Genomic DNA, 71005 nt, shown 5'->3' with positions numbered 1-71005 from the left:
GAAAACTGTTAGATGGAACAAAATTTTGTTACGAAAAGTGTTAGTTGGAACAAAATTTTGTTACAAAAAGGGTTAGTTTGAAACATACTTTAAGTTGCGAAAATCATCGGTTTTAATAAATTTAGCTCGCAAAAAGCTTTAGCCGTAAGAAACTTTTGTTACGGAAAAGTGTTAGTTAGAACAAAATTGTTACGAAAAGTGTTAGCTGGAACAAAATTTTGTAGCGGAAAGCATTAGCTGGAAACATACTTTAAGTTTCAAAATCATCGGTTTTAAACAAATTTAGCTCACAAAAAGCTATAGCTGCAAGAAAATTTTGTTACGGAAAAGTGTTAACTGGAACAAAGTTTTGTTACGGAAAACTGTTAGATGGAACAAAATTTTGTTACGAAAAGTGTTAGTTGGAACAAAATTGTTACGAAAAGTGTTAGTTGGAACAAAATTTTGTTACAAAAAGGGTTAGTTTGAAACATACTTTAAGTTGCGAAAATCATCGGTTTTAATAAATTTAGCTCGCAAAAAGCTTTAGCCGTAAGAAACTTTTGTTACGGAAAAGTGTTAGTTAGAACAAAATTGTTACGAAAAGTGTTAGCTGGAACAAAATTTTGTAGCGGAAAGTATTAGCTGGAAACATACTTTAAGTTTCAAAATCATCGGTTTTAAACAAATTTAGCTCACAAAAAGCTATAGCTGCAAGAAAATTTTGTTACGGAAAAGTGTTAACTGGAACAAAGTTTTGTTACGAAAAGTGTTAGTTGGAACAAAATTTTGTTACAAAAAGGGTTAGTTTGAAACATACTTTAAGTTGCGAAAATCATCGGTTTTAATAAATTTAGCTCGCAAAAAGCTATAGCTGCAAGAAAATTTTGTTACGGAAAAGTGTTAACTGGAACAAAGTTTTGTTACGGAAAACTGTTAGATGGAACAAAATTTTGTTACGAAAAGTGTTAGTTGGAACAAAATTGTTACGAAAAGTGTTAGCTGGAACAAAATTTTGTAGCGGAAAGTATTAGCTGGAAACATACTTTAAGTTTCAAAATCATCGGTTTTAAACAAATTTAGCTCACAAAAAGCTATAGCTGCAAGAAAATTTTGTTACGGAAAAGTGTTAACTGGAACAAAGTTTTGTAGCGGAAAGTATTAGCTGGAAACATACTTTAAGTTTCAAAATCATCGGTTTTAAACAAATTTAGCTCACAAAAAGCTATAGCTGCAAGAAAATTTTGTTACGGAAAAGTGTTAACTGGAACAAAGTTTTGTTACGGAAAACTGTTAGATGGAACAAAATTTTGTTACGAAAAGTGTTAGTTGGAACAAAATTTTGTTACAAAAAGGGTTAGTTTGAAACATACTTTAAGTTGCGAAAATCATCGGTTTTAATAAATTTAGCTCGCAAAAAGCTTTAGCCGTAAGAAACTTTTGTTACGGAAAAGTGTTAGTTAGAACAAAATTGTTACGAAAAGTGTTAGCTGGAACAAAATTTTGTAGCGGAAAGCATTAGCTGGAAACATACTTTAAGTTTCAAAATCATCGGTTTTAAACAAATTTAGCTCACAAAAAGCTATAGCTGCAAGAAAATTTTGTTACGGAAAAGTGTTAACTGGAACAAAGTTTTGTTACGGAAAACTGTTAGATGGAACAAAATTTTGTTACGAAAAGTGTTAGTTGGAACAAAATTGTTACGAAAAGTGTTAGCTGGAACAAAATTTTGTAGCGGAAAGTATTAGCTGGAAACATACTTTAAGTTTCAAAATCATCGGTTTTAAACAAATTTAGCTCACAAAAAGCTATAGCTGCAAGAAAATTTTGTTACGGAAAAGTGTTAGTTAGAACAAAATTGTTACGAAAAGTGTTAGCTGGAACAAAATTTTGTAGCGGAAAGTATTAGCTGGAAACATACTTTAAGTTTCAAAATCATCGGTTTTAAACAAATTTAGCTCACAAAAAGCTATAGCTGCAAGAAAATTTTGTTACGGAAAAGTGTTAACTGGAACAAAGTTTTGTTACGGAAAACTGTTAGATGGAACAAAATTTTGTTACGAAAAGTGTTAGTTGGAACAAAATTTTGTTACAAAAAGGGTTAGTTTGAAACATACTTTAAGTTGCGAAAATCATCGGTTTTAATAAATTTAGCTCGCAAAAAGCTTTAGCCGTAAGAAACTTTTGTTACGGAAAAGTGTTAGTTAGAACAAAATTGTTACGAAAAGTGTTAGCTGGAACAAAATTTTGTAGCGGAAAGTATTAGCTGGAAACATACTTTAAGTTTCAAAATCATCGGTTTTAAACAAATTTAGCTCACAAAAAGCTATAGCTGCAAGAAAATTTTGTTACGGAAAAGTGTTAGTTAGAACAAAATTGTTACGAAAAGTGTTAGCTGGAACAAAATTTTGTAGCGGAAAGTATTAGCTGGAAACATACTTTAAGTTTCAAAATCATCGGTTTTAAACAAATTTAGCTCACAAAAAGCTATAGCTGCAAGAAAATTTTGTTACGGAAAAGTGTTAGTTAGAACAAAATTGTTACGAAAAGTGTTAGCTGGAACAAAATTTTGTAGCGGAAAGTATTAGCTGGAAACATACTTTAAGTTTCAAAATCATCGGTTTTAAACAAATTTAGCTCACAAAAAGCTATAGCTGCAAGAAAATTTTGTTACGGAAAAGTGTTAACTGGAACAAAGTTTTGTTACGGAAAACTGTTAGATGGAACAAAATTTTGTTACGAAAAGTGTTAGTTGGAACAAAATTTTGTTACAAAAAGGGTTAGTTTGAAACATACTTTAAGTTGCGAAAATCATCGGTTTTAATAAATTTAGCTCGCAAAAAGCTTTAGCCGTAAGAAACTTTTGTTACGGAAAAGTGTTAGTTAGAACAAAATTGTTACGAAAAGTGTTAGCTGGAACAAAATTTTGTAGCGGAAAGTATTAGCTGGAAACATACTTTAAGTTTCAAAATCATCGGTTTTAAACAAATTTAGCTCACAAAAAGCTATAGCTGCAAGAAAATTTTGTTACGGAAAAGTGTTAGTTAGAACAAAATTGTTACGAAAAGTGTTAGCTGGAACAAAATTTTGTAGCGGAAAGTATTAGCTGGAAACATACTTTAAGTTTCAAAATCATCGGTTTTAAACAAATTTAGCTCACAAAAAGCTATAGCTGCAAGAAAATTTTGTTACGGAAAAGTGTTAGTTAGAACAAAATTGTTACGAAAAGTGTTAGCTGGAACAAAATTTTGTAGCGGAAAGCATTAGCTGGAAACATACTTTAAGTTTCAAAATCATCGGTTTTAAACAAATTTAGCTCACAAAAAGCTATAGCTGCAAGAAAATTTTGTTACGGAAAAGTGTTAACTGGAACAAAGTTTTGTTACGGAAAACTGTTAGATGGAACAAAATTTTGTTACGAAAAGTGTTAGTTGGAACAAAATTTTGTTACAAAAAGGGTTAGTTTGAAACATACTTTAAGTTGCGAAAATCATCGGTTTTAATAAATTTAGCTCGCAAAAAGCTATAGCTGCAAGAAAATTTTGTTACGGAAAAGTGTTAACTGGAACAAAGTTTTGTTACGAAAAGTGTTAGTTGGAACAAAATTTTGTTACAAAAAGGGTTAGTTTGAAACATACTTTAAGTTGCGAAAATCATCGGTTTTAATAAATTTAGCTCGCAAAAAGCTATAGCTGCAAGAAAATTTTGTTACGGAAAAGTGTTAACTGGAACAAAGTTTTGTTACGGAAAACTGTTAGATGGAACAAAATTTTGTTACGAAAAGTGTTAGTTGGAACAAAATTTTGTTACAAAAAGGGTTAGTTTGAAACATACTTTAAGTTGCGAAAATCATCGGTTTTAATAAATTTAGCTCGCAAAAAGCTTTAGCCGTAAGAAACTTTTGTTACGGAAAAGTGTTAGTTAGAACAAAATTGTTACGAAAAGTGTTAGCTGGAACAAAATTTTGTAGCGGAAAGTATTAGCTGGAAACATACTTTAAGTTTCAAAATCATCGGTTTTAAACAAATTTAGCTCACAAAAAGCTATAGCTGCAAGAAAATTTTGTTACGGAAAAGTGTTAACTGGAACAAAGTTTTGTTACGAAAAGTGTTAGTTGGAACAAAATTTTGTTACAAAAAGGGTTAGTTTGAAACATACTTTAAGTTGCGAAAATCATCGGTTTTAATAAATTTAGCTCGCAAAAAGCTATAGCTGCAAGAAAATTTTGTTACGGAAAAGTGTTAACTGGAACAAAGTTTTGTTACGGAAAACTGTTAGATGGAACAAAATTTTGTTACGAAAAGTGTTAGTTGGAACAAAATTGTTACGAAAAGTGTTAGCTGGAACAAAATTTTGTAGCGGAAAGTATTAGCTGGAAACATACTTTAAGTTTCAAAATCATCGGTTTTAAACAAATTTAGCTCACAAAAAGCTATAGCTGCAAGAAAATTTTGTTACGGAAAAGTGTTAACTGGAACAAAGTTTTGTAGCGGAAAGTATTAGCTGGAAACATACTTTAAGTTTCAAAATCATCGGTTTTAAACAAATTTAGCTCACAAAAAGCTATAGCTGCAAGAAAATTTTGTTACGGAAAAGTGTTAACTGGAACAAAGTTTTGTTACGGAAAACTGTTAGATGGAACAAAATTTTGTTACGAAAAGTGTTAGTTGGAACAAAATTTTGTTACAAAAAGGGTTAGTTTGAAACATACTTTAAGTTGCGAAAATCATCGGTTTTAATAAATTTAGCTCGCAAAAAGCTTTAGCCGTAAGAAACTTTTGTTACGGAAAAGTGTTAGTTAGAACAAAATTGTTACGAAAAGTGTTAGCTGGAACAAAATTTTGTAGCGGAAAGCATTAGCTGGAAACATACTTTAAGTTTCAAAATCATCGGTTTTAAACAAATTTAGCTCACAAAAAGCTATAGCTGCAAGAAAATTTTGTTACGGAAAAGTGTTAACTGGAACAAAGTTTTGTTACGGAAAACTGTTAGATGGAACAAAATTTTGTTACGAAAAGTGTTAGTTGGAACAAAATTGTTACGAAAAGTGTTAGTTGGAACAAAATTTTGTTACAAAAAGGGTTAGTTTGAAACATACTTTAAGTTGCGAAAATCATCGGTTTTAATAAATTTAGCTCGCAAAAAGCTTTAGCCGTAAGAAACTTTTGTTACGGAAAAGTGTTAGTTAGAACAAAATTGTTACGAAAAGTGTTAGCTGGAACAAAATTTTGTAGCGGAAAGTATTAGCTGGAAACATACTTTAAGTTTCAAAATCATCGGTTTTAAACAAATTTAGCTCACAAAAAGCTATAGCTGCAAGAAAATTTTGTTACGGAAAAGTGTTAACTGGAACAAAGTTTTGTTACGAAAAGTGTTAGTTGGAACAAAATTTTGTTACAAAAAGGGTTAGTTTGAAACATACTTTAAGTTGCGAAAATCATCGGTTTTAATAAATTTAGCTCGCAAAAAGCTATAGCTGCAAGAAAATTTTGTTACGGAAAAGTGTTAACTGGAACAAAGTTTTGTTACGGAAAACTGTTAGATGGAACAAAATTTTGTTACGAAAAGTGTTAGTTGGAACAAAATTGTTACGAAAAGTGTTAGCTGGAACAAAATTTTGTAGCGGAAAGTATTAGCTGGAAACATACTTTAAGTTTCAAAATCATCGGTTTTAAACAAATTTAGCTCACAAAAAGCTATAGCTGCAAGAAAATTTTGTTACGGAAAAGTGTTAACTGGAACAAAGTTTTGTAGCGGAAAGTATTAGCTGGAAACATACTTTAAGTTTCAAAATCATCGGTTTTAAACAAATTTAGCTCACAAAAAGCTATAGCTGCAAGAAAATTTTGTTACGGAAAAGTGTTAACTGGAACAAAGTTTTGTTACGGAAAACTGTTAGATGGAACAAAATTTTGTTACGAAAAGTGTTAGTTGGAACAAAATTTTGTTACAAAAAGGGTTAGTTTGAAACATACTTTAAGTTGCGAAAATCATCGGTTTTAATAAATTTAGCTCGCAAAAAGCTTTAGCCGTAAGAAACTTTTGTTACGGAAAAGTGTTAGTTAGAACAAAATTGTTACGAAAAGTGTTAGCTGGAACAAAATTTTGTAGCGGAAAGCATTAGCTGGAAACATACTTTAAGTTTCAAAATCATCGGTTTTAAACAAATTTAGCTCACAAAAAGCTATAGCTGCAAGAAAATTTTGTTACGGAAAAGTGTTAACTGGAACAAAGTTTTGTTACGGAAAACTGTTAGATGGAACAAAATTTTGTTACGAAAAGTGTTAGTTGGAACAAAATTGTTACGAAAAGTGTTAGCTGGAACAAAATTTTGTAGCGGAAAGTATTAGCTGGAAACATACTTTAAGTTTCAAAATCATCGGTTTTAAACAAATTTAGCTCACAAAAAGCTATAGCTGCAAGAAAATTTTGTTACGGAAAAGTGTTAGTTAGAACAAAATTGTTACGAAAAGTGTTAGCTGGAACAAAATTTTGTAGCGGAAAGTATTAGCTGGAAACATACTTTAAGTTTCAAAATCATCGGTTTTAAACAAATTTAGCTCACAAAAAGCTATAGCTGCAAGAAAATTTTGTTACGGAAAAGTGTTAACTGGAACAAAGTTTTGTTACGGAAAACTGTTAGATGGAACAAAATTTTGTTACGAAAAGTGTTAGTTGGAACAAAATTTTGTTACAAAAAGGGTTAGTTTGAAACATACTTTAAGTTGCGAAAATCATCGGTTTTAATAAATTTAGCTCGCAAAAAGCTTTAGCCGTAAGAAACTTTTGTTACGGAAAAGTGTTAGTTAGAACAAAATTGTTACGAAAAGTGTTAGCTGGAACAAAATTTTGTAGCGGAAAGTATTAGCTGGAAACATACTTTAAGTTTCAAAATCATCGGTTTTAAACAAATTTAGCTCACAAAAAGCTATAGCTGCAAGAAAATTTTGTTACGGAAAAGTGTTAGTTAGAACAAAATTGTTACGAAAAGTGTTAGCTGGAACAAAATTTTGTAGCGGAAAGTATTAGCTGGAAACATACTTTAAGTTTCAAAATCATCGGTTTTAAACAAATTTAGCTCACAAAAAGCTATAGCTGCAAGAAAATTTTGTTACGGAAAAGTGTTAGTTAGAACAAAATTGTTACGAAAAGTGTTAGCTGGAACAAAATTTTGTAGCGGAAAGTATTAGCTGGAAACATACTTTAAGTTTCAAAATCATCGGTTTTAAACAAATTTAGCTCACAAAAAGCTATAGCTGCAAGAAAATTTTGTTACGGAAAAGTGTTAACTGGAACAAAGTTTTGTTACGGAAAACTGTTAGATGGAACAAAATTTTGTTACGAAAAGTGTTAGTTGGAACAAAATTTTGTTACAAAAAGGGTTAGTTTGAAACATACTTTAAGTTGCGAAAATCATCGGTTTTAATAAATTTAGCTCGCAAAAAGCTTTAGCCGTAAGAAACTTTTGTTACGGAAAAGTGTTAGTTAGAACAAAATTGTTACGAAAAGTGTTAGCTGGAACAAAATTTTGTAGCGGAAAGTATTAGCTGGAAACATACTTTAAGTTTCAAAATCATCGGTTTTAAACAAATTTAGCTCACAAAAAGCTATAGCTGCAAGAAAATTTTGTTACGGAAAAGTGTTAGTTAGAACAAAATTGTTACGAAAAGTGTTAGCTGGAACAAAATTTTGTAGCGGAAAGTATTAGCTGGAAACATACTTTAAGTTTCAAAATCATCGGTTTTAAACAAATTTAGCTCACAAAAAGCTATAGCTGCAAGAAAATTTTGTTACGGAAAAGTGTTAGTTAGAACAAAATTGTTACGAAAAGTGTTAGCTGGAACAAAATTTTGTAGCGGAAAGTATTAGCTGGAAACATACTTTAAGTTTCAAAATCATCGGTTTTAAACAAATTTAGCTCACAAAAAGCTATAGCTGCAAGAAAATTTTGTTACGGAAAAGTGTTAACTGGAACAAAGTTTTGTTACGGAAAACTGTTAGATGGAACAAAATTTTGTTACGAAAAGTGTTAGTTGGAACAAAATTGTTACGAAAAGTGTTAGCTGGAACAAAATTTTGTAGCGGAAAGTATTAGCTGGAAACATACTTTAAGTTTCAAAATCATCGGTTTTAAACAAATTTAGCTCACAAAAAGCTATAGCTGCAAGAAAATTTTGTTACGGAAAAGTGTTAACTGGAACAAAGTTTTGTTACGAAAAGTGTTAGTTGGAACAAAATTTTGTTACAAAAAGGGTTAGTTTGAAACATACTTTAAGTTGCGAAAATCATCGGTTTTAATAAATTTAGCTCGCAAAAAGCTTTAGCCGTAAGAAACTTTTGTTACGGAAAAGTGTTAGTTAGAACAAAATTGTTACGAAAAGTGTTAGCTGGAACAAAATTTTGTAGCGGAAAGCATTAGCTGGAAACATACTTTAAGTTTCAAAATCATCGGTTTTAAACAAATTTAGCTCACAAAAAGCTATAGCTGCAAGAAAATTTTGTTACGGAAAAGTGTTAACTGGAACAAAGTTTTGTTACGGAAAACTGTTAGATGGAACAAAATTTTGTTACGAAAAGTGTTAGTTGGAACAAAATTGTTACGAAAAGTGTTAGCTGGAACAAAATTTTGTAGCGGAAAGTATTAGCTGGAAACATACTTTAAGTTTCAAAATCATCGGTTTTAAACAAATTTAGCTCACAAAAAGCTATAGCTGCAAGAAAATTTTGTTACGGAAAAGTGTTAGTTAGAACAAAATTGTTACGAAAAGTGTTAGCTGGAACAAAATTTTGTAGCGGAAAGTATTAGCTGGAAACATACTTTAAGTTTCAAAATCATCGGTTTTAAACAAATTTAGCTCACAAAAAGCTATAGCTGCAAGAAAATTTTGTTACGGAAAAGTGTTAACTGGAACAAAGTTTTGTTACGGAAAACTGTTAGATGGAACAAAATTTTGTTACGAAAAGTGTTAGTTGGAACAAAATTTTGTTACAAAAAGGGTTAGTTTGAAACATACTTTAAGTTGCGAAAATCATCGGTTTTAATAAATTTAGCTCGCAAAAAGCTTTAGCCGTAAGAAACTTTTGTTACGGAAAAGTGTTAGTTAGAACAAAATTGTTACGAAAAGTGTTAGCTGGAACAAAATTTTGTAGCGGAAAGCATTAGCTGGAAACATACTTTAAGTTTCAAAATCATCGGTTTTAAACAAATTTAGCTCCCAAAAAGCTAAAGCTCTAAGAAAATTTGTTACGGAAAAGTGTTAGCTGTAACAAAATTTTGTTACGAAAAGTGTTAGCTGTTACAAAATTTTGTTACGAAAAGTGTTAGTTTGAAACATACTTTAAGTTGCGAAAATCATCGGTTTTCAATAAATTTAGCTCGCAAAACGCTAAAGCTCTAAGAAAATTTGTTACGGAAAAGTGTTAGATGGAACAAAATTTTGAGGCAACAAGTGTTGGCTGGAACAAAATTTTGTTACAAAAACATAGTTAGTTGGAACAAAATTTTGTTGCGAAAAGTGTTAGTTGGAACAAAATTTTGTTACAAAAATTGTTAGTTGGAACAAAATTTTGTTACAAAAAATGTTAGCTTGAACAAAATTTTGTTACAAAAAGTGTTAGATGAAACAAAATTTTGTTACGAAAAGTGATAGTTGTAAGAAAATTTTGTTACATGAACTGTTAGCTTCAACCATCCTTTAAGTTGCAAAAATCATCGGTTTTGAATAAATTTAGCTCGCAAAAAGCTTTAGCCGTAAGAAAAGTTTGTTTCGGAAAAGTGTTAGCTGGAAAAAAATTGTTACGAAAAGTACTAGTTGGAACAGAGTTTTGTTACGAAAAGTGTTTGCAAACACGCTAGACCGCACGATACTAAATACGTAATTCACATGCTAAACTGCCACTAACTCCAATTGACAGAAAGAACAAATAATTTTCGCGACAGCTTTGTATTTTCCTGGTTTTGCCGCTGGTATCTAGCTTAATCAGCAAAACTGCAGCTGCAAGATAAGCGATAAGCGTCAGGTGATCAAAATCGTTGCTTAAAAAGGGGGAACAGATTCTCAAGGACTGAACGCCTTTCTAAAGCGATAATGCTAAAGTTGCGCAATGTCACGAATGCACTAAAGTTGGTAACTGTAGAAGGCATAAATTGTGGCAGTCACAAATTCCGTGTACCCTAATAACATAACTCGATTAACATCGATCTAATGTTTGGGACAAAACTATTACGTGTTTGGCAGGTCGAAACAATACAAATGCAAAAACAGTTTAATATGTTGCATTAAGTGCAGTTAACACCAACCAAGAAATTGCAACCAGCGTTCCAGCCGGAACGTAACTTTCCGATTGTTAGCGCATAAAACTCCTTATTAAACCCTTGTTACGTCATAATTGGCGATTAGATAACAAGCGAATACAAGAGATTGAAGGCTCAGGGCTTTGAGATAACGACTCCCTGTTATCAGCGGTAAACGGAAACGATTTGGGCCTATTTAATTTACGCAAAACTTTTTAAAAAGGGGGGTCCGGATTTATTATCACATTAATTTACAACATGATGAACAGATTGAGTTGCACAATAAAAATCAGTTTTAATGTTTATTACGTCATAATCTATATTGTGATGCTTTTACTACCTGTTTTATCGCATTGTTTGCACACAATAGGTCTACAAAAAGATTGACGCATATGACTGCTAGGCTTGTAATACTCTTTTCAGTAACACAACATCTGTTTCGGGCAGTTTGAAAATCAAAAGTTTTGGCAAAGGAGTTTTAATTACATCACGGCCGCCAGTACATATATTTTAATGTGGTCGTACGGCCGCAGATTGTACAGCCTTGACTGAAAGTATGAGGAACGGTTTAATTACTATCGTTTCTATTCATAACATAAGAATTTGTATTTACAAATTAAATTTCGCTAAATGTCTGTTTAAATAATAGCTTTGAAAAGTAAGAAAAATTTAGTTTTATCAAAAAAATCTAAAAAAATACTACAATTGTTATTGACTGTTCGTGAGCCGCATGCGGCCGACGGGCCGCGAGTTTGACAAGCCTGCTGTATCTGACTGCAATTTGGAGTTGGCCAGTGAAAACCGTTTAAATTTATGTCAAACCGTTCGTGTTTTATAATCGAAAGGTGTTTGTCTGTATGTCAGCGCGCCTTAATTTTTACGGTCGTGACCTGCGAATAATGATGATGTACGCTTCTGAATTCCGATTTACTCATTGGAATGTCCTGAAACTTTGCATGCTGTATCTAACTGCAATTTGTAGTTGGCCAGTGAAAACCGTTTGAATTTATGTCAAACCATTCGTGTTTTATAACCGAAAAGTGCTTGTCTGTATGTCAGCGCGCCTTAATTTTAACGGTCGTGACCTGCGAATAATGATGATGTACGCTTCTGAATTCCGATTCACTCATTGGAATTACCTATAACTTTGCATGCTGTATCTAAGTGAAATTTGGAGTTGGCCAGTGAAAACCGTTTGAATTTATGTCAAACCGTTCGTGTTTTATAACCGAAAGGTGCTTGTCTGTATGTCAGCGCGCCTTAATTTTAACGGTCGTTCCTTGCGAATAATGACCATGTACGCTTCTGAATTCCGATTCACTCATTGGAATGACCTATAACTTTGCATGCTGTATCTGAGTGCAATTTGGAGTTGGCCAGTGAAAACCGTTTAAATTTATGTCAAACCGTTCGTGTTTTATAACCGAAAGGTGCTTGTTTGTATGTCAGCGCGCCTTAATTTTAACGGTCGTTCCTTGCGAATATCTAGCATGTACGCTTCTGAATTCCGATTCACTCATTGGAATGACCTGAAACTTTGTATGCTGCACCTGACTGCAATTTGTAGATGACTAGTGAAAACCGTTTGAATTTATGTCAAACCGTTCGTGTTTTATAACCGAAAGGTGCTTGTCTGTATGTCAGCTCGCCTTAATTTTTAACGGTCGTGACCTGCCCAAAATGACCATGTGCGCTTCTCATTTCCGATTTACTCATTGGAATGTCCTGAAACTTTGCATGCTGTATCTAACTGCAATTTGGAGTTGGCCAGTGAAAACCGTTTGAATTTATGTCAAACCGTTCGTGTTTCATAACCGAAAAGTGCTTGTCTGTATGTCAGCGCGCCTTAATTTTAACGGTCGTGACCTGCGAATAATGATGATGTACGCTTCTGAATTCCGATTCACTCATTGGAATGACTTATAACTTTGCATGCTGTATCTAAGTGGAATTTGGAGTTGGCCAGTGAAAACCGTTTGAATTTATGTCAAACCGTTCGTGTTTTATAACCGAAAAGTGCTTGTCTGTATGTCAGCGCGCCTTAATTTTAACGGTCGTTCCTTGCGAATAATGACCATGTACGCTTCTGAATTCCGATTCACTCATTGGAATGACCTGAAACTTTGTACGCTGCATCTGACTGCAATTTGTAGATGACTAGTGAAAACCGTTTGAATTTATGTCAAACCGTTCGTGTTTTATAACCGAAAGGTCTTTGTCTGTATGTCAGCTCGCCTTAATTTTTAACGGTCGTGACCTGCCCAAAATGACCATGTGCGCTTCTCATTTCCGATTTACTCATTGGAATGTCCTGAAACTTTGCATGCTGTATCTAACTGCAATTTGTAGTTGGCCAGTGAAAACCGTTTGAATTTATGTCAAACCGTTCGTGTTTTATAACCGAAAGGTGCTTGTTTGTATGTCAGCGCGCTTTAATTTTAACGGTCGTTCCTTGCGAATAATGACCATGTACGCTTCTGAATTCCGATTCACTCATTGGAATGACCTATACCTTTGCATGCTGTATCTAAGTGAAATTTAGAGTTGGCCAGTGAAAACCGTTTGAATTTATGTCAAACCGTTCGTGTTTTATAACCGAAAGGTGCTTGTCTGTATGTCAACGCGCCTTAATTTTAACGGTCGTTCCTTGCGAATGATGACGATGTGCGCTTCTCAGCTGCATTAAGTCTTAAATTTTGGAACTGATATTCTACGTCATAACATTACTGTTGACATAAAAATTCGCTAATGTAGCACTAGATAGTCTGTAAACACTGCATTCCTCTCAGCACACAATCAAATATTCACTTGTTTAGAAGTATGAAAAAAAGTTTCAAGTGCACTGGTTAAAAACAAGTACTCTACGACAGATGTAATCAAAGCATGAACTACAGAAATTGCCAAAGATTAGAACAACAACAGAAAGGATCACTTTTAACAAAATCATTTAAAGCCATGTGCAAAATATGGGTGTACGTTATCTAGTGATGTGTTATGTATTCTATTAAAATGATGAAATCTATCACTGTTTCGTGTTTGTTTTGTGTCATGTTCATTGTACCTTGATGTGTGTAATTTTGATTGGAATGGAAGCAATAATTTACCAACCAAAGTATTTTATCGTTTTGTAACACACCTTTTGTTACAACTTTTGTTAATGCTATAGCTAATGTTGCAAAAAAAGGAATATATTCTTTAGAATCATTTTGAACTAGCTATGGGACGTCTTGACAATAATTGATGAGTCAACAATATGCAACTTGCTGATTCAGCACTTATTGTCACTGTAAAAGCCTACGCTCCGTTGCGTCATCTACCACAAATTCAGAAAGAAACAGAAAGAGAAACGTGAACAATATGTAAAAGAAAAAAGTAGAAAGAAGCTTAAGGATCTCGACACACCAAAGAAATCTTGCAATATGAAAACAACAACAAGATCACAAAAGAAATGGACAGGATCCGTCAAACTAAGTTTGGAAACTTAAAAAAAAAACAATTGGAGCTTTTGTTGGGCGACATTTTCTGTCGTGTTATATGCAGACTAGGATGCAGGGGTGGAATATTTAGAGGAATGAGGCGAGATGAACTGTTAGGAAAAGAGGAAACTGCCCAAGGAATTTTTCAATTTTAGTTGAAAAGCAGAAAGAACAAAATCGACATGGTTGCATTGTTTTGTCCAAACTTGAATATGATCACCTCAAGGTTGCATCTGACCATGCATGGGCTTTTTTGAAACATAAGCCGGGAGAGAAATCTCAAGCTTTTCCATCATTGGTTACTGCTGGTGCTGAAATGGAAGCCACTACATTCAATAGGCTTTTCAAACTGGTTTCTATCAACGTAAATGGCAGTTTCAGCAACTGATGTCAGAAAAGTAATAACAACCAAAATGCGAGATGCTCCAGCAGAAGTTCAAAAGCAGTTGCCACCGAGGGGCACTCAATCGAAATGGCAAATGGGGTGTATGACTTGTCTCATCCTTTGGAAATTGTTGAAACAGCTAGGATGGCTATGGAGGAGGTGGTTTCAAGTAAGCACCCATTTACTAATTCATTTTCAACTACCCAACAGGATTTTTCTTCAATAGTTTCTGTTTCGCAATTTGGTCAGTTAAAACCTTTTCATCATTATATTCTAGATCAGTGGTTCTCAAACTGTGGTACGCCAGGACTTTTCCGGTGGTACGCGAGCAGCTCCATCATACCTAATTTAAGTCTGAACTAAAATTGCAACTTAACTGACCCGATTGATCAGTCCTGGTTTGGGCGAAACTTGTGTCTTGTACAGTCTTTTAAAATTACGGAATATGCTAAACTATGTCAGGGCGAGAAAATGGGCCTATTTCTTGGTCTATCCATTCAAACAGGTTTTGGAGGTGGTACGCAGTGATAAAAAAAGTTGTCAGGTGGTACACGGTCCGTATAAGATTGAGAATCACTGTTCTAGATGATATAAGTATGTTTTAATTTGATATTAAATAGTTGTTTGTTTTGTACAGAAGATATATCTCAATCTCAATCGGATCAGGAGTCGTCAGAATCTGGTATGTATATGACTTACATACTACAATCAATGTTAGACAGGCATTTACATGTTATAAGTAAGCACTCTAGTTGTACATGGTGTGCCTGCCACCTATACAGTCATTCCATAACGACCATTGGGGTAATCTAACTTTATATTACATTATACAAAAGCAGCAATGCCAATAAATTTGACATAAGAGTCACAACTCAAGCATCTTCCTGCCATAAGAAGGAAATTTTAAACTAAACTCTGCAAGAATTTTGACTGTTATGTCAAATATATTGACTTCGTTATTTTTAGAGTTACGCTTATTTTGCACTAACTTAATATTATACTTGTCTAATTTCATTTACTGTGTCACAGAAAGTGGAGAAACAATCGCAACCACAACGTCAGAAAATCAAAAACTCAGCACTGGTAGGCTTGCGTTTTTTGCTTTTAGTATTTTATTTATGTCAATGCAATTTTAATAACTGACAAGTTTACTTGATTGCAACCAATCGCTGTCATGAACTACCTCTGAACATAGTGCATTGAAGTTGTCGTAGTCATGGTAGTTATAATTGTATTTACAATTATTTATATTATGTTGCAGATGAATCATTGTATATAATGGTTCAGTTTGTGGACGATAATGAAGTTTTACAAATTTTTCGAATCTCTGACTTAAAAACATTGGACAACAAGAAATTTAAAGACTTCTCTCAAATTCCTGAAGATGGTTTATGCAAAGCGAGGTGGCCAGCAGACAAGCTGTTTTACAAAGCTAAAAGAATCCAACAGTCGCTATGTAAGTTTACTAGACTTGAACTTTTTAAAGCTTAGTAATACCAGATACAAGTAGGATAATTGTAACAGCCTAATGACATCCCATTAAACGTACATGAAATAATATAAAATTGCAATCTTTCCAAGAAATATTAATATTTTTTTGTCTACTTCCAGGTACACCAACTAAAGAAAAATGCAGCTCAGATTCTTGAAGCATCACCAAAAAAGAGAAGACTTTTCTAAATTATTTAAAATAACATGTCATGCAGTTACATTGATTCTGTAAAATAACTTTTTTCTATTCATATTTCTTACTGTAGTTGATAGTGTGTGATGCAGCTTTAAAATTACCTAATTTATTGACTGCAAAACAAACATACATTTACTTACATTTTACATGTCCCAAGCTATTTTGGAAACTTAAACCCATTGCATTTCTGTTTTGCATTGCCATTAACCTTATTATCTTAGTGAATGTTTCCAATGTTCAGTGTTCATTTTCATTATTTTTGTGCTTAATCATTTATTTTCATCGCTGTATGTTCTTTTTGCAACAATGTTGTTGAAGCCCGAAGCCCAATTTTAATATTGAATGTTTCCAATGTTCTTTTTGCAACAATGTTGTTGAAGCCCTAAGCCCCATTTTACTATTGAATGTTTCCAATGTTCTTTTTGCAACAATGTTGTTGAAGCACTAAGCCCCATTTTACTACTGAATGTTTCCAATGTTTGGTGTTCACTTCCCATTTTTTGTACATAATCATTTATTTTCATCACTGTATGTTCTTTTTGCAACAATGTTGTTGAAGCCCGAAGCCCCATTTTAATATTGAATGTTTCCAATGTTCTTTTTGCAACAATGTTGTTGAAGCCCTAAGCCCCATTTTACTATTGAATGTTTCCAATGTTCTTTTTGCAACAATGTTGTTGAATCCCTAAGCCCCATTTTACTATTGAATGTTTCCAATGTTCTTTTTGCAACAATGTTGTTGAAGCCCTAAGCCCCATTTTACTATTGAATGTTTCCAATGTTCTTTTTGCAACAATGTTGTTGAAGCCCTAAGCCCCATTTTACTATTGAATGTTTCCAATGTTCTTTTTGCAACAATGTTGTTGAATCCCTAAGCCCCATTTCACTATTGAATGTTTCCAATGTTCGGTGTTCACTTCCCTTTTTTTGAAATTAATCATTTATTTTCATCGCTGTATGCTATTTTTGCAACTTTGTTGTTGAAGCCCTAAGCCCCATTTTACTATTGAATGTTTCCAATGTTTGGTGTTCACTTCCCTTTTTTTGTACTTAATCATTTATTTTCATCGCTGCATGCTCTTTTTGCACCTTTGTTGTTGAAGCCCTAAGCCCCATTTTACTATTGAATGTTTCCAATGTTCTTTTGCAACAATGTTGTTGAATCCCTAAGCCCCATTTTCCCATTGAAAACTTTCACTTCATCAAAATTCCGAACTAATAAACACATAAAATTAATTTAGCTGTGCGGTTTGAATGCTAAAATTCGCAGACCTCTACCTCCATCTAACGGTTTTTCGTTGACTTGAAAAAATATGTTCCGAACAAAAATTGTAACATTATGTGGTCGTTAGAAACCGTTACCTATGCTAACAAAAATTATGTTACAAAAAAAAATCTCGTTCCGAACCATTACGCAGGGTACAAACCATTAGGTTACGAGGTAGGGTGCGAAAATAAGTTTGTGTATATATGCTAGTTTAAGAAAAACTGAAGTATCAATTTAGGTTAGGAATTTAGGTTCCATCAACAACATTTTTTAAAAAAATAAAAAGATTCGAAATGTATTTTCCCCAGTCGTTTTGTATTAATCATTCCCAGGTTATTATTTGGTGGTTTACCGTTAGGTACGTCCCCTAAAACGGTGTTTCCCAGCCTATGGGTCGCGACCCAAAGTTGGGTCGTCTGTAAATTCTGTTCGGTCGCCTGTTTTGTGACAATAAAAGCATCTACTTGTTGACTTCGTTTCGTAGCGTTATTTTATAGTTTTCCAACAGTGTAAATTGTTGCCCAATAATAATTTCATGACAATTTGCCTTAATAGTGGTTACTAACTTAGTAGTTACTACTAGTAGTAACTTCAGAAACTGTTATAAGTCCTGTAGAGTGTAGACTTTATATCCTGTTACTTGTTGAAAGTAGAAATAAGGAAAAAATAACAAATCATAGTACACCAGGCATTTTGAAGGCGTCATATACCGAATCCTAGCTATTCATCTATGTCTTAACTGAAAAAAAAGTTTGGAATATCCCATATCAAGGGAACTACCAATGCAACTGTCAAGGCTAGCAAAAACAAAATTCGTTCCTCGTTTGGAGAAACTCATGTAATTAATAAATCTGCAAAATTAAGTGTTTCCTCCCGCCCAAAGCTTTTCTCTGTACACCGGTTAGAACCAACACCACCAGGGAATTTATTGGTACGTTACCAGCCGTTATTTTCCCAGCCGCTATAAATGACGCAATGGTGTAATGTTACCACCGGAAATGTTTGAGAGAATTTCTCAATAGGCTTGTTTCAAAACGGGAGACTCTAGTGCTTTGGTTTAAGCAAGCAGGGTTGCCATACCGTCCGTATTTCTAAGAAATGTCCCTGTTTTTGAGTCCTTATTTTGTCTTATTTTCAACGATTACAAAAAACAAACGTAGTGAAATGACAGTCAAATCCCTGCTACATAAAAAAGTAAACCGAGACCGGAGCTGCTGTGAGATGCATGATGTATTTTCTACAAAATTTTAGAGTGTTGCTGCAACAGATGATTCTGGCAAAATATATTGCGTATGATATGTCATGGCTCGCACAAATGAAAACGTTTGTTTCGTTCATGTGAAAGTTTAAATTTTCGCTTGTCGATATTTTGGTGATCATGTCTATTGCAACTCTGGGTATAAGAATGTTTTTAAGATGAGTTTGCTCTTTTTGGTTGATTTATTTTCAACATTTAATCATATTATTTGAAACCAATCATGAGGTTATACATGAGGTAACAGTGGTTCCCTTTACAAGTTTCGTGAAACGCCAAGAGACTGTCATGGCATTTTGCATCTATATAAAAATACAGGAACCGTTTAAGTAAACAGTTCCTCTTGCAAGGACCAACGGTAATTATGAAACTAAGAGAAGTATTTTGCACATACATACGTTTGCAAAAACGCCATGAGTATCGTTAACCATAGCCATTGAAAGGGACCAATACTGCCTTAAAATTGAAAAGATTAAACCTCATTGGTTGAGCGCGAGTCCCAGGAAAGGCACTTGTCGAAGGTTCGAATCCCACCGCAGGCTATATTTTTCTAGCCTACGCCTTGCCATATGGTAATGCGTAGTGATCAGCTTATGTAGTATTACGCCTTCAATAGGCCTGACGTACTACGATTTGTGATAAATGAACTAATAATTGTTCTTCAAAAGAGCATTTATGCGGAAATTGTCTGAAAAAGGTATTACGTAACCTGATTGTGTCTGCCTTTCCATTAAATTAGTGGTTTATATCAATGAACTTCGTTTATTGCACTGAATTTTTTTCCTTTTTAATGGAGATAAAGAAAAATTATACCGATGAACAAAGTAATCCTAACAACAATTAATTGCCCGAAGAGCTCTAACCGGTCCTAGGTTCTAATCCTATCTCGGTCGCTTGTGTTTCCCTGAGCAATAAACTCATTTGGCATTGCTCCAACCCAGTGGTTCTTGATGAATTGAATTAAATTGAAGTCACCAACCGCCTAAAACCGAAAAAAATCAAATAGGAAACGGTTCAACGGAATTGTAATATACAGCCGGTAGACTCATTATTGAGCATAACGCATTCAGGCGTTGCCCGCCTAGCGAGGATAAAAATTAAATAAATAAAAATTAAATAAAAGATATATATGTCTGGCAGCAACAGCTTACAAAAAGTAATCCTATTTTCACAAAGAGTATTATATTAACCGTTGAAATATTTGTAGCAACATGCGGTGAGAAATCTGCGACTGCAAAAGAACCCAAGCGGTGCAGCTACTAACGTGGTAGAGCAGCGGTTCTCAAACTGGGGTCCGCGGTCCTTTGGGGGTCCGTGAAGCAATTTTGAGGGGACCGCGAAAAGTACTTCTATAATTTAAGTTGGCTTCGGTTTTTGCCACTGGATAAGTGCAAATCCAAGTAAAATTGAAGGTGGACTGTCTCCATTGCTAAACTATAGCCTTTCTTGCACGAGAACTAACAAAATTGCTATTGTTTGCACACAATCGTAATGTTTTTTGTCTTGTCTGTGATGTCACAAGCTGTCTTCGGATCATTGTTATGCGTACTTTTGCATAACTAGCTAAAATAAGGGACCGTTCTTAAACCCAACCCCTTTTCAGCCGCTAAATAAATAATTCAGCTCTTTACGCCACTTATCGAAAATTAGCTAAAAGTGGGTCTCCCATGAGGTGTGGTGTTAGTAGCTCTACCTACAACCATCTAACGGCAGACCAACATTACTTATCCTTCGCTAGGTGGCGCAAAGGGTTTAGTTACAAATTACCAGCTAAAGAAGTGTGTGTGGCAGGAACTTGGCCGAACGGTCTGGCGCGCCTGACCCATATACAGACATAAACAAACCTGATCGGGATTCGTCCCAGGGAGAGTCCTGGGTTCGAACCCTGTGAAAAAAAGTGAGTGTGGGCGTGGGCATGTGTGTTAACTAACAAAATCACTTGCGTTGTGTGATTGTTGTCTGGTAGTTGTTGAGCAGTTGACTTGCTGCCAATATTTTTACTGGCAGCTGTCCAACAGAACGGATTGACTTGATCCTTCTACCCACGTCTCCCTAATATGCCCTCGACTGATTATGGAAACCTTTTGCGCGTTTACCATTTATCCACCAATTGTGCCCTCAACTTTTTTGCGCTTTTTAACGTCTCAACGTTGCGCTACTATTTCCGACTTGATGAATATTTTAGCGCAACTGTGCAGCTACGATACCCTAGCTTTATTTGGTGGCTAAATAAATCATTAGTTTTTTGCGCTACTTTCGAAATGTAGCTAAAAGCGGGTCTGTCGTGAGTTAAGTTGATTTTATTTCGCCAGGCGATACAAATCGTAGCAGCACAGTTGCGCTAAAATATTCACCAAGCCGGAGTTAGTCGCGCAACTTTGAGACGTTAAAAAGCGCGACAAAGTTGAGGGCACAATTGGTGGATAGATGGTAAATCGTGGGCATCGTAGGGGACGTGCATCGTGGGTCGAATGATCAAATCTACACGTTATGTTGGACAGCTGCCTGTAAAAAGATTGGCAGCAAGTCAACTGCTCGAGCAACTACCGGACAACAATCACACAACGCAAGTGATTTTGTTAGTTAACACACACGCCCACGCCCCCACACACTAAAACGGGTGGTTGTGGTGTTAGTAGTTCAACCGTGAAACTTTCTTCTAATCTATACGGGCTTTGTTGCTAGTTCCTCGAACTGTTGGAGTCTAACAGTACGTCGTGTCAGTCATAATCGTTGTTGCCTTTTTTTTCTTTTCTTTTTCAGGATAACACATCATTTTTTTGCTGTTCGTTTGTTCCAGAGGGAGTTTTTTTGCGGTACATCGCGCGGTAATTCCCCTAGGGCAGTACCAGGGTTTGGTCTGAGGCAATAATTCCCTAAAACGGATCCATTTTTCCTGTTGTGCAATGGTTTCCAAGCAGTTGCCCAATACGTATCAATGCTTCATGGATTTAATTGAATTTGTGGTAGTATATTAAACATATACACATATTAAGCTGTTATTTTTGTACATCACTATGGTCGAGTGGTTAGCGCAACCGCCTTTTGTTCAAAAGATTGTGGGTTCTGATCCCATCTAAATTGAAATCACGTACAAATGATGCAAAGGATTTGAAAAAGGACAGGCAGCTCGACTGCGGAGTCATTGCGAGCATAACGCATCCAGTTTCCTGACTAACTGCTTAAATGACTGTTTCATTCTAACGCTTTTGATATGAGCTCAATGGTATACAGTCGTTGTATGGAGTTGAAATTGAAGCATGTTCCCGGCCCGAACCCGAATTGTTTTTGGAAGCCCGTTTAGGCCCAAAACTTTGTTTTTGGAAGCCCGTTTAGGCCCAAAACTTTGATTGACCGGCCCATTTATATTAGAATAAGGTTGAATAACAAGTATAGTGATGTTAACTGTCAATCCCACTTTTAACTTATCGTGAAAACGAAACGTGACATATACAAATAAACAAAATCAAATAGTATGAATTGTTTGCATTCTTGTATGTTGTTTTCCATGGAGTGATGTTACCGTCTGATTGCGACACACTTTCGTCAGTTCACCCACATTCTTGAGATATCAATTCCATGACTCTTTGTGTTAAAAGCGGAACTATTTAGAACAGGGGTGTTCAAGATTTTCGCTATGACGAGCGCCTCGCAGATCCTTATTTCACTAAGAGCCGCCAATTGCCTGCTTGTTTTTGGTTTCAATGTTACTGATGTAAAGACGTAACCTTATCTTATATACATATACCATCGAACAGTGCTTGAAAAACCCTAAACAATTTCTAACTGGATGCGCAGATTGAGCTATGACCATCAGTCTTAACTGTTTATGACGTTATCATATATATTGTGACGCTTGTGGTGCCTGGTTTGCGCATTGTCTGCAATGGGCGTACAAAAAGTCAAAGCATATGGCTTTTAGGCTCGTAATACTCTTTTTAGCCCCACAAAATCATTTTTGAGTGGTTTTGAAATACGATTATTCAGCAAAAATAATTTTATTTACGCCCCGGCCGCCAGTTCATATATCTTTGATATGTTTTCACGGTCGAATAAACATTCTTAGGGCGGCCGCGGGTTGTGCACCTTTGATGTCTGACCAACAAAGACCCGAAACCCAGCCCAAACCAGATTCGTTTTTGAGAAGTCCGTTTAGACCCGAAAGTTTGATTGACAAGCATATTGAAGCACCAGGAAAGACCAAGACAACAAACACAATAGACAATAATAGACAATTGGCTTCGAACAAGGCGTTTTAGGTGTGTTTGACAGGTCCATTTTTTTCAAGATTTTTAACCCCGAACCCGCCCCGGGCCTGCTCCGAAACCGGCCCGAAAAGACCGGCATGACTTACATGTCTGCAATACACAGTACAAGTGCCACTTTCTAACGTTGATGTAATTATTAAATTGAACGATTTTAAAAACTTCAGTCTTTTGTAGACAAATATGTCAAACTTTAAAAAGCCAGGTTTTGTACTTGTTTCATAATGTAACAATGCTTTATGGTGATTTGTGTCTAAAAGGACATTTAACAATACATATTAAAGCATGGGGGGGCGGTAGAATTTTTTCAAAGGGGGTCAATTTTACAAATACACACTTGCATGGATAGATCACTGTATGAAGTAATTATGCACACATGGCATAAAATATATGCAGTAGATTTGCATAAACGACAAAAAAACATAAATTTTGCCTCGTAAAAAGCATAAAAAGTAAATTTGTTTTGAACATTAGGTACTATTGTTGTAAACGTACCAGATAGATTCTAGCTACTAGAAAGAATAAAACGTCTAGACCAGCGGTTCCCAAACTGGGGTCCGCGGTCCTTTAGGGGTCCGTGAGGCAATTTTGGGGGGACCGCGAAGTGGTTGAAGTAATTCTATAATCTTATTTGGCGTCAGTTTGTGCCACTACATAACTTTAAATCAAAGTAGAATTGAGAATCGACTGTCTCTATTGCTAAACAATGGGCTTTATTAAATAACAACTATCAAAAATGCAATTGTTCGCGCACAATCGTAATGTTTTTTGTCCTGTTTGTGATGTCACATGCTGTCGTTGGGTGATTTTTGCATTACCAGCTAAAATAGTGCAATCAACTTTTGTATTTATGTAATACACATTTAGGCTTAAGGACCGTCAGCCCTCGAAATAATGGCATAGGGACCGTTTTGAAAAAATATGAAAAAGTTTGGGAACCACTGGTCTAGACAAACGAGCTATATAAACAGACACAAAAGAATGGAAGCAAAATGACATAAATGTAGGCAAGGTGAAAAACATTATACACCTTACACCAAAATTTTAGGTAGACTAAACGGGTTGAAAACAAACTCAAAATTAAGTTGCAAGCTATTAGGCAAATTACGTTATCTTAACTTAATGACGTGCCATTGTAAGAAGAAAAAATGGCAGTTGGCGATTTTGGTTACAAGGGTTTCAAAGAAAAGAGAGTAACCTACTGTTTCACCACACTACAAGAAAATTTACGTTTTCAGCAAATTGTATTTGTATTTTAGATTCCTTTTGCATTTCTGTAGCGACAACTTCCCTGCTGGAAATTGGTGTCCTGAAGTCATCCTTGCGACTCTCATGGCACATTTATTTCTCTTTTTGCACATTTGGTTGATTTCTAAAAATTTTCAAACACTAGTTTAGATGTTGTGTTTGCCCATCGCGCAATTTTAGGTATCTTTTGCGGGAAAACGAGGAGTATATTCTCGCCGATTAGCAATAACTTATCGAAGTATTTCGTTGGGCTTTAAAGCAGTTTTGTACTAGTGTAAAGTTCAACGCACTTTACGAACCAGTGTTTTTTATAGATATTAAACGTACAGAGATGACCGGTACAGCAAATTTAACACAATCTGTGTCAATAACCACGTAATATTACGTCCAACCCATGAAAAGGGTTCCAATAAAATTACTAGCTTAGTACAAACCAAACAAATACAAGCAACTTACTACGATTAAGGGGTCGATTTATTTTTCTTTTCTCTAAACATTTCAGTATCCTTTGAACCGTACAACAGGGTATTTTGGAATCATCGAGTTTACAGAGTTTTGCGGCAATCCTTCTGCAGGGAACCCTTCTAGCATTTCTCCTGGCATCTGAGAAAAAAATACAAGTAAACTACATCGTATACGAAATCGCAACCGATTTTAGCTAAAACCTTTTTAAAATGCGGTATGTTACAAACATTGTCATAGCGCTTGTTACATGCACCACTTTGCACACTCAAAGCGGGTTTCCCAACGAGCTTTGTGCAGTCAAGCATTAGGCTTGTTACATGCACCACTTTGCACACCTAAAGCGGGTTTCCTAATGAGCTTTGTGCAGTCAACCATAGCACTGAATTGTCACATACACGACTTTGCACGTATAAAGCGGGTTTCCTAACGAGCTTCGTGCAGTCTACTACAGCGTTTGTTACATGTACGACTTTGTAAAGCTACAAGCGGGTGCAGTCAACTAAATCGCATTTTTTGTCAGTATTCTAAAGAGGTTTGTGCAGTCAACCACAACGCTTGTAGAGCTCTTCTGGCAAATGTAATTTCAAAAAAAGAGCTCTACAAACTTGATATTATGCCTGGCAGCAATAGCTTATATAACCACAACGCTTGTTACATGTCTATTTCCAATCATATACGTTATATTAGGTTATTTTTTTGAAACTAGAACGAATGCGATAAACATTTAGTTATCTTACCGGCAATCCATACAACTAACAACACTAGAATCATAATTATGGCCTGCAGGGTCCGCATTTTGAAAAATATTCCAAGTTCCTCTATCTTCTGCACATGCAAAATGAAATGGTTCCTCCTATTCTATAGCGCCTTCTATATGGACCCCTTTGAGCGAACACTACTCGGGTATTTATTGGTACTTTACCAGCTGGTACTTCCCCAGTCGAAACAGCCGTTACACATGTCGCAACAGTGTAACTTTACCACCGGAAATGTTTAAGTCAGCTTTTCCTTAGGCCTGGGATGTTGAAATTGCGGCACAAGGGTGTTCTAAAGCAGGGGTCACCGAACTACTACTCGTCATTTTATCTGGACCGCTAGAGTAGTTGGTCTTTAAATGGATAAAAAAAAAACTAAAGCTTGAGTTAACTGTTGAAAAACAATTCAATGTAAAAGTATTTCTGCAACACCATGTATGATTAACTTCACTAAGTTTGATCCAAAGGCAGTTTGTAAAATAACAGACCATAGTAAAAATATCAATGCCTTCATTATTGTGCGCGAACAAACGCCATTTTTATTGTTAATTGTGATGGAATAAATGAGTTCTGCCTGAGAATAGATTCTACAATTTTCAACACAACTATACTATTTACAGCTGAAAACGATTGTACTTTTGTTGGTCCCGCAAAGATGTACCACTGTTGGAATGGAAGTGTAATAGTGCTTATAACCTATATGGCCCTTACAAGGTATTTTTAATGTTATCCGGCCGGCGTGAAAAAAGTTTGATGACCCCTGTTCTAAAGAACATGCCGAAAATAACATTTTGTGACAAAATTGTTTTGTGACACGTGAGTAGCTTTCTCCAACACTTAAATGTAACCAGATCATACAATGCCACTTAACTGACACGACTAATCAGCCTTGGTTTTGTACAAAACTTGTCTTAAACATTCCTTTAGAATTCTTAACCTTGATGAATTCAGAAATATGCCAGACAAGTCATGAAAAACAAGCTTAGCTCTTAGTCTACTAAATCAATCCGGGTTTAGATGATAAGCAGCGATAGAAAAGTCGTGGTCTGTGGTCAGTATAGGGTTGAGAACTACTTGTCTATACAGTTTAGTCTGCATAATATGGCAATTCTAATGGGATTTTGGGCAAACAAGACCAGTATGTCACACGTGCGCAGGTGCATAACCTCCAAATCTGCGCGCAAGGCCATTTTACTGGGTTTACTATGAGTTAAACTTTTGTTTACAGATAAATATGTAGTTTAGATCTTGTGTTTGACAAACCTATTTTGTTTGATGACACTATTGGGCATTCAATACAGAGGAAACCGACTCACAACGGTCAAGCAACTTCTTGGAAACCAAAGTGAAGTCGGCTCGGTATCATTTATTGACTTGCTGCTTTGACAAAGAAAATAGGGATTGCAAAGCTGTGTTAATATGCATTCCGGTGGTATGAAGTCAAACGTGCGACGATTTAGGATCTAAAACAGTGGTTCCCAAACTTTTTCATATTTTTTCAAATCGGTCCCTTTGCCATTGTTTTGAGGGTTCGCGGTCCTTAAGCCTAAATGTGTATTTCATGAAAACGAAAGTTGATTGCAGGATTTTAGCTAGTTATGCAAAATCGCGTATAACAATCATCCAAAGACAGCATATGACATCTCAAACAGGACAAAACATTACGATTGTGCGCGAACAATTGCATTTTTGATAGTCTTCATTCAATAAAGGCCATTGTTTAGCAATGGAGACAGTCGATTCTCAATTCTACTTTGATTTAAACTTATTTAGTGGCACAAACTGACGCCAAATAAGATTATAGAATTACTTCAACCGCTTCGCGGTCCCCCCAAAATTGCCCCACCGACCCCTAAAGGACCGCGGACCCCAGTGTGGGAACCGCTGATCTAAAACAAAATAGTTTTTTTTACTTACGTATAGAACGGTTAGACAAAAAACGTTCAAAAGTGTAATATTTATATATTTAGTCATTTAACTGTTAATAATGCCATCGTAAAGACTAGAAAATACAAAAAATCTCATTTTCAGGAACTTTCTTGTCGAAACGACCCAGCATTTTTAAAACCGTCTCAAAACATGGCAACAAATAAAAGGCTATTCACTAAAGACAGACAGGAAATTTGAAAACATTAGAGAATGAAAGAATGTTAAGTTTGGTGGGAGCAAGAAACCATGCCTCACCGATTCTGTTCGATGCCACAACTGGACATAAACCACAAAGGAAACCGGCTCTTTTTTATGTCATACCTTTCGGAATCAAAGTGATGTCGGCTTAGTGTCACTATAGTGCAGCGGTTCCCAAACTGGGGTCCGCGGTCCTTTAGGGGTCCGTGAGGCTATTTTGGGGGGACCGCGAAGCGGTTGAAGTAGTTCTATAATCTTATTTGGCTTCAGTTTGTGCCACTGAATAAGTTTAAATTAAAGTAGAATTGAGAATCGACTGTCTCCATTACTAAACAATGGCCTTTATTGAATAAAACTATCAAAAATGCAATTGTTCGCGCACAATCGTAATGTTTTTGTCCTGTTTGTCGTTTTTCTGAAATACACATTTAGGCTTAAGGACCGCGAGCCCTCGAAATAATGGCAAAGGGACCGTTTTGAAAAAAATATGAAAAAGTTTGGGAACCACTGCTATAGTGTCACTAATTTACATGAAAGCAAAAAATGATAAACTAGCGGCAGAGTACGTAGAGACACTTTTTCGACCTAAATATTATTTTGGGGTATTTTGGTAGCTTTGTAATGCAGTCGATACTTTGGAATTTTTTAGTGGTGAGACTTTACCGAAGTGTTATACTATCAGTACGTGAGCCTCATACGGGTACATGGCACTAGTTTACGAGATAGGGTGTGAAAATTAAGTTTGTGTTTATTTGCTGGTTTGTGTAAAAACTGAAGTTACGATTCTGGTTAGGAATGTTTCATCAACAAATTAAAAATAAAAACATCCGCAATTTAACTTCACCAGTTATTTTGTATTAATCATTCCCAGGTTATTATTTGGTGGTCTACCGTTAGGTACTTCCCCTAGAACACTTCTACTATCTTCTTTACAACGGTACTCTCCCTAAAACAAATCTAGTATTCGTTTAGAGTAGTAATTTTCAAACTATGAGTCAAGAAAAAGTCTTCAACACGACTCTAACAGTCAGCTGTTTTACTGAATTTGCTTATAATTATTCGCCAATGCTCTTTACTCAAATAAAGCAAGTTTCCTAACGAGCTTTGTGTTGTCAGCCATAGCACTTGTTACATGCACAACTTGGGAAGGTTAAAGCGAGTCTCCTAGCGAGCTTCGTGAAGCCAACAAACGTCTTTGTAAGTGGAAAATTAATATCCTACACCAGGGGTGTGCAACATTTGCAACTGCAGGGCCAAATACAATTACGATAATTAGGTCGTCGGTCACACCTATGTTATAACACTATGTGATTTTACTTTGTTGCATATCAACTATGCCTATATTGGGTGAACAAGTAAAAATCGCTTTGAATCTAGCCGCAGTATTGTCAGGTCGCAGAAAAATAGCACCGGGTGCATTGATTTGATTTGCACACAGACTCGTTTTCTAATACATTTAAAATCTAATAGTCTCTGCGGGCCGAAGTAATAAGTAATAGGCCGCATTTTGCCCGCGGGCCGCAGGTTGCACACCCCTGTCCTACAGGCTTCGTAATTTAACCACAGGGGTTGCTTTTTTGTCAACTGCATTTGCAGAGTTGACAGCACAAATTTAACTCATTTTGCAAACAACTGAAATTTTATAAGTGCTATGATTGAATTTTTGCTCAAACATATGAAATAAAACATGTAAATTTTGAATTGTAATGGGCATGCTAGCGGTGTTATGCTAACTATTGATTTATGCTCTCCCTACATTTTTCATAGCTACAGAAAGTGTTTCAAGTCCTGTAAACCTTGTAAAATTTTCTTGATTACTTGTTGAAACTAGAACTAACGCAAAAATGGCGTCATGCCGAATCCTAGCTTAGGGTTAGGGCTCTTGCCTTTTGAGCATTCATGAAATTTTCCCGTACCCCCTGTTTACAATAGCCGACTACAATTGTAACAATAGAAATTAACTCAGTGTATTTATAACTTGCGTGTTGAATGTATCCATTAGGTAGTCTTGTAAGTAGTACAAAACCAAATCATTTTGGACATGTACCAAAGTAACTTGTTACGCATTCCTCACAAATATGCCTAAATAGCGTATAGTTTCCCCTGATCTATGTCTTAACTGAAAAATAAAGTTTGGGATATCAAGGGGACTACCAATGCAACTGTCAAGGCTAGCAAAAACAAAACTAGTTCCTCGTTTGGAGAAACTCATGTACTTGATAAATCCGCAAAATTAAGTGTTTCTTTCTGCCCAAAGCTTTTCTCTGTACATCGGTTAAAACCAACATCACCAGGGAATGTATTGGTACGTTACCAGTCGTTATTTTCCCAGTCGAAACAACCGCTATAAATGACGCAATGGTGTAATGTTACCACCGAAATGTTTGAGTGAATTTCTCAATGGGCTTGCAAGGTTGTTTCAAAACGGGAGACTCTAATACTTCGGTTTAAGCAGGGTTGCCATACCAATCGTAATGTTTTTTGTCTTGTGTCACAAGCTGTCTTCAGGACATTGTTATGCGTACTTTTGCATAACTAGCTAAAATAAGGGACCGTTTTGAAACCCAATCCCTTTTCATCCGCTAAATAAATAATTCAGCTCTTCACGCGACTTGTCAAAAATTAGCTAAAAGTGGGTCTCCCATGAGGTGTGGTGTTAGTAACTCTACCTACAACCATCTAACGGCAGACCCACATTACTTAACCTTCGCTAGGTGGCGCAAAGGGTTTAGTTACAAATTTAGCAGCTAAAGAGGAGCAGGGTTAGGCAAGAACTTGGCCGAATGGTCTGGCGCGCCTGACCCAAGAGACATAAAGGAGCTTGATCGGGATTCGTTCCCGGGAGTGTCCTGGGTTCGAACCCCGTGAAAAAAAACATAAAAAAGAGGTGCAGGGTTAGGAAGAACGTTTTTTAAAATGTTTACATTTACAACAAAGTTTTTAACTTAGTTTTACTAAGTTAAATAATAATACCTAAACCCTGCCATAATAGCGCTAACCGTCAGCATTTTTGAGGATATACCGTTTTAAATAGTTTGTTGTGCTCATTGTGTCACCTACCAATGATGTCATAAAAACAAATCAGATGACGCAGGTTTGGGGGGGATTTCCCAGCAAAAGCTTCCTTTCAAACTTCCTTGAGGGGGAATTCCCCTAATGCTTCTTTTCTCAACACAAAACAATCACTGCTGCCACAACTTTGTCCGTGATGTAATAAAGCAGCGCCTGATTACGTCATAATGGTGTTGCAATTAGAAATGTTTTGTGAATTCAAATTTGGTAAGGCCTTGAAGTCAGTCTAAAATTGTAGTAACATTACACAACTCTGTTCAGAATTATGACAAGATCAATATATGTAATGTAGCTGTTTGGTTAATATTTACAAAATCGCAAGTTGATATATTACAGAACACCTGAATTTTATTTAAAGATGGCGTTTGCAACAAAGAAGTCTTTAGTACTGTTAATATATCGCCCAACAATAAATATTGAATGATTTAAGTGTTTAATAGTGATATTGCATGATATGACCAGACCAAAACTTTCTTCTAAGTCGCAATACAATAAGTTGACATTTAATTTTAAGAAAATACAGAAGCCATTGTGAAATCATACCAAAAAGTGCAGTCATCCATAGCGCTTATTGTGTGTGTTACTTAGCTCATTAAGAACGGGTTTCTAAACCAGCATCGTATAACCAACCGCACTACTTGGTCTTTTAACGACTTCTGAAAAAAGTTTTCAAATAAGAGTGGCACTGTACACGATTTTGCACGCATAAAGCGGGTTTCCCTACGTGCTTTCTATAGTCAACCGTAGCACTTAATTGTCACATACACGACTTTGTATGTATAAACGGGTTTCCAAACTAGTTTTGTGCGGTTAATCATAACACCTGTTACATATACGCTGACAGAACGGTTTCAAATCAACAACTTTCAATGCAAATATCATATGGCAATGCGATTTCCTTTACGAGGTCAAATTCGCACAAAAGTTTCTGGATTACGTTGCTACGTTCAAAAAGACAGCCATATAAGGTTTTCAAAGCACATAGCAAACACACCACGCCATTTTACTTGTTTACAAATCGTCTGGAGAATGGGAAATCAGCAATGCCTTTTACGGTTTGTTTGCCCTTTGGCCGAAGTCTTGAGCCACAATAGCCGGTGCGAACGACAAAAAAAAACATGCTATGAAGGTAACTAATGTCAAAAACCATGTTCAACAAGAAAATGTGTCTAATTGTACAAAAACAAGTTACGCAAATAAACACATCATCTTCAAAAGCAGCTTGATAAAAAAACAATAGAAGTTTTGCATCAATAATTGCAACAGCTATTGTTAAACTTCTTCAATACAGTGTATTTACTATATAGAAGCTCTAAGGCATATTTATGTTATTTAAACTACTTCTTAATTCTGTGTTCATTGTATCCTAATTTCAACAATGGTTGCTGTCATTATCAACACGAGGCTAAAACAATAGCCATTGTTATAACATCTGCAATGGAATAAAGGCATTATTCACAAAAGGTTTGCCAGTGCGTATGGTTTTTGGTCAAACAAATTGTATTGTTTATTAGTGAAAGAAAAACCTAAACGAAATATCCATGGTTGTGGTGTAAGTATTAAGGTCTTCGCCTTGTGTGTTCACCCCTTGGACCGACATGACACTACACAACTTGGTTGGTTTTGTTTATTTGATTCTAAACTGAGCAAATCACGTTTGAGAATTCAACATTGAGTAAATCCGTTGGGAGGATAGATAGAATGGAATGAAATGCTGGGCCTACGAACTTGCTAACATATCACTCACTAAACCTTACGTTTTCAAGGATCCTTGCTGACGCACGAAAGAATACCAGACTGTTGTCCACGTTACGAAGGAGTTATGTCACTTTATACTACCTGGGGATTGTACCAGGTATTTTCCCGCATGGTACCGTTTGGTTTCTGGCGTTAAGGGTATAAAAGCCTCAAACTCTCTGTCAAATTTAACCAAATGCCAACTGAGACCTGCAAAATGAAGATATACATCGCACTTTTCTTTGCTGTGACAGTTTTGACCCTGCTACCTCAAACTGGTGAGTGGCTGTTCGCTGATTTAGGCTTATGTTACATATTTTTGACTTTTATGTGGTTTTTGCTTGGCTTTTTGGCTAGAATATGCAGTCCTGTCAGCAGCTGTACTGATAATAACTTATAGGTCCATGTAGTGTCTATACTGTCTGCAACTATATAACTTTTAAGTTTAAATTCTACTGGAACACTAAAAGTATTTATTGTTTATCTGCCTGTGAATATATCTATAATACAACTGTTAAAATATAACAACTGTTAAAAGGACATATTGGTCAAGCTGGTCTTTTTGTGTAGATAGACACAAAGCTGTTTATAATGTAAGGCTACAAACCAGATTTTACTTTATATTACTCTAGTTGCATGGCAGTTGTTTAATGTTTTCAGAGTCCAAACGGAAGAATTGTCAACAAATAGCCAATCAAAGATGCCGCAATGCACAATTTAAACGTTGCTGTCAAATTGAAAAACGTCTCAAATGCCTCAAAGCTAACCAGAAACTATGGATTGCTAACAAATGTAAGTTGCCCCTGATAAGATGTGTGTTTTACTGCATACCACTGCATATTTTGAAAACGTTAATTTCAAGGATAAAATCTGTTCGTATTTTTTGACTTTGTTTGCTATATTTAGTCTTCTGTTTGATTTAATTTTCATGGTTTAACTGGATTTAAGCAATACCCCATGAATATAAACTATATTTATGCAAAACTTTAATGCAAAAGTTAGAAAAATTTCTCTGATATATGTGAACGATTTTTTATAATTTTGTGTGTGTAATTAAAAAAAAAATACCTTAAACTTGCGTGTGTATGTGGAAAAATGTAAAATATGACCCATCTGTTCTGCAATACGCGTATTATTTTTCATTAGCTTTAACCAAAAATCTAACCCAGATTTGTTGTTTAGTTATGAACCGGGTTTGCCGTAAGGAGATAAACTGTGTCAACAAAATTGTGAAAAAGAATTCTGGCAACCCATTTCGACTCTCAAAGTTCTCACCACAGAAATGCAAAACCGCCCTGAAAGCTACCTTTAAGTTCTAAAAATGCAATAGAATAGTCATTCATAGCTTAAAGTGAAAATAGTGTCATTTTGTGTACTTTTCATTGTGAGTGTCATTTTGTGTAATTTTCATTGTGTATTAATACCTCCACATAACGCTTTTAGTAACGATGTAGCTGTAGCGCGTTTATCATCTTTCCACCAATTGTGCCCATACCTTCGTCGCGCTGTATAACGTCCCAACGTGGCGCTGCTATTTCCGGCTTGGTGAAGATTTTAGCGCAATTGTGCTGCTGCGAATTGTATAACCGGCGAAATAAACTCAACTCAACTCAACATAACATTGTATCTTCCTTGTTCAATCGTATGATCATTTTTCGAACCATAACTTAGTGTTATTCTGATACTTCCTAGTGCTTTTTTTGTCACTGCTTTCAGTGTTGTCGTACGATGTGCTGTGGGTATTCTTACACCATAAATCAGGAATAATAAAAATGTAAATCATTGTGCACCAGACGTGTTGAAGGCGTTATGCCCACAGTTGTAAGTCGGGATGATTCCGGTCTGACATTATTCTCCGAGTCAGTATTTTTTGAATAGCTTAGTAGCCAGTTGCTGGACCTGCCCTAATGTCAAAGAGCCCTAAACCGCCTCGATCACGACTAATTGTCTATTATGTTTGTTGTCTTGGTCTTTCCTGAGGCTTTAATCTGAAGGCCTGTCAGTCAAAACTTTCGGGCCTAAACGGGCTTCTCAAACACGATTCAGGTTCGGGTTAGGCTTTGAGCTCCAATTTCAGACCCGTTTACAACTCTGGTCATGCCCATTCGTGCCGGTCTGATTAAGCATTATACTTTATATTAGAGTTTGCCTTGATCGCTGGTATGCATAAACACATCTGGGCTAATCCTCGTTTTGAATGCACATTTTAGCCAACAATAACTTATAATCATTTATAGTAATGCAACAACATGCAGAAACTAACCTTTTACTCTAAAAAATTACAGTTTGTGTTTCAATTAAGCAATAAAAATTGCAATTCTCATACTCAAGCTGTACATAACAAAGCATTGGTTGTTTATGTCCCTTCGAATTTAAAAATTGGTAAAATTCTGAACAACTTATCAAAAGTAGCTCAAAAACGGTCCCAAAAGCAAATCTATAGTCCATAAAATGATCCCAATTTTACCTCATATAGAGTTGGTTGAATTATAACAGAATTGCTTTTAAATAAATGTTACCTTTTTACCAATGGTGTAACAAGAAAAGCCTTTGATTCTTAATTGTCACATATAGTAACGCAAGTCAAGTCGAGTCAACAGTTTATTTGCATACTCACTTCATCATCACAGTTCCATTGTTGAAGGGACACATAAACAGCAAGGACATCGAAAAACCCATAGGTTATCGAGCCAAGTGTCGCAATACAGAAACCTGAATATGGAAATACTTCAGATCGTTTATTGCACAAGACGGTCCTTAAAAGGATTTGGAGGTGCTTTGAACTGCCGATGCAACAAATCGGCCTTGAATGTGCTCGAACAGAAACCAGATATTTGGCAGTTTTGCCGAGCATTTTAGTCATAATCTACAAACTGTGTCCTATACTATATGCGCCCCAAAACGTTTCCGTATTTTCGGCTCGGTGATTGTTTTAGTGCAATTGTGTCGCCATGTGTTTTTCACCAAGCGAAATAAACTCAACTCAACCCAAATTTGGCCGAATCAAGCGATTCATTTGTGACGTCACGCATTGAATTTGTGACGTCACATTAAGCCCTCGGCATTGAAACATAAATTAAACCGCCAGGCAAAGGCATTATTACTACAATGGAATAGTTATGTTGCAACATAATCTAGAATTCTGTGGGTTTTCGGATGCCTAGATCTTCTTTGCCAAAATGCAAATGAATTAAGTTATTTATCTTTTGTCGGGTGCCGACTACAGCATAATATTAAGAAAAACTATTTGACGACATGTTAGATTTATGCAATTTAAAAGATTTTTTTAAAACGGAAATAGGCAACAAAATTTATTTAATATTTCTCTTTATGTGTCCCAATGTCCATAGTGACGTAAGAAGACAATGTGTATTTGTTTTAATAATTATCTCTTTTATGACTTGTCAAAACAACAATAAACAATTTTGAAACAGCAAGCAGTGGTGCGTAACGAATGTTCCCTTTTCTTTACATGCCAATTTGGCGTAATAATAATAGTGCAAAGTCGCCTGGACGGCATTGATGTTTAACCCTTATTTAGTAACCTATGTTTGACCATTTTATATTGGAATGTTGTAACTTTAAGAAAACCTGAAAAAGCGTTCCCGTTTCAACACGGCTTTGTTCTTGGAAAAGACTTCGGTACAGCCTTTTGTCTTATCTTGGAGTTACCTAGCATTTAACAGTTCCCTAATAAACTTTCCCATTTCAATACAACACTGCCAAGTCCCTGGGAAGAACTTATGTTATGCAGACTTCTGTTGCAATGAAGCGAATCACTTCCCGTTCCCAGTTGCAATATTGTTGGTGAAAGATAGCTATTCATAGCTATGAATGGGTTCCTTAGTTTGGTCTTAAAGTGGATGCATTGAATCAGTGCTTTTAACCAGTAATGGAACATGAAGATTATATTCCAAGTAACTGAATTAGTCATTAAATGTATACAAAATGTATAGAGTTCGCCTTACTGACATCAGCAGTTCCTTATGGATTCTATTTTCATAAGGTACTTATGATATCAGTTAGGCGAAATCTATACTTTCAATGACTTCTGTTACTTGAAATGTACTTTCCATTTTGAAATACTAGTTGAAGCGACTGATTCAAAGCACTTTAAGAGCATCGAAACTAGGAAGACTATTCATCGTTCAGTTATTTAATCATGGTGCATTTTATCAACAATGGTGAAACTAGGGCACATGAAATGAGTCAGTTTCTTGCAACAGAGGTCTGCATTACCTAAGTTATTCCCAGGGACATGACAGGGTTGTATTGAATTGGGAAAGTTTTTTCGGGAAATGGTAAAAGCTAGGAAGTTTCAAGATAAAAATGGTCAATAACAGGTCACTCGAAATAATTGTTGACAATGGTGCAACTGGGCTTGGAAATGAGTCACTTCATTGACAGAAGGTTCCAAGACCGAAATTTTTCAAGGGAATTATTGAATTGGAAAGTTTTTTTGTGGATACTTCCAAGATATAAATAGTCACCAACAGTTCAATAACAATCGTTTTAGAAACTGGCCATAGAAAATTTCGTCAAGACAAAAGGCATATACATCTTTTCCAGGAACTTGACAAAGTCGTATTGAAATGGAAAAGCTTTTGCGGGACTTCTTAAAGCAAGAAAATTCCAATATAAAATGGTCACCAATTGGTCATTTAAGATTAATTAAGAATCAACGCACCCAAATAGCGATATTACACTATTGTTATTTCGCCCAAATGGTGTGTAAAGAAAAGGGAATTGCCGTTACGCACCACTGCTCGCTGTTTCAAAATTGATTTTAGTTGTTTTGACGAGTTACGAATGAGATAATTGTTAAAATAAATACACATAGTCTTAGTACGTCACTATGGACATTGTGACACACGAAGGAAAATATTATGCACACAAATGTCCAATATTCGAAATAAAATATAACTACATTCCGCGCCTAATATTTTTCTGTACACAAATATGTGCACAAACGTACGTTGGAGCAAGCAGTTTTAGCTTGTGAAGTGATATTTTCAGTTTCATTCCATATTTGTCAACGACCTAACAATTTTATAAGCCTGTTTACAAAAGTCATCTATGCATGTCTAATATTCGGAATAAAATAAAAATACATTTCGCGCTTAATGTTTTTTTTATAAATTAACACAGATGTACGTTGGAGAAAGTAATTTCAACTTATAGAGCGATATTTTTGGTTTGAATGCTTTTTTGCCAAAGAAACGATATTTTTTGAATGCCTGTTAACATGAGTCGCCCATGCGTGTCCAATGTTACGAACAAAATAAAATACATTCTGCGCCTAAGATTTATCTATACGTTTGCACTGATTTTACGTTTAAATTTTGAAGTAAGTTTTATTGTTATTAGTATTATAAAACCACTATAGCCCTATCCGTCAGCATTTTCTCATAATTTTGTTATTAAATATTTGCAAATGCCTCGCGCAATCCATCGCTATTTAACAAGGCGCATCAAGTTGCAACCATTTCTTTTACCGTGCTACCGGTAAATAAATTGCATTTAAAGTAATTTGACCGAACCGCTATTTTCACGGGGAAATTCCCCTAAACAGTTGCACAAGATTTAATTGAGCCATTAGTTGTCTATGATCAAAAAATAGTTTTTTTAAAGTTTGTTATGAATTTAGTGGCCGGTTACAGTTCAAGTTCAGAAGAAGAACAACAAGAGCCAAGTATGAATTATTTTGTTAAAACTTTCACGCCTTGTAGTATATTGTTTGCAACAGTTATTTTAACAAAACTCAGGACATGCTCTAAATTTTGCAAATGCATTGTTTCTAGGTGCAAAGTATTCATAATTTGCGCCTATTTTTTACTACTTTGTTTTTTGCTTAGCTTAGTCAAACTTCTCAGCAAATTTTATTTTATTTTGCTGTCTTATAATAATGTGTTAGCACATCACACACAGAGAATATGGCAGCTGGATGTGTGCTTTAAAACATTCCTTTTGCCAAATTTTTGCATGAAATACCGGTGCCGGTCCGCGTCAACTTTCTTGCCGGCCCGCCAAATATATCACAATTATTTAAAGCTTTCCTCTGTACACCCGCTTCCAAGGCTTTCCTCTGTACACCCGCTTGAGCCAACAACACCAGGGAATTTATTGGTACTTTATTGTTACTTTGCAAGTCGCAAAAGTGTTACCACCGGAAATGTTTTAGTGAATTTCTCAATAGGCCTGAGATGTTTCAAACTGGGAGCCTCTAAATCAGAGGCGTGCAACATACGGCCCGCGGGCCAGTGTCCGGCCCGCGACACGTATTTTTGTGGCCCGAGCAGACTTAAAAGTACTCTATTAATTATGAATATTTTTCACTGTTAAAGCAGGTTGTTGCTATTTGTACAACATCACTGGTATTTTTGACTTAATACACGTCACACGGTGGTAAGGTTTTATCCATTGTGACGACATATTCCCGTTGTTGCATCATAGTGTGCATTATGAAAGAACTGTTTTTCTAGCAAAGATCAGTAACATGATATATAGGTGCAGCAAATGTATTGAGATTTATTCTACGAAAAGGTTAGCATATATCCCATTGATCAAAGAGTACTCAAAGAGTAACTTAATTGTTTGCGCTTTTAACTGTTTAAAAAATGTATGTGTTGCTTTATTGTCTGGCCCGCAGCATTTTTTAACTGTAAGTTGTGGCCCATTGCGATAAACAGTTGCACGCCCCTGCTCTAAATGCTAGATGCTTTGGTATAAGGATGTCTTTAGATGACTTTGCCGTTTTAGGCCATTTATTTTCAACATTCAATCATATTATTTGAAGCCTAACCATGAGGTTTTACATGAGGCACCAGTACTTCCCCTGATATTTCTTGCAACACCAAGGGACCTACGTTTACACCACCTAAATGTTTTGATTTTTTGGTGGTAGTGAACAAAATAAATTAATCCGATAAATACAGTGATCCTAACAACATTTTATTGCCAGCAGGGCTCTATTATTTTGATATTATGTCTGGCAGCAACAGCTTTGAAAAAGTAATCCCAAATTCACAAACATCATGGCCTATTGAATGCGTTACACCGAATCAGCAGGTCTCCCAAGCAAACCCATATGGCATATGGCAAGGCACATGCTAGAAAAACCTAGCCCGCGGTGGGATTCGAACCCACGACGTTAATCTTTTCGGGACGCGCGTCTTTCTGGGACTTTAATAGGCCTGGCGTGCTATGATTTATCGTTAAATATGTCGTGATCGCTGGTCTGCATCGACGTTTCAGGGCTGAGAACAGCATTACTATATTCATTTTAGCTAAATTCACAAAGGGTATTAAACTAACCGTTGAAAATATTTGGAGCAACCTGCGGTTAGAAATCTGCAATTCACACTCATCCAAGCAAAGCGGCAGAGCTACTAACACTGTACCTCACGACAGACTTTCGCTAGGTGGCGCAAAGAACTAAGTAATTAATTAAGCACCTAAAGAGGGTTAGGCTTAGGAAAATAGTTTTAAAAATGTTTACATTAAGAACTAAGTTTTAAAGTTAGTTTTACTAAGTTTAATAAGAATGACTAACCCCAACCCTAATAGCCCCAACCGTCAGCACTTTGATGATATACCGTTTTAAATGGTTATTAGTGCTCGTTGTGCCATACCGATGCGGTGTTGTAAATGGGCCTGAAATTGGAGCCCGAACCCGGCCCGAACCCGGCCCGAACCCGGCCCGAACCCGGCCCGAACCCGATTCGTTTTGAGGAGCCCTTTAGGCCCGAAAGTTTGATTGACAGGCCCATAAATTGAAGCCACAGGAAAGACCAAGACAACAAACACATGCAATAGACAATTGGTCTTAAACAAGGCGTTTGCGGGCTGTTTGACATTAGGTCAGGCTCAGCAACTGGCTACTTAGCTAGTTAAAATTATTCAAAAAAAACACTGACACAGAGTGTAATATCAGGCCTGATCAGGTCCGTTTTTTGGGGGAAACCTAGACCCGAACCCGGCTCAAACCCAGTCCGAAAAGCCCGATCCGACTTACAACTCTGTACCGGTGGTATCATAAATTCAAATGCGGTGACGTAGGTTTCGGGGAATTCCCCTGGGTAGGTTTCCCTTTAAGCTTCCTTGAAGGGGAATTCCCCTAATGGTTCTTTGAAAAAACACAATCATTGTTGCGACAACCTGAACAATGAAAAAAGGCAGCGCCTGATTGCGTCATAATGGTGTTGCAATTATTAAAAGTTTAGTGAATGCAAATTTGGTATGTGACTTTTAAAAATATAAAGCCTTAAAACACGTCTTTCAAATTGTAGTGACATTACATAACTTATAGGTACACAATTCACGGTTTTAAAAATTAACAAACAAGCAAGTATATTTGTATAAAACATAAAAGTTTGGACAGAAACAAAAAGTGGGTTTCCCAACAAGTTTTGTACTTTCAATCATATCACCTGCTACAGATACGCTAACAAAAGCTTTTCAAACTAACAACTTCACATGCAAATACCATATGACAAAACAACTTCCTTAACGAGATTACATTGAAGTTAAATTGCACTAAAGTTAATGAGAAACGTTGCTACTTCTAAAGATACAGCCATGTTAGGTTGTCAGAGCACATAGCAAACACACTACGTCATTTTGCATGTTTACAAACCTTCTGTAAAATGGGAAAGCAGCCAGCCGTGCGGTTTGTATTACCTATTGGCGTAAGAATTGAGCCTTAATAGCCAGTGCGAACGACAAAAAAACATGTTATGAAGGTAACTAATGTCAAATACCATGTTCAACAACAAAATGTGTTTAATTGTACAAAAACAAGTTGAGGGAATAAACACATCATCTTCAAAATCAGCCTGATAAAAACATTAGGCGTTTTCATGGGCGCCGTCGGAAACTTTTCCAGGGGCGGTCAAACTTTGACAAATACACACTTGCAGGGATAGATTACTATATCAAGTATTTATGTATAAAATATATGCAGTGGATTTGCGTCAACGAAAAACAAATACCCGCACAACCACACAACTATGAACCAAGTGCCCCCTCCTGCCCCTTCGTGCCGACGCCCATGGGCGTTTTGCATATACAATCCTGTTTTGTTATTTATTGATTATGTGGAATGCTGTTCAAGCATAGCTTAATATGGTGATAGTTAAAAGTTTGCAACTTTTGCCGGGAAATCTTTTTCCAAGTACATCAATTCGTTACTATAGACTACCCGGGGATTCTACCAGGTGCTTTCCCTCATGGTACCGTGTGTCGTTAGGGGCATATATAGGACTCAAACTCTCGGTCAAATTTAACTAAATGTCAATTGAGACCTGCAAAATGAAGATTTACATCGCACTTTTCTTTGCTGTGACAGTATTGACCCTGCTACCTCAAACTGGTAAGTGACTGTTGGCTGATTTAGGCTTGTTTTACATATTTTTGATTTTCATGATGTTTTTGCTTGGCTTTTTGGCTTGTAAGTTCTTGAGTACTCTGGCTTGCATAGCTTATACGGTCTTGTCAGCAGCTGCACTGATAATAACTTGCATAGGTTCGTGCAGTGATTTATGCTTCAAGCTGGCCTGTTTGTAAAGACACAAATAGATCGTTATTAACATGATGTAGCATCTGTAATTAAATCTCTTACAAATCAAGTCTAAAAATAAAATTTTAATCTTCTTCATAATACTGTAAATGTAAACCAGTTGTTTGTTTATTTTCAGAGTCAAAACGGATGAATTGCCAACAGCTAGCCACACAAAGATGCGTCAGTGCAAAATTTAAACGTTGCTGTCAAATTGAAATACGTCTCAAATGCCTCAAAGCCAACCAGAGGCCAAAGATTGCTAACATTTGTAAGTTTGTCTACCTGTTAAACTGTGCATTTCATTGCATACCACAATTTTGGAAAAGTAAATTTCGAGGTTAAAATTTGTTGTCTTTCTTGAGACAAATATATTTAGCCATAAAAGTAATAACAGTGTCTATGAAACGCAACACAAATAAATTATAAAATCATGCGGGAATTCCAATAGGTTTGGGAATGATTTTTATAACTAGTATACTAGAGTTTGTCCTATTACATTATTTGTTAAATTTTAGAGTTCTATTTGGTTTAATTTGCATGGTTTAACTGGGTTTAAACAAGACCTTCCAAATACAAATAAATGATTTTGAGAAAAATGTTTACCGTGAAACTTAGAAAACTTGCCTAAATTTGAACACTACCCTTTCGAATACCATAAAAGATTTACAAAACTTTGTAATGTAAAATTAAAAAAGTTGCCTAGATGCTGCTAAGTATTTAATTATGTTGGAGATTTTTATAATGTTTTATTAAATTTCCTGCCATACACGCATTATTTTTCATGCACTTCAGCAAAAAATCTAAACCAGATTTGTTTGAAATGTTTAGATATGAACCGGGTTTGCCGTAAGATGATACATTGTGCCATCAGGATTGTGAACAGGAATTCTGGTAGCCAGTTTCTGCCCTCAAACTTCTCACCACAAAAATGCAAAAACGCCCTGAAAACACAATTTCAGTTCTAACCATGCAGTGGAATAGTCATTCAAAACGTAAAGTGATAAAAGTGTCATTTTGTGAGAACAATGTCTGGCAAAGTACAACAAAATCTCAACTTCATTGCCTTGTTCAATCATGACCATTTTTCGCGCCCTAACTTAGTGTTTATTTTTAACTGCCATGTGTTTTCTTGCCAGTGCTCTCAGTGTTCTTGTACGATCTGGTTTTGTGTTTTCGTACGCCATAGAAGTAAAACTTAGAAACTTGAAATTAAATCATTGCACGCCTAACGTACTGAAGGCATTATACCCAATCGAGCCGGTATCTTAAGCATTATATTTTATGTACGAATGTGTCGTGATGGCTGGCATGCATAAACGCCTTTAGGTTGAACCCAGTTTAAAATGTACATTTTAGCCAACAATGACTTATAATCATCCATAGTAATATAACAACATGTAGAAATCAAAACTTTATCTAGAAAACTGCAACATGTGTTTAAATATGGCAATTCAAAATTGTAATTCTCATACTCAAACAGCCTATGGCAGAGAATTAGTTGTTTTATAAAGTCTCGCCGAACTCACAGAATTGGCAAACATATCAACGACCTTTGTTTATCGTGCACTGTACTAGTCGCAATCAGTGTTATTTACCCTGATGACCTGTATAGGACGTCAAAACGTCGGAATAAAATTACATTTGCTAGAAGAGCTCTACAAACTTGATATTATGCCTGGCAGCAATAGCTTGTATATATCAACGACTTATCAAAAGTAACTCAAAAACGCCCCAAAAAGAAAATCTAGCCCCAAAAAACGAGCCCAATTTTACTTCAAATAAACTGTTGGTTGCATTATGACGGAATTTATTTTAAAAAACTGTTACGTTTTCACCTATGGTGTAACAACAAAGGCCTTTGATTCATAATTGTCTCTTATGGTAACGCAACACAGAAACCTCACACGGAAGTGATTCAGATCGTTTATTGCACTAACCGGTCCTTGGGGGAAATTTCAGCTATATCTACAAACTGTGTCCTATACTATTTTGAGCCCCAAAATGTTTCAATATTTTCGGCTTGGTGATTGTTTTAGTGCAATTGTGTCGCTATGTTTTCGTTCAACAAGCGAAATAAACTTTAAAACTCAGTCAAACCAAGCGAGTCATATCTGACGTCACCCTACGCTTTTGGCATTAAAACACAACTTAACCTCCAGGCAAAGATATTGTTACTACAATAGAATAGTTATGTTGCAACATGATGTAGGTTCTGTGGGTTTTAGAGCTGCTCATCGGTCATCATTGCAAAACTGCAAATAAAGAGTGGAATACAGGATAATGCTATGAAAGTTAAACTATTTGACGATATGTTAGACTTGGGCAGTTTGAAAAAATTTTTGGTACAGAAATAGGCTGAAAAAACACGTTTGTGCTTTGAAGTATAGGTAAAAGATTCGGCGAATATTCGGTAGCCTAAATTACTACTTCGAACCTTTTTTTCAAAAAAAATGGATCAAAATGTTTGATTTCCTAAATGCAGTTAAGTGGGCAGACAAAACGGTTAAATTCGATTTCCTACTTGAAAAGAATGTTTTCCAAGTGACAGAATCAGTCAATGAATATGTATGGAGTATATCTACTTCGCCTAAATTGAATCATCAGTTTCGTATTTTAAAAAGAAACCGTTATGAAGTGATGATGTCAGTAAGGTGAACTCTACATATTCTGTACATATATTTAATTGGGCACATAAAATGAGTCAGTTTCTTGCAACAGAGGTTTACATTACCTAAGTTATTCCCAGGGACTTCACTGGGTTGTATTGAATTGGGAAAGTTTTTTTCGGGGAACAGCCAAAAGCTAGGAAACTCCAAGATAAAAATAGTCACCAACAGTTCAATGAAAATGTTTTTTAACAGTGGTGAAACTGTTCATAGGAAATTTCGTCAAGACAAAAGGCTGCATCTATACATCTTTCCCAGGAACTTGACAATAAAGTTGTATTGAAATGGGAACGCTTTTTCGGGACTTCTTAAAGTTACAAAATTCCAAGAAAAAGTGGTCACCAATAGGTCACTCAAGATGAAATAAGAAATCAATGCGGGCCTGAATGGCGACATTGCACCATTATTATTTCGCCGAAATGGAATGTAAAAAAGGAAACATCCGTTACGCACCACTGCTTGCTGCTTTAAAACAACTTTTACATGTTTTAACAAGCAATTTAGGAGACTATTGAAACAAATATACATAATCTTGGTACGTCAAGCACATTGTGACTTATAAATAAAACATATTTTACAAAAAATTATGGAGAGAGGTATGTCGAATATTCTGAATAAAATAGAAACTACATTTTGCGACAAAAATGGCAATAAATAGACACAGATGTACGTTGGAGACGGTAATTTCAACTTGGGAATATATATAATTGCTTTCCTTTAGTATTTGCCAACGAATTAACAATTTTATAAGCTTTTTTACAAAAGTCATCCATACATGTCCAATATTCGGAATAAAAAAACAATACATTCCGGGTCTAATATTTTTCTACAAATTGGCACAAATGTACGTTGGAGCCAGCAGTTTTAACTTTTAAAGCGACATTTTTGCTTTCATTCCGTATTTATTAACAAAATGACTTTTTTCGATGCATGTTTACAAGAGTCATCCATGCGTGTCCAATATTTCGAGTAAAATAAAAATGCATTCTGTGCCTATGATTTTGCAATAAATTGGCACAGATGTACATTAGGGTAATTAATTTCAACTTGTAAAGTGATATGTTTAGTTTCATTCCGTATTTGCCAAATTCATTAAAAAATAAGAGAAATATGTATAAAGGCATAATTGTCACATATGTATTTGGTAAATCAGCCGTTCTTAAAAATAAGGACATTTGGGCATTTTTCTTGTTCTCGGAGGACAAGACAACTTGCTTTTTGTCTGAACGGAGGACATGTCCTCCAAAAAGAGGACGTATGGTAGGCCTAACCTAAGTCAGGCCTTCTGTAATCGGCAGCGGCGCAAATCTATTGCAAATGTTGATGGTGGACTTTTTTAACTTGTAGAATCGGATGACGCACAACAATTGTTAAAAACGTAATGACGTCACAATACGTAAATACAAGTTAAAAATGGGTGGCTTACTAAATACCAAGGCTATTAAAAGTGTTTACAGCCGGTTATTTTGAACTTTGATATGTAGTTTGCCAAACTTTCGAGAACATTTTTGAATTTGTTGTTCCTTGAAAACGATATTTCAGGTTACCAAGTAAATTTACTTCTTTTAAAATTATTCCAACAACAAGTTATATCACAGACACGATTAAACATGAATTCAAGTTTGTGCGCAAACGTTCGCCTCTGCAGAGCTTTGTTCAGCATGGCAACTGGTGCCCCCCACATAAAGAACGGCGATAACTTTGCCGGTAAAATTGACGATGAACAAGAAATGTAGCTACGTTGGGTCTGTAGACAATCCATAAAGTCGACCCTTCTCTAATGCCTTTAGGCCTTTCCCTATCGACAATCACAAAAGTCAGGCCTTTCCCAACAGGCCTTGCCTTCTTTGTTTACGCTTTATTTGGCCAGGCCTTATGTAATTGGCAACCCTTAAATTTAGGCCTTTTCCGATCGTCAATCACCCAAGTCTGGCCTTGTATAATGCAGTTTGGCCTACTGTATTGACAATTAACGCAGTCAGGCGTGCTGCAATCGATCATGACGTAAGTCGTCTCCTACGATCCATAGTCTGGAAAGTCATGTTAAATAAACAACTCTTCGGAGAAGTGAGCCCAATCAGCCCGAAACATGTTTTGTGAAGCACTGTAGCTAAAGTCAGTCCAGTCAGGCTTTTAGTCGACCCCCAATGGCACACTTTATATTTAGCTGCGTTACTTATAAGGATTACCGACTTAATTGGTTTATTGTATCAAGGCATTATCAGTCGACTGGTAAACAGATTTGTTTCATACGACAAACGAAGTTTTGAAACTGTCATCATCTGGGCAACGAAAACGAAATACGGTCTACCGCGCAAAACGAGTTTTGCAACGATCAGTTGATTTCTCAGCACGTTTTCGCACCAGGTTTGTGACGAAAACGAGGTGAACATCATGTACACGTGACATAGCTCAGCAACGTACGAAAAACTCAGCGATGCTATAATCTATAACTTTTAAGCAACCGGCTATAGTTATTTAGAACAGATTTTCTAATGCAGAACAAAAACAAGACATACTCAGCCCTTAGAATCAAGGCAGTTGAAATCATTAGGCGGGAAAACCAGACCGATAAATGGTATATAGTAGGTTAGGGTAAGCAGTTCGTTAGTGCATTTAGGGCTGATGAATTATTATTTGAAGTTTGGGTTAGAGACTTTCGGCATTGTGTGTTGATCCTTTTATTGTGTACTGTCCACTGTTACGGCTTGTCTGCTGTGCGGAACAACAGCCTAACATATTGGGCTACATGGAAGTTAGTTTTGTCAAACATTTAACTGGTTGATCGGGTGTATGTTTAAACTGCGTAAAAATAGGAATTCTTCAGATAGGATATGTAGACATTGACCTGAATACCAGGATTGTTTATCATTAATCGCTTTGCTTGTTTTTCAGTCATCCGGTTAAAAAAATGAATTCATTTTGTTCCTTTGCGTTATGTGTCGTTTACTTCATAAACACACTGGACATTGCCAGTAGCAATTGCCAAAATCCTTGCAAAGCGGAAAACCTTTTAATCTCTTGCCAACAACAGGATGTCATTTGCGGGACTTTCCACCCAACAAACCCGGCCAACCAAACTTTTAACATTACAGCTTTGACAGTGTTAGACCGGCCTTACCACTACATTGCTGGAGGCAGAAGAACAGGCAGAAGCATAGCTATTAACGTCACATGGTCTACGGTCAATGTAACGTTGCAATCACCTGTTGTTGGATACAAAATTACAGTCGAAGCTGTGAAACCAATTGCGTCCGGACGAAAAGTTTTTTTTACTTTTGCATTGGTAATCACACAACAACAAGCATATCAATGAGTCAGTGCTTTGGGGCGGCTCAAGGCCTTGCTATTCATCCCAGTGATGAGTTCAAAGTAGTTTTGGAAGTCCTTGTGAATGTGGATCCCACGTACGGTGTTGTTCAGCGCGTTGAACGCATTATCCGAATACCTGGCTGCATAAATCCAACTCCGTTTGGAGCAATTCCGCAATGTCATGTAAATGTCACCAACATTTTGTACCATTGTTGCAATCGTTCTATCAGTGTACAATATCAGTGGCCTGTAGATTACGCCCAGAAAGGTACGATCATGGTCAGATACAGCGCAACACGACAGCCGATATCACGGCCTAAAATCTCAGGTTCATCTGCTGAGGTAACTGTTCCTAAAGTCAATGAAAGCTATCTTTTGGAACTTATAAACGACGCCATTGGAACTACGATAGCGCCGATAACTGCAAATTTTCCCAGCTGCTCAGTTCACTTTTTAACCGCTGAAGTTCATACTTGCAACAACCGAACATACGTTTTGAAGTATGGTTTTCCAATGGCGTCCAAGTTGAGGTTTGAGTTGATACCATACAGTGCATTTGCATATCACCAAAGACCGGTTCAGTCTCTTGTGTGGGATGTCAACTGTTCAAATCAGGCAAGGTTCGTAAAACTTTGAAAGTAGGCTTTAATTTTTAGTTATTTTTGGTTTAGGTTTGTCGATCCAACCACGCTGTGTTGGTGCTATATTGCGTAATATAGACATGGTCACAAGAGTAAAAATATCACGCATTTTTTTAAAAGCATGCAGACATCATCACCATATCAAGTGCTCTATCTGTATGTTCGTAACACTATTTTAGTTACGGCATAAGTGCCTACAAATTTCCAATGATGTAAGGCAGTGGTTCCCAACCTTTCGTGGACCATGCCCCCCTTAAAGTAACTTTTTGGCCTCGTGGCCCCCTTCAAGTTACCATGTAAGAACTGTGGCCCCCTTAAAATGTAGATAGCAATCTCGCGTTGGAATGCGGTATTAATTTTGGCCTTAAACAGGTCTAATAAAGTAAATGATCGTGATAAACCTCACTATAAACAAATAGTATGTGAAATAGTCTATTAAATTCGGGAATAAAGTTATAGTGAAAATGACTTTTAGTGGGTGTATGTTGTAAATCTACGCCCGTGGCCCCCCGGAACACAGCTTGTGGCCCCCCTGGGGGACCATGGGCCCTGGTTGGGAACCACTGATGTAAGGAATAAATCCATATTTCTGTGCAGATATATGCAAATACCGGACGGGTATCGTCAAAACTACAAGAAACATACCATTAATTTAAGCGGTCACGATTGCAGCTCCAACAAAACACTCGGAAAAAGTGTGGAACTCGACTTTTCAAAGTGTTGAAAGGGTAATGTCAAGTCGTCTGTACTTGTATTGGCCCTTGTCGCAATAGCCCACATTTCGGGAGCGACTTTTGACTGGCAAAACCTTTAAACTATTTTGGTTCTCCCAGTTGCATTTTGAGAAAAATCCTTTTCATTAGTGTATTTGCGTCTGTACTCTTTTGTCGTTTGTGTGTTGGTTGCCAAAATTTTGTGTTTACGTTTGTTTTTGTGTTGTCGTGCGTGTTTATTTGCGAAAACTGTTTCGTTATATTTCTTGGCAACAACAAAAAACACTGTAGCCTATAATTTTAACTGCTGCTTATTATATCCTACCCTCGGCACACCTATACTTTTTAATACAGTTTTCACAACTGGTATGAGCGTTTTTATGTTACGGTACCTTAAATTTCTGGTTCTCTACGTTTTCTTAGGAATATTTTGTACAAAACATGTCAATTGACTGGCAGTGTAGCCAATCAACAACATTAACCATTTTAATATACACAAACAATGGTCATTGTGTGAAAAAGAAAATCAACCAGTAAACAAAGGGCAATTTCCATACAGCAACGAGTACAGATTGTTAACCTGCAAATATTTGCATACAAAATATTTAACGTGGAGGTGATTTAAATTAACTCCCGCTTAACTTTAACCTTAGGCGTCAATTTTAAAGGTAGGGGAGATGCGGGACCATTGAGCATGAAGGACCTTTGGGCCATCATGCGTTTCTCTCAAACTGGTCGCTGTAGCGAGTTCTCAGTCATGCGTTAAAGTACTTGCGTTGCAATAGTTTTAAAGCTGCAATAACAAGAAGGTCAGTCACTTACAGAAGAAACTGTGAGCATAACTAAGTTTTCGCAGCTTGAAAGTAAATATTTTGCTCCTTTACATTTTTGTAATTTCTTTATAAGAGAAAGCTGGTTAAAACACGAAGTTTGCAGGATATTAGTTAGTTAATTGTAGCGTTAGATGAGCATTAGTTTTTCTTAAGTTGATCTGTGTAACGTAGTTCAATCAGATAAGTACGTAATGGCGGCAATACAGGACCATTGAGCCAGTTGTTCACAGGACCATTGGGCATGGCCCTTTAACTTTACACCATTGGGCATGGCCCAAAGGTCCTCGGCCTATAAAGCTATTGATGCTGGTTGTATTTATTTCTTTTGATTAATATTAGATTTCAAACACAACACTTAACTAGAAGAGTGGCTTTCTGATATACTTCCATTTTATATATATTTCCAATTTACTATACACATTATTTGATCTACACATATGATTGTTTTTGTTAACAAAAACCAATGGGTCCCCATACGTGCGTTTGTGCGGATTTACAGTAAACAAATGTTGCGGTGATTTTTAGATCCTTAGGGACAAATTTTTAGAAAGCATTAACCCAACAATAAAAAAAAAATTGTTCGTATTCTTTTTGCACTATTATTAAGTGTATACATAACAAATTGTTTTTCATTTAACTTTGTTTCGCAAAACGAGTATCATTGACCTGTAGTAACCTCTCAGTGTGCACACGCCAAACGACTGTTTGATCTTTTGACACCGTTTTCAATAGCATGCCGTCCTTAGTGTTCAACAATACTTTTAAGCCTAATTTATACATGCCTTGAGTATTGACTCCTAAATTAATTGTCAAAAAACGCTACGTTATGAAGAAAGTTGAACTGTGTTTGTAATACCGACTAGTTGACCTTAAGTAACCCGTGATCATGCGGCGTTGGCCGCCAACGAGCATTTAAAAAAACATTTATTTGGCAAAAAAGTCAAGTTAATTTTTTCATCTTTTCTTTGCAAAACAAAGTTTTTCTTGACATACACAAAACCGAAGCACGGTTATTAGGTTTAAATCACGTCATAGGTGTAAAACCTTCGCCAAAACTAAAAATGTGAGTGATAACTTAATAAAACGACATAGCATTGCTGTGCAAAACAGCTGATTTCTAATCACTGAAACGACGTCTCGTAAAACGTCTGTCCGACGTCAAGCTGAGCCCTCCCGCTATCGTAAACCAGTGAGTTACTTTCTTGGTACTTCTGCCTACAGTGTCTTTCTTGACCAAACGAGCGTTAGACACATTTACGTTTCGGGGGCCTGTGGGTGAACCTCTGGGTCATTCGGGGTCAAACTTCTAGAGGATCAAGTTCAGATTGATAACTAACATATGTCCAAATTTGAATAAATTTAAAGCACTCCTTCTTTACCACACGAGCGATAAAAACCAGCGGTAAAAATTTTACGTTTCGGGGGCTGTGGGTGAACCGTTGGGTTATTCGGGGTCAAACTTCTAGAGGATCAAGTTCAGATTGATAACTAACATATGTCCAAATTTAAATAAATTTGAAACACTTTTTCTTTACCAAACGAGCGTTACAAACCAGCGTTAAAAATTTTACGTTTAGGGGGCCTGTGGGTGAACCGCTGGGTCAAACGGGGTCAAACTTCAGGAGGATCAAATTTGGATTATTAACTAACATCTCTGTAAATTTGAATAAATTTGAAGCACTCTTTCTTGACCAAACGCGTCTCACAAACCAGCGTTAGACAGAAAAAAGAAGAAAGAAAAAAGAAAAAAAAAAAAAAAAAAAAAAAAACAATATGTGTCCCCTTCAGGGAAGGGGACCCATAATAAGCTCCCCCATGTGTGCTTAATGGTCCAAAATATCACATGAAAATATTGGCCCAAAGGTCCTTTATGCGAGGCTCAATGGTCCCCAAGGGTAAGGACCTTTGAGCCATATTTTTTGTAATTTTTAAAACGGAATATCTTGCCAACGCATTTCCAAAAAAGAAACGTATGCCCTTGTGTAAGTGTGTTAAAACGTGTAGTATTAGAACAGGTGTTCAATGGCAATTTTTCTTTCGAACTTAAAGAAATAGTCATGAAAAACTGAATTTTGGCCCAATGGTCCCTAATCTCCCCTAATGACTTCCTTGAACTAGTATTTATCTATAAACGTGTTTGATACTTTTCTCCCCACTCAAAGACAACACGCCTCGAATTTAATCGCATTATTCGCTATATTTATGATATGTAAGAACAAACTAAAATTAAAGTCAAGTAACAATTGCTTAAGCATTTTCTGGTGTTTATGGTTTTTGAATATTTTGCAAATACTTTGTGTAGTTTTTTTACACGTGTTTTACTTTAAAATAGGTTACATGACCACAAGTTAATTATTTATTCTTTTTTCTGCAAAACGGTCAACAAACGATATCAGAGCTTGAACCGCTAAAATATGTCCCACTATTTAACCGAGTCTATGAAGGTTTTGTTATCTTTGCAAATCGTCAACATTATTGACAATCATCGGTACAAACGAAAGGGGGGATGTTTTTGTTAACTTTAAAAAGCATTTGCTAATTTTTTGTGCATTCGAATTTCGAAACCAATAGAAAATCACCTTTTCTATGTGCAGTCTAGACTTTCCCAACTAACAATTACCCAAGTCAAGCCTTTCCTAATCGAAAATCACTAAAGGAAGCCAGTTTCTATTCAACCGGGCCTTTAATTACCATTAATTACAAGTCCGAACTTTCTTTATCGAAAATCAGACAATGTCTATTCAGTCGGGCCTTTCACAATCACCTAAGTTAGGCCTACCGTATTTCCATCCCTAAAAAAGGAGGACACATTGTTAAAAATAACATGGAAAAACCCTTTTGAGTCCCACCAAAAATTAAAGGCTTCAGAAATTAGACGGTATACAACAGTTTGGATAAAGTTTAACGTTTATCATACCACAACACTAAAATAAGCTTGTATTTTCAAAAAATGTAAAAACTGAATTCATTAAAAAATAAGAGAAATATATATAAAGGCATAATTGTTACATATGTATTTGGTAAATCAGACATTCCTTAAAAAGAAGGACATTTGGACATTTTTTCTTGTCCTCGGAGGACAACTTGTTTTTTGTCTAAAAGGAGGACATGTCCTCCAAAAAGAGGACGTATGATAGGCCTAGTTCAAAAGAGCATCCACGCGTATACAATATTACCAAAAAATAAAATAAAAATACATTCCGAGCCCAATTACTTTCTTTAATTTGGCACAGATGTACGTTGGAGCAGCTTAAAGAGCATAGTTATTTAAATTAAATGTGAGATTGACATAGGGTTGGGCACTAAATTTAACGTTAGGAACTAAGTTTGGATGTAGGTTTTATTGTTATTATTAACATAAAACCTCACCCAAACCCGTATAGCACTAACCTTTAAAAAAAACTTTATCATTTTACATTCCGTTTGTAAATATTTGTTTATTGTTTTGTTTTTACTTTTAAAGATGTTTATAATGTCTGTAGTGCATTTGCATATTGGGCAATGCGGTTTACAAATAGGTGAAGATTACTGGTTAAAATCATTAGGAAGATATCAAGATGACAATGCCAATCGCCATGTTCTGCTTCAAATGGATGGAAATCCAAGAGCTTTGTTTATTGACTCAGAAAAGAAGGTTATTCGGCATTTTTCAAGGAGAATAAAAGCTTCCAAGGTATTCCTTGTTTTTTGCATTTAGTGAAAAGGGTGTTTTTTTAAAAAGTTATCTTTTCTTACCATTTTTTCTTCTTAATTTATAATGTTTATCACTTTTGATCCAATATGAAGTACTTATATTTTGTTTGTACCAATTTTTAAACAACAACCTAGTGTACTATTTGTTTTCAATTGATGTGTTTCAACCTGCCCCACTAGCCCCCTAAAATGGGTGAACTTTTTAAAATTGTCTTTTTGTCGTAAAAAAAAATTTATGAAACTTTTGTTGTCAGTTAAAGATAGTTTTAATTGCATTCTACGATTTAGACAATATTATAAATAACAACTGTATTGTCAAAAAATAGAAATCTTTTTTAACTTGTGCCAACTTTCTAAGTAACAATATTGTTAGTGGTGGCGGTTTTCACGCCCAATCGGGCTGGTTTTCGACATCGAGTTGCGGGTTACGTTTTTGGGCGGTTTGTCAACAAGTTTTTGGTCTTAGATGCATTTTGTTATGCAGGTTAAGTACAGTAAAATTCGACTTGCTTTTTAATTTACCTCACAGTTGCGTTTTTTGAGCTGTTTTTGACCAGAGTTGCGGATTTTTAGAATTTAGAAACACTAAATTTAATGTGGAACACTATATACGGATCTGTTCATAAGTTTAATGGTGAAAATAAAGGCCTAAATAAACGGAAAAAGCGACATGCTTTGTTTTTTAAACCTTTCGGTAAATGCTAAATTTAACGTTTCGGTAAATGCTAAATTTAATGTACACTTTATTTTATGTTTTTTTATTTTAACACAAATTTAATGTCCTTGAAACCAGCATTCAGCCACGAACAGGCTGCGGGTCCAACTGGCCCCTGGGTCACAACAAACTCCCAGGGGCCAAAATTATGGGCGATGTACCCAACCTTAAAACTGGATTTGGACAAATTTATTTGGACCCTGATTCGACGATGCTTCAAACTTGTTTAGACTCGATTCGGTTGAAAATCGAAAAATGTGAGAGCTTTTCTGGCTTTCTTCGGTTCCAAAGTTTGGCAGGTGGAACCGGATCGGGGTTTGGGTCAAGATTATGTGAAGAGCTGCGAGATATTTATCCAACTGCTTACAGGCTACTGTTTTTTTTTTTCTTATTTACTATTTATTATTATAAGAGAAAGCTAAGGTTTGTTTGCTGTTGTTTGATTAATTTTTATCCTCGGTGGGCGGGCAACGCTTGAAGGCGTCCGCCGTCGAGCAGCCAGTTTAATTGCAAGTCCGTTAAATCAGTTTTATTTTAATTGAAGTTCCTTGTTCAAGGCAACACAGGCGACCGAGATAGATTTAAAACCCATAACCTTGTAAACAAACGGCAGATGTACTAACTACCCGGTCGTCTTGATGGGTTAAGTTATATTAGATATTTGCGAGTTGTATGTGAAAGTAAATGATAAAAGCATAGTACATTGGACACTTTTGGGAAAATACAGACTTAATCTCTTTCTCATTTATTAGAATTACCCATTTAATTTTTAATTTTGTTATCACTTGTTGATAATTTAACCAGTTAATTGAAGAAAAAGTCTAGACAAAACAAATTTGCTCCTGAAATATAACATGTTTACGTTTATTTCCTATGTTGCCCAATTGTTGAATCTAAAAATACATGAGGCATGGTTTTTTAGCCTGCTTCTCCCAACAAACTGGAGTGCTGGCTATATTAGCCGATATGGCCTATCTCATGTCATCAGGTGCACCAATAAAAATATTGTAGGTTGAAACGCTGCCTGCAGTTTATCATTTATATGAAATGGTGCTTTTACATTGGCCTATTTTGGTTATTTTAAAATACAAAGACTAACAAAAATAAGGAAGTTTCGAATTAATTTGGATTTTTTTCTCTACTTTTTAGGTTATGGAACGTAGTCACTCCGTTCAGCGTTGGGGAATCCCCCACTCAAAACTACAACCAGCTGTTAAGTATGACGTCACTATACCAGAACAGTGACGCAATAATGTTGCTCGAAAACGACGCAGTTGTGGAGATGCTATCAGCAAAACAATCTGGCTCAGTATCTATGAAGGACATTAACAGCCACATGGCCGACGCCATGTTGTGTCTTTTCGCACCAACCGACTCTCTAACACCGTCTAGCGGCGGTGTTTCAATAGGAATGGAACCGTGGGAATTGTGTCGCTCTGTTGCGCCAATGCCGTCGTTGAAACTTCTTAAAAGCAGGTGAAAATTATAGTGACGCGGCTCCTACGTCACTGGAGCAATCATAACGTCATATTTACAATCAAAAAATATTTTTAAAAAATAACAGCAAACTTTGTTTCAATATATTGAATATGTTACATATTTTCACTTTATTTTTCATGACGTCATGGAGATAGTATTTTATATAGCGCTGCCTAACAAAAATGAAATTTTGGTGAAATTGCGTTTTTCGTTATTTTTGTCTTAAAATATTTACGTCACTTGAACTCGTGACTCTTACGTCATAGACACGTCAGCGAACCCTCTCCACCCACACAGGTCTGGACCAAGATGACCAGGTCACTTGTTGGTCAAGCAAAACAAGCGTCCGTCAATGGAAAAACGATTTCATCTCTCGTTGTAGCCAGAGGACATGATTATCTGTCTGTGGACTGGAAACAAAAATTAAAGGTCAATTTCTTAGTTTTTCTACCTTTATAGAGTTTGTGTGAAACAGGTTGGCCTTGGTGTAGGTTCACTTTTTTCTTGGGTACTCACAAACCCACTTTATGCGTGCAATGTCGTTCGTGTAACAAGCGCTAAGCTCGTTAGGATACCCACTTTAAGCACATATGTTGGTCATGTTACAAGCGGTTGGTTGATTGCACGAAGCTTATCGGGAAACCCGCTTTAGGCTTGCAAAGTCGTGTATGTAACAGGCGCTATGGTTAACCGCTCAAAGCTCGTTTGGAAACCCGATTTAAGCTTGTAAGGTCATGCATATAACTAACGGTACAGTTGATTGTACGTGGAAACTGTATAGAAAACCGTAAACTGTATAGAAAAAGTAACACCTTTAGTATATAAATACTGTAGTGCAGTATATTGCGATGAGCTCATAAAAGACGTTATACCAAAACAAGTCAAGACTCCTAAGCTATCATATGTAAATAGGCTCTTGTGGGTCGAATCCCACGGCATGCTGTTTTTTTGTGTGCCGTGCCATACAGGAATGTTTGGGTGACCAGCTTGATTCGATATAACGCCTTCAAGAAGCCTGGCGTATGAACCATATACAACTACGCCGTGATCGCTGCCGTGCATAAACGCTTTAGGGCCAATCTCAGTTATGAATGTATGTTTATTTTAAAAAATCATATTCAGTATATTTATGTTGCTTGGTGAAAATTCTTGTCCTTGTTTTTAGGGTCACGCAAAATTCGTACCGTGGAATCCTTTTCCAGTTGACATTTGGGAAGACAACAAGAGCAAAAAACGGTAAATACTTTACTTAAGAATTAATGACATTGATACGTTGTACAACATGTATAAACGACAGATGAATTGAAACACTAGTTAACTGCAGACAGTGCATACTGTCTCGACCTATAAGGTCTCATCAGTGCAGCTAGTGACAAGATATTGGTCGTATGTAGCCATTCAACGGCAATCCAGTTTGTTGGAAGTGACAGGCTGAAAAGTCTTGCCTCACTAATTCTGTTCGATGCTACAACTGGACATAAACCATAGTGGAAACTAGTTCCAGAATGGCCAATCAACTGCTTCGGAAAAATTGCGTTTTCTTGGTACTAATTTCTCAAGGCCACTTGTGAAACAAAAAGGGCATTGTTTTAACCCTTAAAATGATTTTTTTAGAGGTTTGAACCATAACGTTTGTGCTGTCAAATCCACAACAAGTTTTACGCTTTTTATAGACCATACTTTTTGACAAAAGCGTGGTCTTAAATGTGTGTTCTAATTTCAGATCTCTTACTTATTGCTCAAACCTGACCTCTAGCGGAACTCAATATTGCAGTGAAGTATTGAAAAAATCAAAAATCATGTTCAAAAGCGGAGCCTACCTACATTGGTACGAAAGATACGGAACTAACAAAGAAGCTTTTTCGGAATCTTTTGACGTGATGCAACAAATTGTGGACAGTTATAAAGAGGCTGAGTCTTGACAAAGGACATTTTTGGGTTTTATCCTGTCTTGGTCACTTGTGTTTCCCTGAGCATGAAACTTGAGCGGCATGCAATCTAAAGTATAAAAAAACACAAATTGCTATTGTTACGTGATAAAGCCTCATAGCGCCATTTTGTGTCAAAAATAATACAGCGGGTATAGGAAAAACACATAAATTGTCTGATTTTTACCAACTGGAGAGCTTAAATGCGAATTTAATTAAATTAAACAAAATTAAATAAAACTTTTGGGGCGTAAAAATGTTACATTTCTTACATTTAGGCGTAAAAATGCACGCAAAATTGTTTTTGTGTGTGTGTAAATTTGTCCTGCTCGATCCAACCCTGATAGCCATCAATGCTTTAAGTATTTACCAATGCTCTTGCGCCATTGATCGGTACTTAGTAAACTGTGTATGATAATGTGAGTTCGTACGTTTGTAGATTTTCCAAATGGAGCATGCAACGTATTGTTGAAATATTGCAAAAAAACGTTTTTTTTTATCCATTTGATTTTCTATGGTTCATGATTACTTTATGTGAAACATCGTAATTCTCTTTGAACAACCATAGGCTAATTTTAACGGGCGTCACAATAAACGTTCAAGCGATGGCAGTTCGGCGACTGCAATCGCTTTGTTGTTACAATCGTGTTTGTTTTTTCGTTTTGCGCCCGTATCTTTTCCTCGCCCTGTTTGTGGTTTTTATCATCGCCATACCTGCCGGTCTGCATTTGCAGTGCTGTAAGACAGGGGAGGTTTTTTTCGGTTGGCCTGGGGTGCGTGTTTTTGGTATTTTTTGTTTCTATCCCGCTTTTTATTTTGTTTTTAGACACTGATGATGCTTTTTATAGCGAAATGCATTTGTTTTGATAAAACAAATAAAATGTAGCGACAGATTTAGTGGTTTTCACACTGAATTTTCTTTACCAGGTTACAAAACATGAAAAAAGCAGAGTTCGCAAACTGGGGTCCGCGGTCCCTTCGTGCAGTGGTCGGCAACCGCCTGTCCGCGGCCCAGTACCGGCGAGTTCGATAAATGCGACGAGTTTCTTACCAGACCTTATACCTTTTCGATAAATGTATTAAACTTTTACCCATGTAACCCGGGGATGATAAACTAATTTAGGCGTTTCATCGCTACATATTTGTAGTTTCATGAAGGCCGGTCCGCGCTAAAATTTCAGTTTCAAAAACGGTCCGCAATATATAAAAGACAGTGGTTCACAAAAAAACTGATGTTTTAAATCAGCCTGCATCAAGCCTTAACATTTTCTCCTGCCCCAAAATAGGAAAGTTCACCAATTCAGTAGGAAATGTTGTTTACCAATTCCATCAGTTGTATCGTTATGGTAAAGCTTGTGGTAAAAATTTCACGGGGTTCGAACCCAGGACACTCCCGGGGACGAATCCCGATCAAGGTTTTTATGCCCGTATGTGGGTCAGGCGCGCCAGGCCATTTGGCCAAGTTCCTGCCCGTAAAGCGTGTGTTTATGTTCCATTTTCTCATTTTAGTTCGACGCGACATCCTTTGTCTGCGTTACTTTTGTTTGCAGAGCAGCGTATACAATTCACCATGTCGCATGAAACGGCGATCTGGTGACTTCAACCCACCGCCTAGGCACGAACGTAAAAAAGCTTTTATCCAGGCATTGTGAGCAAATCGAGTTTTCAAACGTATCAGTTGCGTTGTCGGCCAACCTTCTTTTAACAAGTCACTTCTGGTTGTGCTGTTATTCGGAAAGAGTCAAACAGCTGTTTTGCACGCTTAAGGCAGATATTATGCAAAAATTCTATGCAAAGGAAACAGACATATGTTCAGACGTTATTGCGAATAGTAATTTCTGTCAGTAAATGTTGTTTTAGAAGAGGTTAGGTTTTCAGATAATCTGTCTTATTGATATGTCAAGAGAACTGGTTAATAACGTAATTTATTGTGCCAATCAAACCTGTTTCTTTGTTGAATTGAAACAAGTTGTTTCGAGAAAAGTGATGTTGTAAAAGTTACTTTCGTTTGGTAAAACAAACTATTGAGACACAGTTGCACTGGTACAGTTGAGTGGAAACCACAATTGGTGGATTTTATAGGTTGAAGGGGTAATGTGACTGGGACATTAAGGGGAGAACTTGACGGAAAACATATTGTGAGCAAAAACGCTTTCAAGCATTCACCCGTTAATAAAAATAAACAACCAGCCATATATTATTCTGACTTTGCCGTTCACTTCAGCGTAAACGCCATACATTTTCTACTTTCTACCGTTGGTGACTTCAACACGTCGTCGGGGCACGCACGCGATGAAGCTTTTGTTTAGGTTTTATGAAAGGATCGTGTTTCACGTAACTGCGTTGTAAGACAAGCCTTTTTTAACCAGTCACCTCTGGTTCCGCTGTTATTCAGAAAAAACAGAGATCCGAAGTTGGTAAAGTAGCAGCTGCTTCCAAGCCGGAATGTGTTAGTTGTTAAATACAAATCGTTACATTATAACTTGTTGATTTACTTGGTATGGTACCTTATTGTATTATTTCGGCAGGCCTGATAAATTGGTCTTATACACCAAGTGTGCTTACTTATCTCGTAACCGGTACACAACCCTGCAATAGCGGCTTTGCCACTAACGTCAATTATTCCCGCACGCTGGTTTAGCTAATGGACGCGGACTTATTTTTCGAACTAATGTTCAAGACAACGTTACATCAGGCACGTGGCAACCCACCACCAATTCCAACACAACAACGTTTCACGGTGCCCAGAGAAAAAAAGCCATCTCGTCGGCTGGCGACGCCCTGTTAAAGTCATGCGGTTTAGGTAGGCACACTCCGGCGCAATCAACGCTTTACGAACCAAACATTCCACAAGATTAACTAAGGTGCGACAACGAAAAAGAATAAAGTGACGGTGACAAAAACCAACAAGCAAACTAGTTTGGGGTACATTTCCCCAACCTGAATTCGTCCTACTCTCCTAGCACTTCGCAACGTCACTTAGCTGCTAAAAAACACAGAGCACTATGGGGCAATAAATTGTCAAATGTCTAACCGATCCTAATGACAATTTTTGAACATAAACAGGTCTGTTGCATAACAGCATTAGCTCGCAATAAAAGAGCATCAGGCTCCGGCTCTTCGAATGGATTCTTTGACTAAATATGCCTCATTTTCTTATCGCTTGCGTATGCCAGGATAAGCGATTCGTCTGCATTTCCCGACGAGTAACTCCGACATCAAGTTTGGTGAAGCGACGTGGGTCCGAAGCCTTACACCAAACTCCTGCAACCAATACGATATGACGGCCAGCCACCTGCATGACATTAAAAAACATCGTTTAAAATATAATATATTTGCGAAAATAAACTATAAAAAATGAAACCGTCAAACAAAACCAGCGGGGTTGTGGTGACACGTTCCTGGCGTGCTCGCCAATTTGTTACCGAATTATTTCGGCACGCTTGATAAATTGGTCTTATATACAAAGGCTGCTTACTTAATGCGCAACCGGTCCAGAACTCTGGAATAACGGCACATGACCGCACACTGGTTTACCTAATGGGCGCGGACTTATATTTGAAACAATGTTAAAGACAATGTTACACCGGGCACGTGGCAACCCGCCACCAATACTAACACCAACAACACTACAACGTTTCACGGTGCTCAGAGGAACAAAGAAACATTTCGTCGACTAGCGATGCCCTATTTAAGGTATGCGGAACAGGAAGGCACATTCCAGCGCTATCAACGTCTAACAAACCAATCACCCTTAAGGGGAAGGAGCGAGGTTACCATAATACAAACGTAACTAAGGTGCCACATCGAAAAAGAACAAAAACAATAAAATGACGGTGAAAAAAACAACGAGCAAACAAATTTGCCGTACGGTAACGTTGCAGTTTCACGAAGCTGTTTGTTTGAAATAACTTTCTGTGGTTTGTAAAAAAATTGTAAAAAAGCTTGGAAATATAACTTATGTTTTGTTGTTGGCAGCAAAGTAAAAAAAATATTTAACTGTAATTAACTTTCACCATGCCTTCAACAAAAAAAGTAAGTAAAAATGTGATGATTTACAAACTTTGCAGTATTTTTTGTAACAACAAAGTTTCTTTTTTGCAACAAAGTTTTTTTGAAGAATGACTGAACACGTTGGATAGCTAATTTTTTTTAATGTTGCAGTTGCAAGAAATTGCCAGTGATGATATCACGTGTAACCTTGAATCGTACGAGGCCGGTTCGGGAGGTTTCGGGGATGTTATAATTGGTTACCACGAAGGTCTACAGCAAGAAGTTGCCATTAAAGTTTTCGCCATCACTGGTGGACCACAGGAAAAGGCGCGGCTTGAAAAAGCGTAAGTAATAAAGTTGTTTTCATATAAAAGCATCAAAGCCAGAATATATTAGTATTGTCTGGTGATGCATTTTATCACAATCACATTTATCAAACCGATTTCCTTAGAATTAAAGAAGAAATTGAACACTTGCTGAAAGCAGATCATGAAAATGTCGTACGGATTTTTGGTTACGTCAAATGGCATTCCGCAATGGGAATTGTAATGGAATACTGCAAGGGCGGTAACTTGAAAGAGTTACTACTCGATACATCCAAAGAACTGGGCCTTGCTGTTCGCGTCCGGTTCTTATCCCAAACATCATCAGCAATGGCTTTCTGTCATAATTTACCCGACAAACGTTTAATTCACCAGGACTTGAAATCCGACAACATTATGCTTACTGAAGAGCTCCGATGTAAAATAATTGACTTCGGGGCCGCCGAACTGGCAACTTACAGTACTTCGGCAACTGTGAATCCTTTGGCACGCACCAAGAAAGAAAGTCCCCAATACACTCCCTACTACACCGCTCCGGAAAAACTGAAAGACCCAACCATGACACCCAGAAAGGAACATGACATTTACTCTTTTGGAATGATAATGTTTTTGACTCTCGCTCGGAAAGCTCCTTATCCACGACTGACACAAGAAGACCAGAGGTTGTTACTACAAAAAATCGAGGTAGAAAAAAAACGACCGGACTGTCAAGAAATACAGGATTGGATACAAACTTTGGTCGGTGAAGACAGAAAAATCGCAGAGCAACTCCAACTACTGATGAAGCGATGCTGGGATCAAAATCCCACAAAACGTCCCACAATGACTAAAATAAGCGAAGAATTAAAAAATATCTTGGAAAAGCAAAACTCTGAAAACCTATTTTCTCAAGTAGCAAGCATTGCCAGAGAAATGGTTGTCAAGCAACAATCCACCAACGAGAGTCAGCGGGTTCCTCTTTATTACTTTTCGACTCGGGCTGGACGATTTGAAGGTAAACCTCGCATACTTAATATCAGAAACAAAAGTTAAATAAAATCAACTGTTTAAATTTATAGTGCCCGATACTACACCTGACGGCACAAGGGATCGGTTGGGCGAGCCACCAGCGAGCGCAAAAGAGCAAACACTTCCTACTTCTCAACAAGGGGAAATTCCCACCAGTAGCAGGTTACAGCAACCAGGTATCAGATACAATTATGTGGACAGTTACATTCTGGCCGACAAGTTTTTTTTTTGACAAGTGTGATTAAATAAAAATCCATTATTTTCTTTTTTCACATAAAACATTGGACTTTTGCCATTGTATACTATACTTATGTTGGCACCAATATTGGATTTAAATTGCACAACCAAATTTCGTGTGACACGTCTCAAAAAATTTTGCTTAGATCCAATCAGACAAGGTGATGAGGAACGCCCCACTACACCACGAGAGGAAATCGTTCATATTAGCAGCACATCACCACAGCAACCTGCAGGTAAACCAATAAGAAACAAGTCGAACAAAACGATTAATGCAGGTGTGATGACAGTTTACGACCGGTTTTGAAAATCTTGGTGTTGGCAAAGAACTCATTTGTTGTCATGCACGCTTTGTATCGCTCTTGAACTGTCAATCAACATTATAATTTGGGGGACATGCAGTTATACGATATGTGTGGAAATCTTTTACTTTTGAATTCGTTTAATCCAATTGCAAAACTTGCAAAACTGTTTTGTATTTTCGAGTTGCCGAGCTGTAATGCATAAAAAGTAAGAGATATGTCAGTTTGCTGGAAAGTAAATATTTGTCGAAACTGATGTTGTAATTAATTTACAAAAACAAATGAATATATCTTAGCTCAAATTTAATTTGGGTGGCCATATTGTTAGCAGCTGAAAAACTCATTTAATTTGACCAATTAAATTCACGTTAAAGCTCTTGAGTTTGTAAAAGTCAGACAATATGTTTGTTTTTCCCTATCACATAACAAAGGGTTGGAAGATGGTATTTTATGTAAACTTTGCTTAGTGACAAAAGTAACCAAATTTAAACAAAATCGTTTTTAATTTGTTGTTGTTTTCGCATTTAAATCAAACAGGAACTGAAAGAAGCCTCGTGAAAGAAATTCCCCATTCCAGCACATCACCTCAGCAACCTGCAGGTAAACAAGTTTATGACATTTTAAATGTTACCTAATTTTTTATTGCATTGTAACGTGTTTTGTTCCGGGCAAAAAATTATGTTTAACCAATAATTGTTTTTTAAAGGGAAACATTTATCTTGCAAATAATGGTTTGATAGCTGTTTGCATCTCATCATTACTGTAAGCACTGCTTGTTACGACCTCCGTGGGGGGCAGGGGATTCGGTTACGAATAACATGAAAGGACTAATCGACAATAAGTTTAAATTGAATTTAAGAAAATAATCTTTGGGTTTCAGTCAATTTGTCTTTTTCTTGTCTTTACAAGAATAGAAGCCACATTATCAGATGTAAATTCCTAATCATTTAAGTGTTATAATTGGCAATGAAATGCAACGCCACTTGTTTTGATATTAAAGTAATGTGGTTTTGAGAAATGATTTGAGAAATGTTACTGAAACATGTCCCACCGATGTACAATATGGCTACACCAGTGATCCTTAATTTTTAACCTTACATATTTTTGAGTCCCTGTTGGTGTTTGTTATGCAGGGCCTTCTGTCAAGAGCCAATTTGTCGGCAACGTATTTTATAACAGCATTATTAACCAGAACGCCGGTGACATAAGTAAGTTGTTATTTTTGTGCACTTATAAATAAAATAAGTAGACTTGTTTTGATCGGTGATGCTGGGCAAATATATATGAGCATCAAATGTGTACATTTTGTTAGAATATACGTCGATCTTAAATTGAACCATGTTGCTTGTGAAATGATATAATAGTAAAAATTACCCTTTGACTCTGCTTATACATTAAAAACATGAGTTTTGTTGACGTCGTAATGTCGTTTGTAACTTGCTATACTAAACGAATTATTGTGTGTTTAGATACATTCGGGACCAGAAATGCCCCTTCAACTGATATAGGTAAACGTTTTTTTGTCTGTATATTTACTGTCCGATGCTGTTGGTCAAGAATATTTTTTTTCTTTTTTCACCCAAAAATATGACCAGCGATTAATCCAAGCGGTGTGGCCAGGTCAAGTTCACAAAAACTTTTTAAACCAGCTCGTTAAGACTCTCTCAAAAAGCACAACTACAAAGTAAATCAAAAAAATTAATCTGATTTTACTGTAAACTATCTGCATGCACGCATATGCAAAACTAGAAAGATGGCTTTCCAAAAACTAGAAAGATGGCTTTCCAAAAACTAGAAAGGTGGCTTATATATTTCCGTTTTATATACTCTATGCCATATTTATCGATTTACTATTAACACCACGTAATCCACACACATAATTGTTTTTGCAGGATTTTAAACACGTAATTGTGAAAAAGATCGGACCCGAAAAACGTTAAGTTTAGAAAGGCTGAACATACCACAGTAAAAACTATGGCCATATAGTTTGCAAACTTTAATTGGTTGGTGCATTTTAAGTATCACTGATACCGCGCTACACGTTCGAGGTTACTATGTCCGCTTGGATGCGGCACAGTCGTAGGTTTTTGTAGGCCTCCAATTGCATATTGCGCAACAAAATTAAGAATAATTATTGCATCTGGGCCAATTTGTGAGTGTTTGTAATGGTATTCTTGTTTTCTGGCACAAGTATCAATGTAGAAGCGCTCCCCAGAAAATTTGATGCATTTGTTAAGTCAATTATTTTCTGCTCGTTTTTACTTTTCGGTAAAATCCTGTGAAATTCTTCGAAAGCTTCGATTAATTTTTTTTCACATTTTGGGACCCTTTATGTTTCTGCTTGCAACAATCAACTATATAACAAATGTATTCCTGTTGTAAATATGGAAAATTGTGTATGTGGTTAAACTGTAAAGAGTATGCAGCTCAAAAATAATAAAAACATGAAGGCAAAGCCACCTTTCTAGTTATAAGGGTCCGAGCCACAGTGGGCGATTTTTTTTATCTAAGCGACACTTTTATTTTCTTTTAGATGAAAGGGAGGGCATCAATCAATACGTCCAAAAATATGTTGATTTATTAACAACAAAAAAGTATGATGAAGCAAAAACAGCAAAACAACAACTTACAAACTCAATTGAAGGTGAACTAGGGATCACTGCAGAAGACTGTGAAGCGGAAGCCACAAAGCGTCGAAATGACGGCCAGTATTTGGAAGCCATTTTGTTTTTTATCATTGCAACAGATTTCTATGCAAAGAAAAATCCCGACTCCGCTGCAGCGGAAAATGTGATGGAATGTGCGTTGGAAATTCGGGAAACAATTAAACTTTTGATGGAAAGTTCTGATTTAATTTCGAAGCCAAGACACAGAGAAAGCGTGCGCTATCACGTGATCCCACTGATGCGAGACATGATTCAGCAAATCCGCGACCTTGAAATAAACGAAAAAATTCGATGTGAATGGGAGGCTTGGTGTTTGTTTCACATTGCGTGGAGTCAAGATCACATCGGGGATTCGGCATCGATGGAAACAACACTAAGACTCGGACTTGAAGTTATGGAAAAAAAGTTCGGGAAAAAAAGTTCAAAGTTTTTAGTCTACGGTCACTTGTTAAACAATCTTGGGATTGCTTGTAGGCAAACTTCACGAATTGAAGAAGCAGTCAATTTTTTCAAAAAAGCAAACAAAGTTTACAAAACAGCAGATGATTTAACTAAGGAACAGCGAGAAAAATTCGTTTCAAACAGTGAGAGTAGTTTGCAACAAAACAAAGCAATGTTAAACAAGTGATTAATTGTTTTTTCATCAGTAACAAAATTATTGTGAAACAAATTCACATTTTTGTAATAAATCAACTTCATGTTTGAGTTTTTTGATTTTGTGTTTTGGTGATGATTATTTGTACTGATGCAACATAAAACTTATCACTTAAACTGTTGCCGAATTTTAACTTTTATGGAGATTATTCACAAAATTTGCAAAAAAAACGTTGCTGGTTTAACATGTGACAGATCTTATCCAATTTCATTCGTGTTTATGGCTGTGGATTTCGCAACTGTGTCAAGCAAAATGAGGAAAAAAGTGTAAAGACAAAGCACTTCATTCCTATTTAATAATTGTTATGCTGAACAAGGGGACCTGCGTTTTTTTTACAAAATCTGGTGTAGAATAAAGAAAACAAACTTAATTTGAGAACTAATTGTCATATTTAAACACAGATTTATTTGCTTAATTGCATCTTATATTTTTTACATAACTATGTGTTAATATATACAGTACAATATTAAACACAGCGATCATTAAAATTTACTTCTGTTTCTCATAACAGTGTTTAATTTCTGTACTGATCGCAGTGGATAGTATTGCAGCTTTCTACTTTAGCTGGTTGTTCTTACAAATTGTGACCTGTCAAGTTAAGATCATCTTTATTTTCTTTTTCTTTATGAAAATATTGTCCTAGACTGGAAAGTGTTTTGAAATAAATCATGTAGTGGAAGTTTGGCGTCAGATTGTGTTTTGAGGGAACAGAGAAAAGAGAAAAACTTAATTCGCAACGCACATTGCTTGCATTTCGTCAGTGACATTACACTGATATAATAATGATTCTGACATCACAAACAATCAATCAATCATAGGATTTATGGTTTCGCTCCATACGATGATTTGAAAGTTCAATTTTAATTTCCTCAATACCTGTTGCTTTTGAGTTGGATGTAAAAGCTTTAATTTTCTTGTCTCTTAATTTCAACTCTACTCACAATTTTTCAACTCTGCGTTTTAAACAGTGTTGACAGGTCAAATTGTCAAAGGCTCGTCAAAAGTAGCTCAAATGGAACCCAATTTTACAAATTACCTATAATACAAATGATTTTTGCCACGTTTGGCTCTTTAATCTACAACTGACACCTTTTTAATGCTTGTCGAACGCAACAATAAACTAAGCTTTTCTTGATGAACGACTTTCCCCAAATAATCCACTGTGTTGGTGTTGGATTGGCTAGCAAAATGTACGGCAAGTTACACCTCTGCAGTTTTTACGCCATTTTATCGACACCTATTGCACCTACGGTAATGTTTTTTTGCAATAAAATTAAGTGCGACAATTTTTTATGTTTCTCCGTGTCAGATTTAATTTTTCTACCTCCTATAAAGCAGTGCAATACATAGTTAGAGTTCTACATTCAAATGAACTCTTTTTCAATTTTTAACTAATTCTTTCCTGCCACCAAGATTTGATGACCACCGAGGAGACCTTATATTAGCAACCCAGAACCCAATTGGAATTGAAAAAATGAATAGACTATATTTAGTTTTGCACTTGTGTTTTGTACACAAATTACCATAACTTATAAGCTGATGTGATATTTACGTCTCTTTTTCTAACGTAGCCAAAAATGAAAGCTAAATCTTACCATCAGCAGAAAAGGCATCACAAAGCCGAGGGTTACGTATAGGCACCAAAGGGGGTCGCAGCTGGTTCACTCGATTTTGTCCAGGTCAATCCTAATACAAAGAGGGTATGAGAGTATGTGAAAATGAATGCAAATTGCAAGAAACCTAAAAAATATCAAACAACAGGCCAAATGTTAAAAGAGTTTATTAGATGATTAAAGATGGTTTCAGAATAATTTATATATGTTATGACCGGTTTACAAACAGTGATTTGTACTGGCTTAATAAATCAACAAAAGTACACAACTTCAGATATGTCAAACTAAGGAGTTATTGTGCTGCACAAACTATTTCATTGTGGTATTTCTACATTTAATTTCCTTACTAGGTAAAATGGAGACCAGAAGTGAAACAGACCAGACGATAACCAAGCCAACAGTGACGGAACGACCTTCCTGCGTATGGTAAACCATCGGACGCTTGATGGCGTCCGAGCGATTGTGGCATAGAAATAGTAGGTGATAGAGCGAGGATACAAAGTCAAGTTGGGTAAAAATTCCACCAGCTATTGCTTCAGGCGATCCTCGAAGTTGAAGCTGTCGTTTGTTGAGTTCATCAGGAGTTGAGTTCAGTGACCAGGAAAAGTTGTAGATTGTGACAAATAAAATCTGAATTCCTGTAACAAAATAAAGTTTACGAAACCAGAGTGTTAGTGGACCGAACCTAGATTTTTTTCAAAAAAAGGTCCTATTTGAACGACAGAGAATTTGGTTCACCAAGCGGAAATTCTGACTCAAATGTGCCCCAGTGTAGAGTTTAGTCCGAAAATCAAGTTTTTTTTATTATCATTGTAAGTCGAAACCTTAACTGGTGATCTTGAATTACAGCTCTTGACATAACAGAAAAAGGTCTAAGCAACCCAGTCGAAAAGTGCCTATTTGACCTAAGCCGTTCAAACGTTTGTAATGTTGACTTATGATTTTAGAAAAAGTTTTTGATGCTTTCTCTTTAGAATTATGCGTTTTGTTATTTAAATAGTTGAGTTTTGTTATTGGCACAACAAAAACAAAACTCACCAGAAAGCAAATCAGCCAAGGCAAGAAAAGCTTTAATTCTGTTGTAGTTTCCAGTAAATCCTTTGCGGTTGGCCAAATGACATCGAATCACAAATCCGTTTCCCATCACGATAAGCAGGCCCAATATAATAACCAGGGTCACCTTCCATGCTGCAATCTTCACAGTCAGCAAGAGTGATGTTACTGCAGCTTGTCATGGCAACATTAGAGCAGAATGGTGACAGTCCGCTTAATGTGGATGTATTGATGAGTGTGGAAGCCCGAGTTGCTTTGATTGAGATTGGCATTGAAGTTTGCTCAACCATTGTAAACGGTATAACGAATACTCTCCTTGCGATAGTTGCTATTTTTACACTGGTTATCAGTTCGTTTCATTAAATTTATTTTTATTTTTCATTTTTTTTAAAAGAATGCATGGAAATTAAAATTTAAAAGTAAACCTAAATCATAGTAGACGCTTTTGCTTTCAATAGGTCTGGTTTTGAAAAATAACAGTAGTTTCAAAAATCTGTTGTTTCCAATTTCTATGAAGATGGCAAATTAAGTTGTTGTCACAAATTAAAGCTTGTATTACTGCAAACGTTTCGCCTATAACCTTTTGTTTACTTCAGCATTGCCTAAAATCCAATAGATAAAAGATGCCATTTATGTGAGTGCAAAGTTTTAATGACTGTTTGCTTGAAGCGGGGGAAATGCCAGGCTTCGACAAAACAAGTCTAGGCAAAATTTCGACACAAAGGACATGAGCAGAATCGAAAACTGTCATTTTGTTTTGATTAGTTGATTTCCGATCCATTTTGTTTTCGATTGGATGATTTTCGATTGTTGATTTTGAGTTGATACAAAATGGCTTATATTCAGTTATATAAGGCCAATGTGATGCGCTGCATGTTTCAATGACGTGACGCAACATTTTTATTTTCGCAATCCGCATTTGTGACGTAACAATGAGGAAACAATCTCTGCAAATTTGTTTTTTGCCTATTTACATATGAGTAAAAAACTATGTTTTGCAACTGACTTATCAGCACAGACAAATTTATTTGTTCAGTTTTATATTGTTACGTTGTACATACTCCGAAGTTTAACATTTGATACAAAGCACGAAACAAAATGGTAGCACATGGCTTCACATAAACATATGGCGAGTGTAATTTTATATTTTCTTTCACAAAATGTAAGGTATACTTTTAAAAACGATGGCAAAGTTTTGATGGTAGCAACAAATAGTTTGGAAAATATTTTTGCAAATTCATTTTCTGCACATATTACATTAATGACGATTCTGAGTCTTTCTTATCATCCATAATTCTAATTTCTTTCTCATAGCATTTCATTTTCTTATTTTTCCCAAGCAAATATGCCATCACCAAACTGATACTCAAGACAACTGATAACACACAAAGACCTACAATCAAAAAAATGCTGTCATAAACATTTGTTGGTGTAGATTCTGTAACCAAAGTTGGTTTCGTTTGGTTTTCAGCTTTTTCAAAACACTTTTTTGGAAACTTTGCACGCACGACTTTACGCAACGTGTCTTTGTACCCGAAAACTTGGATCTCAAAAACGGCGCTCTCTAAATCAAATAATAAAGGTACGGTGACAATATAATTATT

General features: G+C 36.3%; 5 protein-coding genes and 1 pseudogene across 6 annotated transcripts; all 6 read left to right on the top strand.

The window, feature by feature from the left end:
• Positions 1-14191: 14191 nt before the first annotated feature.
• LOC145220045 (uncharacterized) lies at positions 14192-17234 on the top strand. The gene is made up of 5 exons (XM_080087343.1): positions 14192-14303; positions 14772-14816; positions 15164-15217; positions 15396-15590; positions 15746-17234. Exons 1-5 carry the CDS (start codon positions 14222-14224, stop codon positions 15781-15783), a joined length of 414 nt encoding a protein of 137 aa, XP_079943469.1. The 5' UTR covers positions 14192-14221; the 3' UTR covers positions 15784-17234.
• Positions 17235-31872: 14638 nt separating this feature from the next.
• On the top strand, positions 31873-33799 carry LOC145218814 (uncharacterized). Its single transcript, XM_080086220.1, has 3 exons — positions 31873-32290; positions 32673-32804; positions 33195-33799. Exons 1-3 carry the CDS (start codon positions 32209-32211, stop codon positions 33329-33331), a joined length of 351 nt encoding a protein of 116 aa, XP_079942346.1. The 5' UTR covers positions 31873-32208; the 3' UTR covers positions 33332-33799.
• A 13337-nt stretch (positions 33800-47136) lies between these two features.
• LOC145218892 (uncharacterized) lies at positions 47137-49219 on the top strand (annotated as a pseudogene). The gene is made up of 2 exons (XR_013857777.1): positions 47137-48169; positions 48788-49219. The product of XR_013857777.1 is annotated as an uncharacterized LOC145218892 (transcript).
• Positions 49220-53208: 3989 nt separating this feature from the next.
• LOC145219156 (tubulin delta chain-like) lies at positions 53209-57545 on the top strand. The gene is made up of 6 exons (XM_080086546.1): positions 53209-53417; positions 54199-54513; positions 55294-55620; positions 55890-56052; positions 56789-56859; positions 57347-57545. The coding sequence occupies exons 1-6, from the start codon at positions 53209-53211 to the stop codon at positions 57543-57545; spliced, it is 1284 nt and encodes a 427-aa protein (XP_079942672.1).
• A 4023-nt stretch (positions 57546-61568) lies between these two features.
• LOC145219448 (receptor-interacting serine/threonine-protein kinase 1-like) lies at positions 61569-62613 on the top strand. Its single transcript, XM_080086812.1, has 4 exons — positions 61569-61586; positions 61716-61888; positions 61996-62529; positions 62580-62613. The coding sequence occupies exons 1-4, from the start codon at positions 61569-61571 to the stop codon at positions 62611-62613; spliced, it is 759 nt and encodes a 252-aa protein (XP_079942938.1).
• Positions 62613-66708, top strand: LOC145219447 (uncharacterized). The gene is made up of 7 exons (XM_080086810.1): positions 62613-62861; positions 62926-63051; positions 63259-63348; positions 63952-64014; positions 64548-64622; positions 64884-64922; positions 65948-66708. Exons 1-7 carry the CDS (start codon positions 62648-62650, stop codon positions 66706-66708), a joined length of 1368 nt encoding a protein of 455 aa, XP_079942936.1. The 5' UTR covers positions 62613-62647.
• The last annotated feature ends 4297 nt before the right edge of the window (positions 66709-71005 follow it).

This window comes from Phallusia mammillata, chromosome 3 (genome assembly GCF_965637545.1).
Source record: "Phallusia mammillata chromosome 3, kaPhaMamm4.hap1.1, whole genome shotgun sequence".
Classification (NCBI taxonomy): domain Eukaryota; kingdom Metazoa; phylum Chordata; class Ascidiacea; order Phlebobranchia; family Ascidiidae; genus Phallusia; species Phallusia mammillata.
The sequence above is the reverse complement of the archived record's forward strand: the minus strand, read 5'-3'. Positions and strand labels throughout refer to the sequence as shown.

What these genes read in the sequence shown, in the direction of transcription:
- LOC145219447 (XM_080086810.1), top strand. Translation starts at nt 62,648, where the DNA reads ATGAAGCGATGCTGGGATCAAAATCCCACAAAACGTCCCACAATGACT. An exon ending in ATCACCACAGCAACCTGCAG is followed by an intron (nt 63,349 to 63,951) that starts GTAAACCAATAA and finishes TAAATCAAACAG; the next exon opens with GAACTGAAAGAAGCCTCGTG. An exon ending in CCAGAACGCCGGTGACATAA is followed by an intron (nt 64,623 to 64,883) that starts GTAAGTTGTTAT and finishes TTGTGTGTTTAG; the next exon opens with ATACATTCGGGACCAGAAAT.
- LOC145218814 (XM_080086220.1), top strand. Translation starts at nt 32,209, where the DNA reads ATGCCAACTGAGACCTGCAAAATGAAGATATACATCGCACTTTTCTTT. An exon ending in GACCCTGCTACCTCAAACTG is followed by an intron (nt 32,291 to 32,672) that starts GTGAGTGGCTGT and finishes TAATGTTTTCAG; the next exon opens with AGTCCAAACGGAAGAATTGT. An exon ending in ACTATGGATTGCTAACAAAT is followed by an intron (nt 32,805 to 33,194) that starts GTAAGTTGCCCC and finishes TTTGTTGTTTAG; the next exon opens with TTATGAACCGGGTTTGCCGT.
- LOC145219156 (XM_080086546.1), top strand. Translation starts at nt 53,209, where the DNA reads ATGTCTGTAGTGCATTTGCATATTGGGCAATGCGGTTTACAAATAGGT. An exon ending in ATTTATCCAACTGCTTACAG is followed by an intron (nt 54,514 to 55,293) that starts GCTACTGTTTTT and finishes TCTACTTTTTAG; the next exon opens with GTTATGGAACGTAGTCACTC. An exon ending in ACTGGAAACAAAAATTAAAG is followed by an intron (nt 56,053 to 56,788) that starts GTCAATTTCTTA and finishes CCTTGTTTTTAG; the next exon opens with GGTCACGCAAAATTCGTACC.
- LOC145220045 (XM_080087343.1), top strand. Translation starts at nt 14,222, where the DNA reads ATGGCAAATGGGGTGTATGACTTGTCTCATCCTTTGGAAATTGTTGAA. An exon ending in TATGGAGGAGGTGGTTTCAA is followed by an intron (nt 14,304 to 14,771) that starts GTAAGCACCCAT and finishes TGTTTTGTACAG; the next exon opens with AAGATATATCTCAATCTCAA. An exon ending in AAATCAAAAACTCAGCACTG is followed by an intron (nt 15,218 to 15,395) that starts GTAGGCTTGCGT and finishes ATTATGTTGCAG; the next exon opens with ATGAATCATTGTATATAATG.
- LOC145219448 (XM_080086812.1), top strand. An exon ending in AAGGCGCGGCTTGAAAAAGC is followed by an intron (nt 61,889 to 61,995) that starts GTAAGTAATAAA and finishes CGATTTCCTTAG; the next exon opens with AATTAAAGAAGAAATTGAAC. An exon ending in CTGACACAAGAAGACCAGAG is followed by an intron (nt 62,530 to 62,579) that starts GTTGTTACTACA and finishes CGGACTGTCAAG; the next exon opens with AAATACAGGATTGGATACAA.